The following is a 68,025-nucleotide window of genomic DNA, read 5'->3' as shown; positions in this document are numbered from 1 at the left end:
CAATAATCAATTCAAGTATACACATATATAAGGCAGCCGAGAGAGATGTCACACACAGATGAATTTACTTATACACCTATGTGTACTCGAGAGCCTGTAAACTACAAACATTTACATCAATAATTCAATCATTATGTATCTACATAAACGAATAAATAATTGCGTCTACACATATGTACGTATATGCGCAGCGGAGCGGCAATGCACAAACACATGCATATATCTTATCTGAGTTGTCACAAGAGAGGGCAATAATTTGTGCACGTAGTTGTGGCTGGCGATTTTGTAGCCGAAACTAGCTAGAAAGTTCTGGAATGGAAAAGCCTAGAAGTATGCAATTAGAAATCAAAAAGTATAAAAGGCGCGACAGTAAAGACGAGGAGTTTGAGTTTGATTTGAGTTGTCAAGCAGTTACGACTAAGACGATATCTAGCGAGCAATAGCAGTATTATTTTGAATAGTGGATTTTCATTTGAGCTATCAGTTTGGTTATTAAGCTATTCGTTGCACAGTTTGAGTGTTATTGTGAAGTATTTTAATAAAGGCCATTTTTCCATTATTCAATATTGGAGTTATTTATTCCACATTTTAGCGATACGAACCAAGCAAAAGGGCAAATAAGAGGAATTTGCAGCAAATTCGTAACAATTGGTGTCAGTAGAGGAATTGTTGAATAAATTCCGAAGACTTCGAATACAACTTGGACATGGCAAAGTGGAGTGAATTGAAGATCCAGCAGCTGAAGAAGGAGTTGGAGAACCGTGGATTGAATACAAGCGGCATTAAAATCGAACTTCAAGCACGACTACGAGAGGCAATGGAAGCAGAAGGAACTAACGTGGAAGAGTATGTCTTTCCTCTTGATGGCGAGGAGACAACAAAAATTGAAGAGAAAAATGAAACATCGCCGACAGTTACCAGCACAGACTTGAACGTGATATTGGCTGCAATATCTGCACAAACGTCGACAAATTTCTTCACAACTGGAATCGCAGGAAACCCGTATAACATCCAAGATGGAAACTCAACTGGAAGAACAGGAAACGTATATGTCATCACAGATGGAATCACAGGAGATACGTATAGCATCTCAACTGGAATCACAAGAGAACCGTATAACATCGAAGATTGAAGCACAAGAGGCACGAATGTCCGAAATGTCGGCACAAATATCAGCGCAAATCTCTGCACAACTGGAAGAGAAAGAAGGACGTATTTCTTCGAAGATGGAGGCGCAAGACCCAAAAAGTTTGTAACTTGAGAAAATCGATGCCGAGATTGAAACATTGAGACGTCGTATACAGGAGTTGCAACTAATTCGCCCAGTTGTTTCAGCAAGCAATATGAAGGTAAAAATTCCATCTTTTGACGGTTCTGTTCCTTTCCAGGTCTTCAAGCTACAGTTTGCGAAGACCGCAGCAGTGAACAACTGGAATACGGAAGATAAAGTTGCTGCATTGAAGGGGCCAGCAGCGGAAATCCTACAGACGATTCCCGAAGGAGAGCGGAACAATTATGAAGCATTGATGGCTGCTGTAGAACGACGTTATGGAAGCGAGCATAGAAAACAGATATTCCAAATTGAGTTGCAAAACCGCTACCAAAAAGCAAATGAGACATTGCAGGAGTTTGCTTCAGATATTGAAAGATTGGCTCATCTTACAAATGCGGACGCACCCGTGGAATACACTGAAAGGGTAAAAATCCAGAGTTTCATAAATGGCATACGGGACGTGGAAACGAAGCGAGCTATATACGCAAACCCAAAGCTGACATTTGCTGAAACGGGGAAACGGTCTCACTATTGAGTAAACCAGCATACAAAGCTCATCGTGTGGAAGTGGAAAGACCAGATTGGGTAGACACAATTTTGGAAGCACTGAAGGGATCACAACAGAAAAATGCCGGAGTTATTAAATTTTTCAAGTGCGGCAACCCAGGTCATATTGCACGACATTGCAGCAGCGGTCCCAATAGCTCCAACAATGTGGGTGGTCGTAAACGCAGAGCAGAAGGTGATGAGCAAATCTCCAAGACCACTCAATCGTTAAACTAAATCGAGTCAGCCGCAAGGGGCGACAGCTGGCTCCCGCAATTGAATGCCCCATAATCTCTATATCGCAGATTGGAAGAAGATCGAGCAATCTTACTGTTGGAGGACATGTGGACGGAAAGGAACGTTTACTGACTTTAGATACGGGTGCATCTCATTCCATCATTCGAGCGGATTTAGTCAACAAAAAGATAAGACCATTGCTTGGAGCAAGATTACGTACAGCCACGGGAGAGGACACCCAGGTAATTGGAGAAGTAGGATGTGAAGTCGCAATTGGGAACGTCCCGGTAGTACACAATTTTATAGTGGCAGAAATTGTTGATGAAATCATAATTGGAGTGGACTTCTTAATCAACCAGGGCATCAAGATCGACATGCAAAGCAAGACGATGCGATATAAAAACATGGATGTACCACTTAATTTCGGCTACGAGAGAGGCTACAGCAGTAAACGAGTGCTGGTGGAAGAGAGTCAGCAAATACCACCAAAATCCGAAGCAGTCATCTGGGCAAAGGTTGATGGAGATTGTGGGACAAACAAATTGTGGGTTGTCGAAGCAGCAAACAAATCATCACTAAACATACTTGTAGGAAAAACCCTGGCTATGACAAAACAAGATGGACGTATTCCGGTAAGAGTACTCAATGAGTTCAAGTCACCACTCAAACTGACTAAAGGAGCTATTTTGGGAAGATGCCAAGAGGCTGAAGTAGTTATTAACTGTGAACAGCTCCAGGAACACGTTTCAGCTAGTAATACTGGATTTTCAAATGACATCATGGCATGGACGCAGGGGCAAGTGGAAGCATATCAGAGTAAGGCAAAACAACTGCTCCTAAAGTACGCGAGCATATTTGACCAGTATGATTCTAAACCAGGCCGTACCAATGTTGTGAAACATCAAATTGACACTGGAGACGCGAGGCCGATACGTCAAGCTCCACGTAGTGTCCCACTGGCGAAGCGGGAAGTTGTAAGTCAAATTATACAAGAAATGGGCGACAGCGGCGTCGTCGAACCATCAGCTAGTCCATGGAGCTCACCGGTAGTAATTGTAAAAAAGAAGGATGGAAAAATAAGGTTTTGCGTGGACTACCGGAAGTTGAATGACGTAACGAAAAAGGATAGCTACCCATTGCCAAGAATTGATGACACTCTGGAATCGCTATCTGGTACGAAATGGTTTTCCACACTGGACTTGAAAAGCGGCTACTGGCAAGTTGAAGTGAAGGAGGAAGATAAAGAGAAAACAGCCTTCAGTGTGGGTGATGGTCTTTGGCAATTTACAGTGATGCCTCTTGACTTTGTAATGCACCAGCTACTTTTGAGAGACTCATGGACCAGGTACTGAAAGGACTACATTGGAAAACATGCTTGGTGTACCTGGACGACATCATCGTATTGGGCAAGAATTTTGATGAACATCTTAAGAACTTGGAGGAAGTGTTCCAGAGAATAGCTGGCGCTGGTCTGAAGTTAAGTCCCAAAAAGTGTGCCCTGTTTAAAAAGGAAGTAAATTATTTGGGTCACAAGGTAACGACAGAGGGCATCTGCACTGCGAACGAAAAGATAGAGGCTGTAAAGGATTGGCCAATACCACAGAATCTACATGAATTGAGAAGTATTCTTGGGCTGTGCACATATTACCGCCGATTTGTACCAAATTTTTCCAGCGTAGCCCATAGCCTCCATGAGCTTACAAGAAAAAATAAAGCTTTTGAATGGAAGAAGGAGCAAGAAGTGGCTTTCCAAACATTGAAGGAGCGTTTGTGCACTGCCCCAATGTTAGCATGTCCGATTCCAGGAGCAACATTTATTCTAGATACAGATGCGAGTGGATATGCTATAGGAGGCGTTTTATCACAACTGGTCGATGGACAGGAAAAGGTAGTTGCATATTACAGCCGTTCGATTGGAAAACCAGAGAGGAACTACTGCGTTACGCGGAGAGAGCTGTTGGCATTGGTAGAGTGCATTAAACATTTTCACAAATACCTCTACGGCCAGCGATTCCATGTCAGGACAGATCACGCAGCGTTGAAATGGCTTCTGCAGTTCCGTAATCCGGAAGGACAATTGGCACGGTGGATCGAGCGACTACAAAGCTATGACTTTTCCATTGAGCATCGAAAAGGTAGTACCCATGGAAATGCTGATGCAATGTCACGAAGACCATGTAGTTTGGAATGCAAGCACTGTTCAAAGGCCGAGGCTAAAGAAGACATTATAGACGTCCGGCTAATGGCTATAACGTGTACGGATGAATGGGACAAGGAACAACTAAGGAAGTGTCAGCTAGAAGATACAGATCTGTCACATGTTATGCAAGGGCTAGAACTAAACGAAAGACCAAGCAGAGAGGAGATGTCAGCAGAGAGTCCCATTGCGAAGTCATATTGGGCACAGTGGAACAGTTTAGAATTGATATCCGGTTGCTTGCATCGAGTATGGGAGAGTGAGGATGATCATTGCAAGAAGAAACTGATAGTTGTTCCCAGAAAGAGGATTTCTGACGTGCTCAGCGAGCTGCACAATGGTCCAAGTGGAGGCCATCTTGGAATCACGAAGACACTCGAGAAAATTAAGCAGAGATTCTATTTGGTTGGTTGCCGTCTGTCGGTCACCGAGTGGATTTCCAATTGCGAGGTATGCAACAGAGCGAAAGGGCACAAAACCCGAAGTCATGGCCAGATGAAGCAGTATATTTCAGGTGCACCCTTTAAAAGGATCGCCATGGATGTCGCAGGTCCATTTCCTACTAGCAACCGCGGAAACAAATACGTACTGGTGGTTATGGATTATTTCAGTAAATGGCCAGAGGTATACCCAATCCCAAACCAAGAAAAAGAAACAGTAGCAGAGGTGGTTAAAAACGAATGGGTTGCAAGGTATGGTGTACCAATGGAGTTACATTCTGACCAAGGCAGGAATTTTGAATCAGCTGTGTACCAAGAAATGTGTAAGAAAATGGGCATTCGAAAAACACGGTCAACTGCATTGCATCCTCAGTCCGATGGTATGCTGGAACGTTTCAATAGAACCTTGGAGGAGCATTTAAGGAAAGTAGTAGACAAGTACCATAAGGAGTGGGATACACACATATCATTATTCTTCATGGCTTACCGATCGGCAGTACATGACACAACAAGCCAAACTCCCGCAAAGGTAATTTTTGACAATGACCTTCGACTGCCAGCTGATTTGAAGTATGGGATAGATGCCGATGCGGGGAGGAATGTCAAGGAAGAAGAGCTGAGAGAGATACACGATCTGGTAAGGTAACGAGCAAAGATGGTACGATAAAGCACTTAATTCGGAAGGGGTTTCAGGAAGGAGATTTGGTGCTGCTATACAACCCACAACGAAAAAAAGGTTTGTCCCCGAAATTGCAGTGTAACTGGGAAGGCCCATACAAAGTTGTAAAACGGATCAATGATGTAGTGTACCGCATACAAACCACTACCAAACCACGAACCAAAATGAAAGTGGTTCATTTGGAGAGGCTAGCAGCGTTTAGATCGAGAGATTTATCTGATCGGGACGATCATACTTAGGTGGAGGGCAGTTTTACGAATTAGAAAAACTAAGGGGTGCTGCTATCTCTAAGCCGATGATAAGCACTGACGCGAATTCACATCAATAATTCAATCATTATGTATCTACATAAACGAATAAATAATTGCGTCTACACATATGTACGTATATGAGCAGCCTAGCGGCAATGCACAAACACATGCATATATCTTATCTGAGTTGTCACAAGAGAGGGCAATAATTTGTGCACGTAGTTGTGGCTGGCGATTTTGTAGCCGAGACTAACTAGAAAGTTCTGGAATGGAAAAGCCTAGAAGTAGGCAATTAGAAATCAAAAAGTATAAAAGGCGCGACAGTAAAGACGAGGAGTTTGAGTTTGATTTGAGTTGTCAAGCAGTTACGACTAAGACGATATCTAGCGAGCAATAGCAGTATTATTTTGAATAGTGGATTTTCATTTGAGCTATCAGTTTGGTTATTAAGCTATTCGTTGCACAGTTTGAGTGTTATTGTGAAGTATTTTAATAAAGGACATTATTCAATAATGGTGTTCGGCCTGAGTGCGTCGTAAACCGGCAGTGGGTAGGCGCACAAGGGTCGATCTTGGAGTGGATGGTGCGCTCAAAAGAAATAAATAAGAACACAAAGAGGAATTTCCTCGTTATAATATAATATTTAATTTAGAGTGAAGGAAAATATACACTGTGGTTACAATATTACCTTGGTGTTTTAAGTGACGATGGTGATCCTGGGCGATGTGAACTGCTTGGCGGTCAATCGAGAAAGAGACCGGTTATCCCGTTGAGGACAACCGCTAAGCCGCGAAAAAGTCCTCTGGTATTAAGGAGGGGAAAAAAAAGCCACACACACAACAACCCCCACATATATGTGCATGGGTGCTAACAACCCGCACACACACGTGCATGCGTATGAAACGCATGCATGTGCATGCATGCACACAAATACGGCGTGAGTGTGGGTGGCTGGAAATATTATTAAAACGTTAGGGAGGGGCGCCGTCAATCAGATAAAAGTTAGGCATTGGGCCTAAACATGCCGCCCCCCTTGCGGTACGCAACATCACAGTCCGCCAAGGATCACCGACCGTGAAGAAGAGAAAAAAAAAATAAAAAACTTATAATTAATTATATATAACTTAACATAATGCCGGACAGTCCGCCGGCTTGGCGGCACGCAAAATGGTTTGCGCAGTGTGGGAGCTTGGTTGCTGCTGCCTCGGTCATTCACCAATTTTCCCGTTATGGTGTAAGGCGTGAGCCAGGTTTGCCTAGAGCTAGGGATTGCGAAAAGATGTAAGAAGATATACGTGTTCATATTTCTTGCCGTTTATTACAAATTCATTGGAAATTCTATGCTTGTGAGTTTTGCATGAAGAAAATTCAATAAAAAATAACTCATTGTAATGATACAAGCTTTTAAAACGCACACCTCCATTGTGAATTCATACAAGTGGCGAATTTTCGATAAAACGTTCACAATAGTGAACAGCGATTGAGTATTAATATGTTTTCTGTATACAAATTTAAAGCTGATTTGAAACAAATGTGCAATTCATGGCACTTCAATTTAATAACGGCGAACACAAGAAAAATAAACCTTTCTTCCATTCTCTGGCCCTTCGCGACAGCCGTTCTCCCTGTCAGCTATGATTTGACACGTAGGCATGGCAATGGAGGGATAGAAAGATTTTTCACTTGTACGAACTCACAATGCACACCTCTTGCGACTGTGTACAACAGAAATTCAATAAAATAAAAAAGGATAAAAAGTTTAAAAATTCATGTATTTCGGTCGTTACCGAACATTTTGCTGTTAGGCCTTCGCTGTGCCCGAGAGTACCCAACCGAAGATGGTACTCTGAGCTAACAAAGGGCCAAACGTGGTGGGCAGAATCCCTGGGAGTATTATCTCGGCATATACATCTGTGCCTAGGACGAGGCGGATCGGGGCGGATGAGTAGAACTGCGGATCCGCCAGACGAAGATGTGCGTACGGGGCTGCGATGGCACTGTCGATGCTGGTTGTGGGTGTCGTGCGCCGAAAATTGGCTACGACCGCAGCATGGGTCGCAATCCTTCTGTTCTGTCCGTGTCTTCCTCGGATACGCAGCAGACATCCTGCTTGCCCGCCAATGTTGCTGGTAGGAAGTTGGAGCTCCTGGGCGAGCACATCCGCAATCACTGTGGTGGGGGAGCATCCGTCGATTAAGGCGCGAACGAGGTGTAGCCGCCCCCCTGCTTCTATTTTCACGACCGCGGTGGGGGTGATCGCTACCGTCGGTATCATGCTGGCGGTGGCAGCTGAATGCGGGGCTATGAGCCCTGCCCGGAAGGCGGACACGGTGGTGAGCTGCAGCGAGTTGGATCCGTGACTGCGATCTCGTGGTTGATGATGGGTGTGATGTCGTTGTTGCAGGCGAAGAGGCCTTGGCTCCGCTCTGCGCTCGCGCGGTGGTTGTCTTCGTTGAGGGGCCTTAGTTTGCCGGCGAAGAGACCGAGTCTCCGCTCGGCCGTCACGAACATGGCGCTGGACGGTAGATGGGTTGTGCTGGAGCCGCTTCCTTTCGTGCTGCAAAAGCGGTCGATACGATTTGGCTGCTGGTGTTGTGTTCGGGCGAAGAGACCGAGTCTCCACTCCGGTTCGGTGGATTCGAGCTGGACGAAGAGGCCCAGTCTCCGTTCCAGCATCTGACGCATATAACGATATGGAGTCGTCAATCCGCTCACGGGGTGATTCCAGCTCCTCCTCAACTTGTACACTCCATGGCTTGGAGCGGGCTTCGTGGAGTAGCTGTTCCTCTTCATCAATCGAGGAGATGTGAAGCATCGTGTGATGTTTTTCGCCGCATTTTTTACATCGGCCTTGGCTTGGGCATGCGTTAGAGCGGTGGTCTAGAGCCAAGCAATTTCCACAGCAGCTCCCGCGGATCGCTAAGTAAAGACGCTCCTCGGGTTTTTTGGCCCGAAAGATGGGGCACAGGCGTATGGGATGTTGCTTAAAACAAGCGCGGCATTCCGACGTATAACGCATGACGTTCTTGGCAGCGTTTCGTTTTAAAGCGGCAAAACGACCCATTTTCCTGAAAGGAGTGAAATAGGTTTCAATGGGTCGGGTCATTGTCAAAGTGCAGGGGCGTGTGGTCCCTAGTTGTATTATTGGGGATTTGGGAAATTTTATTAACGCGCGCATAAGGTGAAACATCTGTCGCTGCATAAAAAAAATATTCATATGTGGAGTGCATTATGTGCATGGCCTCTTTCACCGCACGTTATGTGCCTGGGTCTTTAGTGCCTTATTTTGTTTATTTTGTGTCACCCGGCAGCGTTTTAGTTGGCCACGGGCACACTAGTGCTGCAGAAAATGAGCATTTACGATTTTCGGTTCACACATTCTGGTGCCGAACCGGGTAGAAAGTGTATAGCGTGGGTTCTTTTGAGTCGCTGTTATTTGTGTTGTTGGTGCTAAAACCCAACAACTTCCCTGCCCGCCACAAAAAAATGTTTGGACAGCAAAATTGTATGCGATGTAAATAAAAAATAAAAAAATGTTCGTTTTGGATGAGGAGAATCATTTGTAGAATGTATCATTTTCCTCTTTTTGTATTACCTTTCGGTAATTTATGAGAGTTGTTTATTCAACCTTTCCCCAAGTACGCTTCTAGTCCGGTTTAATTGATGGCCTTTAGCAAATGGCACGGTTCCCGAAGGGTATTTGGCTCCGGTACCGATTTTTCGGAAACGGGTTCTTCGGTACCCGTTTGCATCATTCTATGCATCCCTAATATAATGTAGATTTAAAACTCGGCATGTATGTACATACGTTGGTATAAGTATATGGGCAGTCAGTGCCCGGACTTTAGCACTTTATTGATAGGTGGATAAATTTTTGACCCGTTTTAATTTCCTACTCCTACTGAATACTGCTATCATTAGGTAAATGGATTGATTTTTCGAGTACACCCAAATAACGTTCCAAGGTGACACCAACCCAACTACCCAATTTTGCGAGCATTTCTGCGTTGTTTGAAGAAAAAACTCAATTTTAACAAAGGAATCGTAAGTTCTTTGTTTTCAACAGGATGTTTCTTCTGGTTATGATAAGCTGATTGGTATATCTGCAATTATTTTTCAGTGCAAAATTTTATTTGCAACTCCTCGTCCCGGAAAGGCAAGAAATAACTAATAAGATGAAGGAAAATAATTAAGAATAAAGTAGTTTGCTTCAAAGGGACTTACAGACCATAGTACATATAATATATGCATATTCACAAAATAAATGTAGGATTGCGCTACTTTCATCGGTTTGTGTGCACAATTCTGAATGAGAATAAAGTTTAAAAGTAACATAACATGTCGGTGGTTGTATGGCAGTATTTTGGCACATTGGAAGAATCTACCACTACCGACATTTTCATTAGTTGAAGTCCGCGCACTGGTATAAGCATACCAGCGGCAAAAGCAAAGACGAAAAAAAAATACTCGCGAACATTGATACATACCTATGTATATAATGTAAATTCCACAGAATTGAAACGAACGGTGAATTCGATTCATTGCGCCGTTGTTTCATTCTTTGCATTTTTACGCGTGGTTGGAGAATGGTGACAGCGGTAAGTATAGTAAATTATTGAATATTATAATATAAAATATTAATGATAAATATTTCTTTATTTTTATGTTATTAATTAATTTTCTTTTATTTCTAGGTGGCTGGTTTTATAGGTCCCGGAGACGGTTTTGTATCAGATTTCGTTCTGATTTTAGATATACCGGCATCGCAAAAAGGGGTGCTCCAACTGCGGCGTCGGCCGCGCCGTCAGTTGTCACCTCCTTTTACGATGCCCATTTATGCATTTGTATTAATGGATTTTCTTTTTTTCTTTGCAGGTTTTGTCAGGAGAAAATTTGTGTATTCCATTTGGTAGTCGGAATTGAAATTATTTTTTTTTTTTTTTCCAAGGAGAGAAATCATCCGTATGTGCACTCCTCAAGCACAATTCCTTTGGATGACCATACTCTGCTTTTCGCTAACGCTGGAATGAATCAATTTAAGCCAATATTTTTGGGCACAGTAGATCCTAATGGTGAAATGGGTTCATGCCACGAATACCCAGAAATGTGTTCGTGCTGGTGGTAAACACAATGATTTGGATGATGTCGGTAAAGGTGTTTACCATCACACATTTTTTTGAAATGCTCGGCAATTGGTCATTTGGGGGTTACTAAAAAAGGAAATATGCTCTTGGGTCTGGGCATTTTTAACGGCTAATATGAAATTGCCGAAATATCGCTTATGTGTTACTTATTTTGGCGCTTATATGAATGAATATATGAATATATATGAATATGAATCTTCTGGTCTAAAGCCCGATCTTGAATGCACACGAATGTAGTTGGATCTTGGACTTCGTCCAGAGCATATTTTGCCAGGCAGCATGAAAGATAGTTTTTGGGAAATTTAAGAGACCGTGCGGTCCCTGCTCTGAATTACATTTTGATCGTATTGGTGGACGTAGTTTGCCCGAATTAGTTACTAATGATTCCGACGTATTGGAAATCGGGAACTTAGTGTTTATACAATCTAATCGTGAATGCAATGGTAATTTGAGGCCATTGCCGAAAAAACATATTGACTGTGGCACGGGTTTCGGGCGACTTGGGTATGTTATGTTTGTTAGTGAATTGGCTATTGAGTGTCGAAATTATGAGTTAATTTTTGGTAAAATGCAACCAAATGGTGTTATGTCGGGAGGACTGTTTGAGCAATTCGATTGCGTTGAGTTCGATACGCTCACTGCTGCTGGTATGGCTGCTGAGTAGTTGGTGACCAAAGGCATGTTCGAGGATGCTACTAAAGTGTTTGATATTGCTGCGATGCAAAGTTAAGTGTTACGCTATCTTGCCAGACTCCTTTCTCAAGTCGTACATCAAAGTTCTCAAAAAGATTCGCTACGTGAACTTTTAACAGTAACTGCGGCTGACTTTAGAGAGCGAATGCGGGTCAATCGCATCGAACGTGAGCCAAAAGTTATTTCCACATTCAATTTACTATGCGAACTTGGTTCTTTCTTTGATCATTAGCACGAACAAGTATCAATTGGCGTTGGAAGTGCTTGCTAACACTAAACTTGTGCCCTTGTAAATGGGAGAGTTGGAAGAGTGCATAAATAATTTCAAACGCTTGGGCGGTGAGATTTGTAAAGTGTATCCAGATGTATGATTGGCAGCAATGGATATTTTATATGCCCAGTACAGAAATGTTGTGGGTAGTGATACTGGTATTGTAGATACGGGGCGTGAATGTCAATTGCAACTTTCGCGTGAAGAGGCTAAAGCTATTACGAATATGGCAGCCACGGTCCCAGATCGCATGCCCAGCGATACAATTGAAGGACTTGTTCAAATAGATGTATTAATGCACTAAATTGAATAAAGCAATTTATAAAGATGTTTTTGCAAAAAAAATAATAAATGTCAAAGACAAAAGGTCAAATTACGATACTGGGGAAGGCCAGGTATAAATATATACGGTTGTGAGAAAAAATCGACGAATAATGGCTTATTAGGAATCAGTACATTATGTACAACGTTTGGGATTGATGAGCCGTTTGCATGTGCATTCGGGCTGCTTAAATACTGTTCGTTGGAATAACGCGGGCGAATATTTGTTATCCCGAAGTGATGATTAGTGTATTGCCACACAAATCCGCATAATCAAGAAGTATTACTAAAATATAAAACAGCACATCGAGCTAGTATTTTTAGTGAACGATTCATGTCCAGATCGAACGAGCATTCCCTTGGATCATGTTCTGGGGATGACATTGTATTACACAGACTTGATGGCACCATATATATGACGGCAACGCATGGGAACAACGCTTTTGGATAATGGTACCTCAAATGTCAACAATGGTGGTTCCACTCTATAAACATAGAATGAGAATAATGCAAAATTGAGTTTCTTCAGATGCCATAAAAATGGTACACCTTATGAAGTACTGACCATACCCACTGAACCACGTTCGTTATGAGTAGCGGTGAAGATGGAACAGTGCGTTTATTTGAGTTACGTCAAATATCAATTTGTCACAAGACCTGCTGTAAGGATAACATACTTATTTTCAGTCCTTCAGCTGTGCATGCCATGGATCTTTCACCTAAAGTAATTATTATGTAGCTGTGGGTAGTTCGGATGCTATTGTACATGTCTACGATCGGCGTTATTTATCGGTAATTGGTGTATGGTTCTATACCGACAACAGATAGGCATACATGTCCAATCAAAGCCGTACGTTATAGTCCAGAAGAGACTGAATTGTTAGTTATTCATCAGAGTATATTTGGGCAGGTGCGTCCGCAATTGCATGCAAATATAATGAGTCGCATGACAGAGGACATTTCACGCATGTGGAATGATTCACGTACACGTATGTCGAGGTCCAGCACAATCGCTTGCTGTTAGTATAATTTGTAGTCTAAATTATATATCGTCGGTGAAAGTTCCAACCAACTGTTCGTGTTGTTGTATTCTTTGAGTTTTTGAAGTGATTATGTCAAATCGCCTCCAAGACTGTCGGCTTACTACCGGGCTATTGCATTATTTCCACCTTTTGGTATTAAGACCCATCTATAGTGGAAAACGTTTTATATGTGGTTTGAGCTTTCATAGACGATATAAACGTATTTATATAAATGAATATGTGCGATGGAAAACCTCATATTTCCTTTTCAATAAAATTAGGTGTCATTTGCTTCATTATAAAATACGTGACGCTTATGTGCATCCACAATTCATTGCGGACGTTATGAAACCAATGAAAACTGATGAAATCATGGATCAGGAAGTACCGAACTTATCTGGTGGTGGAACGAGTTACACATCCAGTCACAACGAAACTATTCATCAATGAACAAAAAGAGGGTGAGTCTAGATTTGAATTACTACTAATGTAGATACCTATATGTTCGCATTTGTATACATACACGCTCTTCATCTTCGACCTACCCTCAGCACGTAGGTGATTAAATTCTGAATTTCCCCTTGTACCAATACCCATTGGGTTACTCTTTCTGACCAAATAGTGAGTTATCATATAATTTAACAAAGGAAATAATCAGATATGAGTACTTTTGATGATCAAAAACTGAAAACCATTTTTAGATCGCTTTTTAGAATTACTTTGAAGCCTCATGATGATAAAAGTTCAAGGCTTTACTCTGTATTGCGAACGATAGCTATGTCGAGCGATTCGCCTTCAAACCCTTTCGTTTAGCACTGATATTCTCCATAATTTCCTTTCGACATTTACGTTTCTTACTTTATGTAAAACAGGAAGCCAAATCAGATTGTCATATAACATGTTGCCGTCGTTTAACATAGTGCAAATATACTAGCGATCCGTCTATATGGTGAAACGAACGATCGTTTCGCAATACGGAATGAGGTCATTAATTTATTCGTAAACGTCAACAAACAGAATAATAAAATATGGGGTACATTTTCTCCCGACGCGACAATAATTCTCGAATAGAAAATGCCGTTAAATTTGAACGTTTTCAGTCATCTTGGGTTATGATGTTTTGTATTTAATTTTTGATCAGAATTTAAAAAACGGGGAAAAAAATCCTGGGGATACATAAAGGGAAGAAACAGAACGCACCAAGTTTTGCTTTCTGCGCTTTGGGAGTGGTTGGTCTCTCAAAGAGCCTCTCATATCTGTCTGGAATGGACATGACTATCGTGCACTTGCGTATTTTGACTGCATGGACGTTAACTTGTTAGTCACAGGAGTCAACAGTAATGAGTGTTCGTTCGGGTAATTGTAATGCTAAATGCGAAATTTGCGAATCTTGATGGTTTCTCAGGGGGTGTAATTGTATTCTGTGGCAGATAATGGATCTGCGGTAAGGTTCTGGTGTCCTCGCTCGCGGTGGGCGAGTGAATTGGGGTTTGGTTTTGGAAATTAAAAATAAGTGTATTGTGGCAGATGGGGATCTGCATTAGGGTGCTGGTGTCCTCGCTCGGGGTGAGCGAGTGAATTTTTGGGTTGGATTGGTATAAAATAAAAATATAATGGGCCGAGTCCCTTAGTTTTCTGTGGCAGATGCGGATCTGCTTTAGGATTGTTGGTTGGCCTGAAGATTTGGGTTGGATTGGTATAAAATAAAAATATAATGGGCCGAGTCCCTTGGTTTTCTGTGGCAGATGCGGATCTGCTTTAGGACTGTTGGTTGGCCTGAAGATTTAAAGGAGGGGGAGGAGGGATGTATAGCAAACGGAGGGATTGTTAGACGGAGCTCTTGGTCCTCTCACAATCGATCTCCTCCATGGGGAGAAGGATCAGTTTGACCAGAGGTCGTCTGACTTGACCCTTCTCGGTTATGAGGTCGACTACGCGTACTCGGTTATCTTCGCCGGGGTGTACGTAGACGACTCTACCTAGCCTCCACTCGTTGGGAGATAAGTTGTCCTCTTTGAGGACAGCGAGATCTCCCACTTTTATATTTTCTTTGGGATGCTTCCACTTCACTCGCTTTTGAAGTTCGGATAGATATTCCACCTTCCATCGTTTGCAGAAAGTGTGATGGAGGGCTTTGAGCTTCTGCCATCTGTTTATTATGGAGGCCGTGCTTTCGTTCACATCCGGTTCTGGCGGCGCCAGAAGATGGCTGCCTGTTAGGAAATGTCCTGGAGTCAGGGGTTCCAGGTCCGTTGGGTCATTCGACCCCGGACTGAGAGGGCGCGAGTTGAGGCACGCCTCAATCCGGCACAAAAGTGTTTGGAACTCCTCCATAGTATATTTGTGGGGAGAAGCGATCTTTTTGAAGTGGCTTTTGAAGCTCTTCACTCCCGCTTCCCACAAGCCGCCCATATGTGGAGCGCCAGCGGGAATAAAATGCCAAGTTAATGCTTGATGGCTATACTTGGAAACTGTTTTGTCTCGGATTTCTGCCAGGAAGGCTTTGAATTCCGATCGTAGAGATCTGGAAGCTCCGACAAAGTTCGTACCATTGTCGGAGTAGATGTTTTTTGGACATCCTCTTCTCGCGATAAAACGCGAAAAGGCTGCAAGGAAGCATGTGGTGCTGAGGTCACTAGTGGCTTCTAAATGGATGGCCTTAGTGGAAAAACATACGAAAAGGCATACGTAGCCTTTTGACAGTCGACATCCTCTACCGCGGTAGCTTTTGATGTCTAAAGGCCCTGCAAAGTCTACCCCGGAATTGGTGAACGCGCGGGTAAAAGTAGTCCGCTCGCAGGGAAGGGTCCCCATAAGTTGGGACTGTGCCTGCTTTCGGTGAATAATGCAGGTTTTGCAATTGTGGATGATGGCTCTGATCATGGTCTTGACATTCGGTATACAGTATTGGGTTCGGATGAGACGGAGCATGAGCTGGTTCTCGCCATGAAGGGAGTCATGATGAGCCATCATAACTGTAAGGCGAGACAGCCTACTATTGTACGGCAAGATGATCGGATGACGCTCGTTGTATGACATGTCTTTTGACGCCCCTAGACGCCCCCCTGTTCTAATAATGTCATCTTTGTCGATATATGGGTTGAGTGACAGTATTTCACTCTTTCGGTCGATCGGTTCCCTATTTTGCAATTTTAAATATTCTGTCCCGTAAAACTGTTTCTGGCAGACTCGTATTAATGCTTGAGTCGTTGCCTTAATCTCATCGGCTGAGATTATACACGCTTTTTCGTGGAACGAGGATTTTGTTCTTGGGTGAGTTCTTTTATAAAACCTCCTAACATAGGATAGAATCTTTAAAGCCCTGGGCAAATTTGAGAATCGGTCGAGAATATCTACATGATCTACCCTTGTGGCATATGTTTGTGCCCTCTTCTCCTCAACGGACGTTTTGTATTCGATCTCTTGTGCTGGCCAGTGAGAATTGTCTTCTTGCAGCCATGAAGGTCCCTGCCACCACAACGAATTGTTGACCAACTCTGATGCAAGTAATCCTCTGCTTCCTAGATTCGCTGGATTAGATTCCGAGTCCACGTGAAGCCAGTCCTTGCTACCGACCATATCGATGATCTTAGTGATTCGGTGTGCGACGAAGGTTGACCAGGAACAGGGCGGCTTTCTTATCCATGCGAGTACGATGGTTGAATCCGTCCAGAGGTGAACTTTTACGGGTCCCAAATGAATATTTCGGAATATTGATTCCATCATTTCTGCGAGAAGCACGGCGCCGCAGAGTTCTAAACGTGGTAGCGAGATGGTTTTCACTGGAGCTACTCTGGTTTTTGCTAAGAGTAAGTGAATGAAAACCTGATCGTCTCTTTTTACGCGCATATATATCGCTGCAGCATATGCTTTCTCGGAAGCGTCACAGAAGCCGTGTATTTCTATTTCGCCTTCCGGGGAAAAATTTACCCACCGCGGTATCCGTACGTTATCTATTTCGCCATAGTGTTGGGTGAAGGTTTTCCACCGTTCTAATGTATTTGGTGAGACAGGCTCATCCCATCCGGTGCCTTCTAACCAAATATTCTGCATTAATATTTTTGCTACTATGACCATTGGTGCAAGCCAGCCTAAAGGGTCGAAAAGTTTGGCTATAGCGGATAGGATTGCGCGTTTGGTGATGTTCTCGCCCTTCTCTAAAACTCCTGCGGTGAAGTAAAACATGTCTGAATGCGCGTTCCATCGTATTCCGAGTGCCTTCACCGAGCTAGCCTCTTCAAACGCTAGGAAATCCTCGCTGAGCAAATCCGTTTTGGGGATGTCCTGAAGGACTTCCTTACAATTGGATGTCCACTTGCGCAATGGAAAGCCAGCTGAGTGTAATGCTTAGCGAATCTCGTTCCTTGCTTTGATAGTTGACGCTATTGTATGCCCTCCAGATAAAACGTCGTCGACATACATACTTTCGCGTAATATACCCGATGCTATTGGGTGGGTATTTTCTACATCATTGGCCAATTGTAGAAGTGACCGTATCGCGAGGTAGGGGGCGCAGTTTACACCAAATGTGACAGTCTTTAGTTCGTAAAGACTGATGGGTTCGTTGGGGGATGTTCGATGGACAATTCTTTGAAATTTGGCGTGATTATCGGTCACCCAAATTTGCCTATACATCTTTTCTATGTCACTATTAAAGACAAAGCGATACAGTCGCCAACGTAAAATTAAAATAGGCAAGTCTGCTTGGAGTACTGGACCTGGGTGGAGTATGTCGTTTAGACTAATGCCATTTGCTGTCGGACTTGACGCGTTGAAGACGACGCGCACCTTGGTAGTGGTACTTTCCGCCTTTACAACGGCGTGGTGGGGCAGGAAATAATTATCCGAATCGTCGGATGGTACATTATTTTTAATTTTTCTCATATGTCCAAGCGTTTCGTATTCGGATAACACCCGAACATACTCTTTCCCTAACTCTTGGTTTTTCAGTAATCGCCCCTCATTTCTGAAGAATTGTGAACATGCGCGCTTTAGAGAAGGTCCTAATGCAATCTTCTCAGGGTAATCCTGCCTGAATGGTAGCGAGACTGTATATCTTCCACTTTCATCACGTTTTGTTGTGTCCTTAAATAATTGTTCACAATACCTTTCTTCTTCATTAAGCATTTTGTTTTTGGGAACATTTTCTACCTCCCAGAAAGCTTTTAATTGATTGTCTAACGCAACCTCGTTGTAGAATGACATGATGCTCTTCGTTGGACTCGGTGCTTCGATGCGACCGGTTAGTATCCAACCGAACACTGTCTCTTGGGCCAAAAGTGTATTTAGTACATTCTTTTTCAGACCGCTCAGTATAATTTGGGGATATATGTCTCCTCCAAGTATGAGGTCTACGTCTTCGTTGATGTAGAACCTCTTGTCTGCCAAAACCAAGTCTGGGAATGCCTGCATAGTCATGACGTTGATATGGCAGGATGGAAGATTCCCAGTGAGTTTGGCTAGGACTAGAACGGGTGTAGTCAGGCTGAAGCAGGCATCCACTGGTGAACGTAATTCAATTTTGGATGCTTCTTTCACCTGGGCTGACACCGAATTTGTGATGCCTGAAACTTGTGCATGCATTTTTCTCGCTGGCAAATTGATTCTACGTTTCAGTCTTTCAGTTATAAAGGAACATTCAGACCCTGAATCAATTAATGCCCGTGCGGAGAAGTCGGTACCATTATGGCGAATGTGTACGCGAGCAGTTCCTAATAGCACGCCTGTGCTGGAATTGGCATGACAGGATTTTACATTCTGGTTCGCAGATTGTCGCGCCTGTGCCGAAGTTGTTGGGCTATTATCCGCATCTTTGAAAGGATTGCGTACAGCCGTGTGCTGAGATGTATCCGCATGCAGGAGCGTGTGGTGACGAGAGTGGCATTTGGAACAGTTGTAGGAACTGGTGCACTTCGTCACGGTGTGTCCTGGGGATAAGCAATTCAGGCAACCACTTGTGGATTTTATAAATTTAATCCTTTCTCCTGGTGTTAAGTCGCAGAAGCGTGAACAGTTGCGTAATCTGTGTTCAGGGGATTTACACATTTTACAAATTGATTTTATTGTTTGCTTGGATACTTTCGTTTGAAAAGCACCAAGTCTTTTCGTAGGGGTTTCCGTTGATTGTCGCGACGCGTTTGGTTTTTGCACTTTCGAAGTGGCATGCCCTGTAAAACCAGACACTGTTTCAAGTGTCTGAAACCGATTAGACAGGAATTTATCCATATCCTCCCACTTGGATATGTCCATTTTATGGTCTATACTTTGCTCCCAAAGAGCCAGCGTGCTCTCTGGTAACTTGGTTGAGCATAGATAGGTCAGGATTGCATCCCAATTGGAAGTGTCAATTTTGTGGCATTTGAGGGACGAAATACAATTATTTATATCATTTTGCAGCTTTTTTATTGAACTGCCACACTCACTTTCTACCTTTTTTAAGTTAAATAAAATTTGTAGTTGTGTGTTAACTAAGATACGTTTGTTTTCGTATCTTTCACACAAGTTTTTCCAGGCCATCTCGAAACCTTCATTTGTGAGGGGGCATTTTTTAACGATATCTTTTGCTTCGCCCTGCGTTTTGTTGTTGAGATGGAATAACTTTTCCACCCCTTTCAAGCTGGAATTGTTTACATAAATTGCCGTGAAAAGGTCGCGAAAAGTTGGCCAAGACAGATAATCCCCTTTAAAAACTTCCGTGTCGCAAACAGGGAGGCGAATTTTATGCGCATGAGGTTCTTGCTCAGGGTTGACGTTCTTGTCCGCTTTCTTGTATTTTTCTGCCTCAGCAGATATAGACGCTAGGAATCGCATGTAGATTGCGTATGCTGCTTTTTGCTTTTTTCTTACCGCCATAACGTCATCCCCTGACACCTCCTCAGATCCTAGTAGCGAATCAAACGCAGACTTTACCTTCTTCCACAAGGACCGCAACTCTTCCTGCTGTATCGCAAGGGTGTGTTTGCTATGGTCGCTTTCCGGAATAAGGCTGTAATCTGTATCAAACTCTGCGATTAATTCTACCAGTCTGATGTAGGTTTCCATGGTCTTGGTTACGTTTATTAAAGAGAAAATTGCCGATTAGAAATAATGAGAGTCTCCTGAATTAAGATACCTGGCCTAGCAGTGAATTAAAAAAACTTTGAATTTCGACGTTTTATATTTATTACTTTTATTTCAGACTTTGTCAGTGTAGCGACAACGGAAAAGGGTTTATTTTTTGGACTTTTTGTCAAAGCAGTGAAAAATAGCAAACGATATTTTGTACAAACTTTTTGTCTCAGCGGCAACAACAAAAGGGGGGACCACTCGCCACGTCCACAGATAAATGAGTGTATTGTGAACAAATGACAAAGTGCGTGCGATATTGCTAATGAAAATCGAAAAATAACCGGAAAAAAGTGAAGAAAGAAATAAATGTTTTACAAGAAGTGAGCGCCTGAATTAATTTAATTGGAATTAATGTGTTTTTGATGTGCAAAAAAAACAACAATAACAAACTTATTCGGTATCGTGCGGAAAGTGAAGTTAGGTTAACCTCTTCCTTGTGTTGTGTCTGGAAAACCTTACCACTGGTGGGGGGATAGACCAGATAATCACAAGGATCGAAATAAAATTAATAAACCAAGTGATTTAATTTTTGAAATTGGAAAGAAAAAAAAAAATGGTGCTCACTAAATAACTTCACTTTTTCACTTCTTTTTCGATTTTAATTTTTTCGCGCACTATACGGGTAACACTCAAAAAAAAAAAATGGCAAGAAATATAACACTTACTTCTTATTATTTGTTTTGATGTGGATCTGGTGGTTCTGCTCAGATGTGCTGTAGCAATCCTTTGACAAAAAAATTTGTAGGCAGATGTGCTGTGGCTCTGGTCACTTGTATATAATATAATCCCACTTTTCTCGTTGTTTGGCTGCTGAGGCAAATGCTTTTATAATCTTTGGCAACAATTTTTCTGATGATCAAAATATGCTGTGCAGGTTGATATGTGGACTGTATATATATTAAAAAAGGTGCTTTCAGTTCCTGGTGAGAAGGACCAATGTTCGGCCTGAGTGCGTCGTAAACCGGCAGTGGGTAGGCGCACAAGGGTCGATCTTGGAGTGGATGGTGCGCTCAAAAGAAATAAATAAGAACACAAAGAGGAATTTCCTCGTTATAATATAATATTTAATTTAGAGTGAAGGAAAATATACACTGTGGTTACAATATTACCATGGTGTTTTAAGTGACGATGGTGATCCTGGGCGATGTGAACTGCTTGGCGGTCAATCGAGAAAGAGACCGGTTATCCCGTTGAGGACAACCGCTAAGCCGCGAAAAAGTCCTCTGGTATTAAGGAGGGGAAAAAAAAGCCACACACACAACAACCCCCACATATACGTGCATGGGTGCTAACAACCCGCACACACACGTGCATGCGTATGAAACGCATGCATGTGCATGCATGCACACAAATACGGCGTGAGTGTGGGTGGCTGGAAATATTATTAAAACGTTAGGGAGGGGCGCCGTCAATCAGATAAAAGTTAGGCATTGGGCCTAAACAAATGGAGTTATTTATTCCACAGTTTAGCGATACGAACCTAGCAAAAGGGCAAATAAGAGGAATTTGCAGCAAATTCTTAACAATACATATATATATAAACATGTTTATTTAAGGTGAATTTAATACCACCGCAATACGATAATTGGTGATGAGCCTGAATTAAGGCAAACCAGTACAAACGTAAACTAGAAATTTAAATTGAAATTTTGTTTTTGAAAGAATTTATGATAAGCCTAAAAAAAGGCAACCTAAAATAAGAGCAGTTCATGACAGCAGTAGATCGTTAAGTGAAAGGAGTAAAATAATGTACTAAATAATAAGCGATGTGATATTAAAGGAAATGAATTGCTAGCTTTAAACAAAGGTGATGTGTGATGATCGGGGTGAAGTGGGTGATCACTTCGGCTAGACAGCGGACGCATGGACGGAGGTTTGGTAATAGGATCGACCAAAATTGGCCATGGTCGACAATGGTAGGGAGGGATGATGAAAGCAGAATGGCCAATCTCGATTTTGTGGAGATGAACAGCATCGACGATGAAAGCGCATCATGACAGTGGAGTTGAAGAGTAGGTACCTTCCATCGATATAGCACAAGAGTACAAAATTTTTCTTTTTGTTATCAGCCTGCGGTTTAATTGTCATCGGCATCGATCTATACAGCCCCACCCCAATCCGGCGAGCTCAGTCGATAAAGCTTCTCCTTTTTGGAGACGACCTTAGCCATAACCCAGGTAACCTTACTAGTAATACGTAACAACAATAGTAGGTGTACAATGCAACAACAAACGTAACAAAAGAAATTGCGCCCAACGTGGGGCCCGAGAAGGGCAATCACGAAAACAAAATTTTTAATTGAGGATTCGCGAATTGTTCACGGTTATGATGCGTTATTCATTTTGACAGGAAGACTTTGTTCGTTAAATAGGGGGATTACTGTTGGCAGCTTATGAGGCTGTGCGTTATGTCTCATAAATGTGTCAATGGTGTGCTAAACATATTCGATTATTTTTTTTTTTATGGCAGGATCGGCTACTAATTATTGGGTAATTACTCGGATTTTTATGAGGTATATTTTGCGGACAGGCAGGTATTTCTTCGGCGAGGCTATAAGTCAACGTTTGCACGAGGTAGCTTCCCAGAGACACACACGCTGGATGGATCGGAATGGGCGTCCTATCGGCGAGTCGGCTACAACCTAGGGGGTATATGCCCACATTCGTACGAGGTAGCCTGCGGTTTAATTGTCATCGGCATCGATCTATACAGCCCCACCCCAATCCGGCGAGCTCAGTCGATAAAGCAAGCGTACCCAGCGGATCGTCGGGCCATAGCTTCTCCTTTTTGGAGACGACCTTAGCGATAACCCAGGTAACCTTACTAGTAATACGTAACAACAATAGCAGGTGTACAATGCAACAACAAACGTAACAAAAGAAATTGCGCCCAACGTGGGGCCCGAGAAGGGCAATCACGAAAACAAAATTTTTAATTGAGGATTCGCGAATTGTTCACGGTTATGATGCGTTATTCATTTTGACAGGAAGACTTTGTTCGTTAAATAGGGGGATTACTGTTGGCAGCTTATGAGGCTGTGCGTTATGTCTCATAAATGTGTCAATGGTGTGCTAAACATATTCGATCATTTTTTTTTTATGGCAGGATGGGCTACTAATTATTGGGTAATTACTCGGATTTTTATGAGGTAGATTATGCGGACAGTGGACACAACAGGGAGACAGGGGGGAACGAAACAGGACAGGACTAAGTAGTTGAGGCAGGTCACCCAAAGTTTAAATCATCACAAACACGATGACGAATATAGTTTTTTTTTGTTTTTATCAAATTGTTCATCCATTAGGAAGAAAGGATACCAGGTTAGAAAAGTTTTTTTTCACAATTCAGCACACAAAGGTGTATGCGAAAACACGTACTATACTTTACATATACAAATTTTTACAAACATTCAATACCAAAGCAGCCCCAGCCATGACTAGAAAGGGGAAAAGGAAGACAAGGTTGAGTGAAAGAGAGAGTGTGTTGACGGGAAGTAAGCATAGTGGTCCGAAGTCAACGGAAAAACGCGAGAGTGAAGAGGGAGAGGAGCGATTGTCCTCGGTGAAGCCTGCGCCTCAGGCATCGGTTTCTCACACTAGACATAGGGTAATCCCGGTAAGGGAAATCGCTACCTAAGAAAGAAACATAATGGATAAGGTGTGGGGTGAACTTTCAAACTGCAAAAGTTCGAAGCAATGTTTTTTTGAATATCAGCGGGATGTTATTCGCACGACGGCGGACGCGATACGCGAAGCCATGAACGGGGTGCGAAAAGACGTCAGATCCTTGGGGGAACAAATATCAAAAGTAGAGAAGATTCGCGAATACACACAGGCAACCGCGGAAGTGCCCTTGGAGAATGCTGACGCTTCTTCATCCCTAGGCCAGAGCGAGGAAAATGGGAAGACCATGCTGCTGCGGATCGACCAGGATTCACTGGCGGAAGGTTGTTCACACCATCTCCACAGAAGGAACGTAATTACTCGGACATTAACTAAAACAAATTTGAGACAATTAGGGACTGGGAGTTCAAATATGATGTCGGCATCAAGTCAATTCCCATTGAGCGATTTTTGTTCAGGGTACAGACGCTGCAAAGACGTTATGGCATATCCTCAAGCGACTATACGCGGGTTTCCATCTACTACCTACCGGAGCCGCGCAGGAGTGGTTCTGGCTATAGCCAGACTGTGACGAGGAAATCTCGCAAGCGATGAATGAAAGGAAACAAGAACACCGAGAGTCGTTCGGTGACTTCTGTGCGAGCGTAAGAGGTATTGCACTTACCATGAAATATCCGATGGCGGAGGGGTGTTTGGTTAACCTTATGCGAAGGAACCTGAAATCAAGAATTAAAAACCTCAAGTTTGGCTGCCAAATAACGGCACTAGCTGAGCTAAAAACACTGTGCAGGTGTGCGGAGAAGCATTTGGACGAGTACGAGCGGAAGTTTACAAAGAGGACAAACGTGGCGGAGATCGATTTGCCACATGGTGAGGAACCTGAGAACGGAGACCACGGACCATTGCTGGAAGCCTTCGAGAGGAAAGGGCGTGGGAGCAAAAGGAACAAGGACTTTGGGAAGAAGATGGACCTAACGGTGACGCAAAAGTCAGTCAAACAGAGGTCTGACTCACATTTTCACAATTTGAAATGCTTCAAATGCAAGCAGGAGGGTGCCAGGTTTGTGATGTGTGGAAAATGTGGGCAGGAAATCCACTTCCCTGGCGGGAGTACCGGGAAATCGGGCCAGGAGAAGAAGCTTCCGGAGAACAATTAGCAGACGAGAAACATTGGAACCGAAATCAACACCAATGCCAGCTGGAACTTCATTCAACGCATTACAGGACAGGGAGAGACGGTATCAAGAAGTGAAGAGACGGATATTCGGGACATCGAAAAACGTCGCCAGCATCTGTGCCTTGGGAAAAAGACGAAGGCGCGCTAAGAGGATTGAAAAACTGCGACGAAAGACTCGGGAACACAAAATAATGAAGCGAGCAATAGCAGCGACAATAATCAGAAGTGATGTGGATCGCCGACCGTATGCGGAAGTCATCATCGAAGGAGAGCCAACGACGGTGTTATTGGATGGCGGGGCTTCCGTATGTTGTTTGGGAGGAACGGAAATAAGACAATTCGTTGTAAAGAGAACATATGTGCTGGACGAGGAGCTAAAAACGGCTGACGGAAAGGGACAAGCAGTAGTGGGAAGGTAGATGCAAACGTGACATGGCGAGGGAAGTCGGCGGTACTAAGCCTATATCTGGTGCCAAGCCTAAGCAAACACTCTATCTAGCCATGGACTTTTGGGAAGCGTTCGATCTACTTCCAACTTTGGTCTCGGAGAAAGGTGTAGAGCACTCGGGGATGTTCGAGCTAACGCCGAGGGAGTTAGAGAATATCAAACGCCTTTTTCCGTCATCCGCGAGGTTTGGACTGGGGAGGACGCATCTAACAGAACACCAGATCGAAATTTACGATGAGACGGTGCCTGTAAAACAGCGGTATTACCCCATGTCACCCGTTAAGCAAAGGTGTGCATACGAGGAAATAGACCGAATGTTTAGCCTCGGCGTCATAGAAGAGAGCAATAACGCGTGGGGCTCTCCAATTGTATTATTACAAAAACCTGGAAATAAACGGCTTTGCGTGGACATGCGGAAGCTCGACGAGCGTACGGAAAAAGATGCGTATCCAACTCAGCATCTGGAGGAAATCCTCAGCCGGCTACGCAATACTTTTTCATAACTGGCATTGACTTGAAGGATGCCTTCTTGCAGATCCCTTTGGAGGAGCAGTCGCGGGAGAAGACAGCGTTCACCGTTCCAGGTCGGCCCCTCTATCACTTTAAGATGATGCCCTTCGGGGTTTTGCAATGTCAGTCAAAGGCTGTGCCGACTACTGGATCGCGTCATTCCGCCACGATTGAGGGACAATGTCATCGTGTCTATTGACGACCTACTCGTTTGCTCACCAGACTTTGCGACTCACATGCAGCAGCTCTCGGAAGTGGCCGAATGTCTATCAAAAGCAGGGCTAGCCATAAATATGCAGAAATCCAAATTTTTATCAGAAATAAATCCGGTATCTGGGGTTCTCATAGGGCAGAGCTAATTGAAAACCGATCCTTGTAAGGTACAGGCCATGCCAGACTTCCCGATACCAAAAACCCTAAAGCAACTTCGGCGATTCCTTGGGCTAATAGGGTGGTACAGAAGGTACAACTTTGTCACCGTGTCGGCACCCCTTATGGACGTCTTAAGGAAAAGAAGGAGTTTATCATGACATCGGAAGCCATTGCCGCATTCGAACAGCTCAAAAGCGACTTGGTTTCGCAAAAGGGTCCTAGTAAATCTAAACTTTTCAAAACACCTTTTCATTCAGTGCGACGCGTCCACTACGTGCATCGGAGCCGTACTTTTCCAGCTGGATGATGAGGGGAATGAGCAAACAATTTCATACATATCACAGAAACTGAATTCAGCACATATAAATTATACGATAACTGAACTCGAGTGCTTAGCCGCGGTGATGAGTGTGAAGAAGTTTCGTCCCTACGTCGACGGTATCCCATTCACAATCGTCACGGATCACATGAGCCTCAAATAGCTTATGAGCCAACAAGACCTTTCCAGACGACTAGCACGGTGGATCCTAAAGCTCCAGGGATTTGACTTTACGATAGTACATCGCAAAGGGGTGCAGAACATCTTACCAGACGCGCTGAGTAGAGTACACATGGACGAGATAGATGGAGTAGGACTCGAGACGGATATATCGCTGGACGATATGGAATTTCAATCGGAGAGCTATCAGCAGCTAGTGAGGCCGGTGGAGGAGAACACTGTGCGACTACCGGATGTGAAAGTCGTGGACAAGGTGATCTTTAAGCGGACAGGATTTAGGAGAGGCGAAGAGGTGGAAGACAGCCTCTGGAAAATCTGGGTGCCAGAAGGATTACGAGATACATTAATTCGGCGTTTGCAGCAGAGTAGCAGCGGGCCACGGGGGCATATCTAAACCCGTGCATCGTCTGCAAAGCTGGTACTATTGGGCGGGAACGGTCGCGGCACTGTGAAGTTTCATAAGACAGTGCGAGATATGAAAGTGCAGCAAGGCGTCGAACCAAGTGAGCCGTCCACTAATGGGAAAGAAGAAAGAGTATTTCATCGGCTTTATATTGATTTTTGTGGGCCCTATCCGCTCTCTTGCGAGGGTAATTGTTATATATTTGTAGTTCTCGATCACTATTCAAAATTTCCACCGTTGAAGCCCACGAAGAGTGCTACGGCCAAAGGGGTGATCCGATAACTAGAGAGCGAGGTATTCCATATTTTTGGGGATCCCCGAGGTCGTACATTTGGACAACGGCCGACAGTTTATTTCTGAGACTTTTCAAGACTTCCTTACGGGGTACGGCATTCAGCATGTAAGAAAGGCGGTATACTCACCTCAGGCAAATGCCTCAGAAAGGGTCAACCGGTCTCTCCTAGCCATGATCTTTTTCTCCGTCACTATCGGCTGTGCCGTCCCTTGACTTGGAACGTCTTCTTTCCCCTGGGTACTGGCGGTCATGTACTTTACCCAGGTGTCTCTTGGCCGCTGATTCCCTACTAATGTCGCGATGTCTCTCCCTTGAGGGTGAGCGTTTGCGACTGCGACTTTCCCGCTGTTCTTCCATCTCCTCTCGGGGTCTCCTTTGCCGGGTTTCGCAAGGGCTGTTGCTGGCTGCGCTTTTTGTCTCTGCCCGGCTTGGCCCACTGGTGGTGATTAACCCACCATGCTGTTGTTTGGCGCTGTTCTCAGCTTTTCGTGGTGCCCACTGTACTACTGATTTTTTCTGGCCATGTTACTATTCACGGTGGTGATTGACCCACTGTGATTTTTGCCTTCGATGTCCACCTTGGTGGTGCTCTGCCCATTCTGGTGCTGGTTTTTAACCGCCGTGTCCTTTTTAATCTTCTTTACCGTCTTGCTTCCGGACGTTTGGTCATCGTAGTCCCTGACATGCTCCTCGAAAAGGGCAAGTGCTTCCGCCCTCAAATTTAGGTGGCTCAGGGAGTTGGTTCTGTCGCCCTACTTGTTGATTTTTGTTATTGTTTTTATTTGTGTTTGTATTCATCATCTTGTTCTTATGACCACATGCCTTTCGTGGCAAGCGTAGTGATCTATTTAGTTATGTAGGGGAACTCGGTTCGTCCACCGTGGCAGAGCCCCTTGACGCGGTAAGGCCATAGTTATTCCCCAAGGCGGCCCGGTGTCAGGGTGGCGCCGCTATAATACAGACGGTATTGTAAACCTCCTGGCTGCAAACCAGTCCAATGGGCACGGTGTCGCATAACACCCTGGATTAGGAGGTGACAGTTCCTAGTTACCGCTCGCATGCGCGACGAATCAGCCGGATGTGAGTAGCGAGGCTGCTCCCATCCGGCCGGCTCGGATCATCTTGCGATCGGCATAAGTCACTGCACCACTACAAGGTGCCTGTCCTCGCAGGGTTTATGGTTATGAGAGCTATACATGATTTTAGACACTTTGCAGCGCTTGAGTCCATGCCTTTCCCGCTTGGTCGATCATGTGCAGCTTTCGCCTTCTCTCTTAATACCGCCCGTCTAATTAGGACGCCTAATTGTTAGAAGAAACTTTATAATTGTGACAATATCAACGTCATCTGCGTAAGCTCTAAATTTGTCGTGTCCCTCATCGAACCGCCTGAGCAGATGGTTGATGACCACCTTCCATAGCAAAGGGAATAACACACCGCCCTTCGGCGTACCCTGTCTACTGATTTCGTAGCTTTATACAACCTCTTAAGGGGTTTACTTTACTTGCTTATGGAACATGTTACATGAGATGGATATCAACCTTCAGTTGAACTTAAAAAGTAAATGCTTCAAGTTTAATGCAACCATGCGTGACAAATAAATGATCCAAAATTTGCGAACACACCATGGCTGCAAATGGCTGTCGCAGCTAACCTTGCATTATGCGGTTTCCGGCCTTTTCAAATCGGACAGCCAAACGAACAACACATAAAAGGAAGAAGAAAAAAATAGGCAAGCCTCATGTGAGAATATGCTTAATAAAAACGAGTAAATTCTCTCCAGAGAAAAAAATATGTATTTAAGCATAATGAATTGTCTAATAGCAAACGAAAGAACGAAGATAAACGGAGGATTTACCAGCGAAGGAGAAAAAAGAAGGCGATTGCGCAGCATGACCAAAATTGTGGCGACACATATGCGCACATAAGGGCAAAACAAACAATTACCCTAGCAAATCTAGCGGCATAAGTACATTACAATAAACAAATACACGGTGAGCATCAGTTCAGCAACAGTCTGTTATTAGATTGTGACATCGAAGAAGACGGCATACACCAAACTACCAAAATATACAGCTGGCGCTAGCAACTCAGTAGCGGACTCATCAAAATTGGTCGGCGAAATCGACAAAATACAGCATGTCACTAAGGTCAACGGCAGCCTCATTTCTGCGGTTCTGAAGAATCCAAATTCAAAAGCTTGTTATGAAGCGGCCACAAATGCTAAGCAACACCAGGCACGCGAAAATGCTAAATCCACAGAAAGAGGGTCCTATAAGCGGGTAAGTGAGACACTTACACTTACATAGAGCCAGGCTGTAGACACATCTGCGGAAAACCACCACCTTTCACACGGCACGACAACACAAGCGAAACAGAAATAGTAGTGATAAGCATAAAAATAAATATTGTTCAAACCAGTGAGCTGCATGGGCTATGGTCATGCGTAGGTAGGATGATTATTGCTCCGTATCTGTGCATATACCTGTATACAAGCATCGCATGATAACATAAATAGCTCCTGCAATTATCTGTGCATCACTAATTTAGATGTAGTTATCTTTAAAGAAATTTAGAAGCTGTTGTAAAAGCCGGTAGTGCGCAGTAGCGACAAGTATCTTAGGTAAAAGAAAATTTGCTATAAGCAATTGAAGTGCAGGACCCATTAGCTCAACACCCAGGCGCCTTAGTAGAGTAGCTGATATGGGCAAATTGTATTGGTTTTCATTATGATGAAAGGGAATAAAGTTTTACATGCTGAGTGCAAAATAATACAACTGTTTAGAAATAGTAGACAGCTCAATACACACAAGAGTATCTAAGGCAGGGATCGCAACGAGCTTCTTACGGAAGCGTGACCATACCTACTTTGAAATCCAAAAAGAAAAATGGAGCTAGTAAAAAGTACACTGTAAAAACTTCGAAAATTCATAAAAAAAGATTAATATATCGATATGCCGCTTTATATTTATGTATGTAATATGTGTTCCAAATATTAGCATAATCGGAGCACAAATACAATTTTTTTTAAATACTTCGATCCTGTAGGATGGGAAAATGAATAGATTTGGTTTTTTGGCGAGTGTCAATTAATCGGCACTGCTAATGTATTTAATCGATGCCGATATTTAGAATCAAGAAAATGAATTGCCTTTATTTCAAATATTTTCGGTCTATTTATACAAAAATATTACAAACAAATTATTATGTATAATTTATTAACTATGTTACATATTTACTTCTGATTCTAAGACTAACAACAGAATGTAGCCAAACGTACTCATGCACATTCACATACGCATGCATATAGTTACAAAGCGTGAGAACTTGCTGGTGCATATGAATACGCAAACTCAGCATAATTTTAGTTGGTTGCGTTTTTTTACGCAGTGATCAACTCAAAAGCGACGCGTGCTAAGTGTTTTGTAAGTATACATGTATGTATGGATGTGTTTATTTTGGCTCCACTACATCACCGTTTTCAACAAAAATCACGTTAGGGATTCTATTATATTTAATTGCTTTTGAATTTATGACTTACATTTTTTTTCTTTTGTTTGGATAATTACTTATGTTACAAATTTTTGTTGATTTGTTTATTATATTTTCAATTGGGCTTTTATATGATTAATGTCATTCAGAATTTTTGTTTGCTTTTATTGTATTTTTCTTTTGCATACAATAAGAATTTTCTTTGTGTTTACAAAAAAAAAAAAAAGTTTTCTTATTCTACGAGTTTAAGCCTATTTTTATGTATTATGATTTTCTTATTTTTATTGCTTAATGGATAATTAATATTCTGATTTATGTTTTCTACGTTGCTATTTTCTACATTATACGAACTTAATGTAAAATTATTGTTTTTATCGATATTTACTACTCTAAAGGGCCTCTTATATTTACTATCTAACTTGTGACCTGTTTCATCTCTGACTAATACTAAATCTCCTAAGTTTATTTCTTTATATTGCATTTTCCTATCATAACTAATTTTTTGTTTTTCCTTAGCCTCTTCTACTAATTTATAAGCTCTATTTTGCGCTATTTGTAACCTATATTTAATTTCTTTTTCGTAAGCCTCATAATTTTATAATGGGCTTACCGTGTTTTCTTGTAAAAATTCGTAAATCTCTGTGGTTCAACTGTGCTTAAAGTTTGATGGTGGTAAGGTGTTGAAATTTTATGGTGTATTTTTAGAAGTTTGCATAATTCCTCAAATAAGCTATTTTTATATTCGCTTCGCATATCTGTTATAATTGTTTTATGCTACCATAAACTAGGATAAAATTTTCAAATATCGCTTTGGCTATTGTTTTTGCGTGTTTACTGGGTAGTGGTATTGCAACTAAAAATTTAGTCAGGTCACATACTATAGTAGGTAACTGCATATTCATTTCCATTTTCCGATCTGGGAAAAGGGCCAATCGCATCTATTTGTACTATGTCAAACGCTTTTGCGGGCGTTTGGGTTATAATCATAGGCTCAATCTTCACCTCAACAATTAGATTTTTTATATTAATATCGCTACAAATTTTCTTTCCTTTTTTGAAACGTAATTTCGCAGGATCGAAAACGAGCTGGACTAGTCTCTTTACTTCACATTTATTTAGCGCTTCAAATATTATTGGGTTCTCTTTGTGACTTTTTATTTCTTCATTTTTACTACTGGAATCTCTATTGTTATAATTTTTATTAGTTTCCGATCTAGTCGTAACTTTTAGTATTTTACACGCTTCTACCTATATTTGTTTTAGGTCTTTAATATCTATGCGTGATAATGCGTCTGCTACATAGTTTTCTTTACCTGCGATTCTGATTCGAGTTAACTTTGATGATGGATTTTTCATAGAAAATAGGAATGTTAAGGGTCTGTGGTCTGTTTTGACCAAAAATTCTCTACCGTAAACGTATGGTCTAAAATATGTTATAGCCCAATGAATGGCCGCTAATTCCTTCCCAATTTTTGCTTTATTAATTTCTCCTTTAGTAAATGATTGTGATGCATAGGCAATTGACAATTTTTTCCCTTAATATTCTTGGCTTAATACTGCTCCGCAAGCATATCCACTTGCATCAGTTGTTATTCAAAATTGTTTATTCAAATCGGGATATTGTAGGATGTTAGGGCTTATTAACGCAGCTTTCAAATAGTCAAAGATTTTTTTACAATCCTCTGTCCAGTCTAAAACTACATTTTTCTTGCAAAGTCTTGTTATTATTCTAGAATATTCAGCAAAATTTGGAATAAATCTTCTGTAATAATTGCAAAATGCGACGAATCTTTTCGCCTCATCCGCGTTTTTAGGTGTTGGGTAATTTTTAACTGTTTCGAATTTACTGGGATCTGGCAAAACTCCTTTGCTTGTGCATTTATGACCAAGGTAAGTTACTTTTTGGTTGAAAAATAAACATTTATCCTGATACAATTTTAAATTATATTTCCTGCAAGTTGCGAAAACATTTCGCAAATTTTTTATCATATGATTTTCGGAGCATCCTAATACGACTAGATCGCCCATGTATAAAAATGCTTGTGATGGTTTTAAGCCTGTGAATGATTATGTCTTGATCCTCTGGAATGAGTTTGGAGCTACTTTGAGGCCATAAGGTAGTATTTTAAAGCGGTTGTGCCATCATTGGCTGTAAATGATCCTCGCTGATTTCAATCTGGTGAAATCCAGACATTAAATCTAAGCATGGAAAGTATTTAGCTCTTCCTAACTGATCTAATATGTCATCAATTCTTGGTAAAGGGAATTTATCTGCAGTTAGTTTTTTATTTACCTGTCTGTAATCTACAACCATTCTCCATCTTTTGTCTTGGTTATTCGGGAGTGATTTCTTTCGGTACTAATTAAATTGGACTATTGAATTTCGAAATTGAAGGTTCTATTATGTTATCTTTAACTAATTTGTTTACTTGTTTATTAATTTCACTCTTATGAGCTTCTGGTATTCTATAATTTTTTACGTAGACTGTGTTATTGTCTTTCATATGAATTTTTTGTTTGTAAAAATTATTATTGGTAATTGGTTCTGTTTCCAATGAAAAAATGTCAATGAATTCTGTACATAATGAATTAAGTGATATATTTGAAGAGTTTGGAAAATTTTTATTTAATCTTTCTAATTTTTCTTTATTGTTGGCTTCATTTTCGAATTTATTATTTCTAACTATTGTATAATCATTCAAACTTTCTGTACGAATATTACAATCTTGAAGTGTTGCATTTTTTTCTGTTGTATTTATAATTCTAACAAATGTTTGTTGTGAATTTGCTAGTGTGTTTGCAATAAAATTCCTTCAGACAATTCTTCTTGTGGAATTAGTAAATCTGAATTGTTATTTTTAATTTGAATTTGTATAACTACTTCTGATCTTGCGGGAATTGAAATACTATTGATTGTTGGTTGGTTAGTCATCTGAATTATTATGTTTTCTGAATAATCATATGGTCTTAGTATTAGAGTGTCACCCTCTGTTTGATAATCCCAAATGCAATTATATTTTTTAATTAAATCGAATCCTAATATTCCATCGCATGGAATTGGGAAATTGTCTTATACTACATGAAATTTGTGTCTAATTAATAGGTAATCATCCCTTAAATCAGATTTAACAGTGCCAATAATGCTTGTTATACCTTGACCAATTCCTCTTACATCTGTTTTTTGAGAATTATTTATCGTGACATTACTGTCAATTTGACCCTTTTTAAGCTATGTCAAAAAAGATCCGAAAAGGTTCGAAAAGGTTCGGTGTTAGCAACAGGCCAAATACATAAAATTGGATCTCTATCATAAACAACGGTGGGCACCACTATATTTACACGGTTACCAAACTGAGAATGTGTTAGTAAACACGAACGTGTAGCGAGCACGAAAGCAAAATCAATTATTTATTTAGTTAGATTTCAATGCTTGCACAGTGAACACGTGTCACGCGCACTTTTTGGTACTCTGTTTTAAGCTCGCGTGCGACACTTCCTCACCGTACGACCATCGAAATCAAACTAAAATTGCTGTCGTTGATTTTCGCTTATCGTATACATATATGGTCGCTTACAAGTCAACCTAATAAAACCGCACTGCATTTTTTTAGCGCACGCAAACAACCGGCGTTTTTTGCCCTAACCCGAATAAGCATGTGTTGCGACACTGTAAAGCATGTGTGCAAACGTCAAATCTAAATGTCACGCAGAACAAAAATTGGAAATCGAGTTAGGTTTCACCGCAGCAAATTCAATTTGAGTTGCTCTCATACAAGTTGTATGTGCATGAGACATTTTTGACAGAAAATGACTTGCGTGCGTTTATATTAGGTTGGCTTGTTAGCAGGTGCTAAGAAACTCACGCCCACCCGGATCATAAAGTTAAAGTTAAAGTGAATGTTAAAGTTAAAGCGAAAGTTAAAGTTAAAAATAAAGTTAAAGTTAAAGTGAAAGTTAAAGTTATAGTTAAAGTTAAAGTTAAAGTTAAAGTTATAGTTAAAGTTAAAGTTAAGGTTAAAATTAAAGTTAAAGATAAAGTTAAAGTTAAGGTTAAAGTTAAAGTTAAAGTTAAAATTAAAGTTAAAGTTAAAGTTAAAATTAAAGTTAAAGTTAAAGTCAAAGTCAAAGTTAAAGTTAAGGTTAAAGTTAAAGTTAAAGTGAAAGTTAAAGTTACAGTTACAGTTAAAGTTAAAGTCAAAGTTAAAGTTAAAGTTAAAGTTAAAGTTAAACTTAAAGTTGAAGTTAAAGTTAAAGTTAAGTTAAAGTTAAAGTTAAAGTTAAAGTTAAAATTAAAGTTAAAGTTAAACTTAAAGTTAAAGTTGAAGTTAAAGTTAAAGTTAAAGTTAAAGTTAAAGTTAAAGTTAAATTTAAAGTTAAAGTTAAAATTAAAGTTAAAGTTAAAGGTAAAGGTAAAGTTAATGTTAAAGTTAAAGTTAAAGTTAAAGCTAAAATTAAAGATAAAGTTAAAGTTAAAGTTAAAGTTAAAGTTAAAGTTAAAGTTAAAGCTAAAGTTAAAGTTAAAGTGAATGTTAAAGTTAAAGTTAAAAATAAAGTTAAAGGTAAAGTTAAAGTTAAAGTGAATGTTAAAGTTAAAGTGAAAGTTTAAGTTAAAAATAAAGTTAAAGTGAAAGTTAAAGTTAAAGTTATAGTTAAAGTTAAAGTTAAAGTTAAGGTTAAAGTTAAAGTTAAAGTTAAAGTTAAAGTCAAAGTCAAAGTCAAAGTTAAAGTTAAGGTTAAAGTTAAAGTTAAATTTAAAGTTAAAGTTAAAGTTAAAGTCAAAATTAAAGTTAAAGTTAAGGTTAAAGTTAAAGTTTAAGTTAAAATTAAAGTTAAAGTTAAAGTAAAAGTTAAAGCGAAAGTTAAATTTAAAAATAAAGTTAAAGTGAAAGTGAAAGTTAAAGTTAAAATTAAAGTTAAAGTGAAAGTTAAAGTTAAGGTTAAAGCTAAAGTTAAAGTTAAAGTTAAAGTTAAAGTTAAAGTTAAAGTCAAAGTCAAAGTTAAAGTTAAGGTTAAATTTAAAGTTAAAGTTAAAGTTAAAGATAAAGTTAAAGTTAAAATTAAAGTTAAAATTAAAGTTAAAGTTGAGGTTAAAGTTAAAGTTGAAGTTAAAGTTAAAGTTAAAGTTAAAGTTAAAGTTAAACTTAAAGTTGAAGTTAAAGTTAAAGTTATAGTTAAAGTTAAAGTTAAAGTTAAAGGTAAAGTCGAAGTTAAAGTTAAAGTTAAAGTTTTTTTTTTTTTTTTTTTTTGTGTTTCGTGGAAGGAGGAAATGCTTTATGCACAGACCGGGATATTTAAGCCTCACTGCGAGACTCTCCGAGTGTAGGACTCCCTACTTCCATGAAGGCCTACCCACTAAAACCTAACCTCCCACGGCCCGCGCTAGTCCCCGTACCTGGGACCGCGTTTAGCATTACTTCGGGTACGGGTGCGCGCTACGTGAGCTCTATGGCTACTCTCACGCTAATGGGCTAGGCATCCGTCTTCTCGTTTACTGGTAAGTATATGCCTCACATATGTGCTGACCGTATCCCATCTGTCTCTTCGACAGGTCATGTTATTAATGACACTGCCCGGGGATAGGTCGCCAAGTACATCTTCTACCCTCCTTCGCTGATGGGAGAAGTGCCTGCATTCGAAGAAGGTGTGGCGTACATCGTCTATTTCCCCACAGTACAGGCAGCTCGGGCTATCAACCTTACCCATTCTGTGTAGGTATTTGCGTAAGTAACCATGTCCCGTTAGAAACTGGGTCAGGTAAAAGTCTACCTATTCGTGCGGTCGCTTCAACCATGGATTCAGTTCAGGGATTAGTTCCCTAGTCCACTTTCCTACGATGCTGTTGCTCCACTGATCTTGCCAACGTCGGATCGATTCTTCTCGCGCCTGCATGGCAACAGCAGCTCTACTTGCTTGCGATCCGTTGCCATATATTGTTTTTCTTTCCTCAACGAGAAGATAGTTCGGTATGGTTCCCGCAACGACCAGGACAGCTTCAGCTGATACCGTGCGGTAAGCCGAAGATATTCGCAGCGCCCCTCTGCGTTGGACCGAGGTGAGGGCGACTCGGTTCTTCCGGTATTTCATTGCGTTCGCCCAGATTTCTGCACCATATAAGAGTATAGAATCCGAGGCTGATGCAAGCAACTTCCTTGTGCATGGCTTTGGGCCACCTGTGTTTGCCATTAATCTACTCAACTGCGCTATTATGCACGCAGCTCTTTCGCAGGCCCCTCGTATGTGATCCGAGAAGTTGAGTTTGCTGTCTAACCTCACTCCCAGATATTTCGTTGAAGCCAGTGTTTCTATTGGCTGGTCCCCAACCATCATGTTCCTGGTAGTGGGAATACGTCTCTTTGTGAGGATGACGATCTCCGTTTTGGCTGTTGCTAACCGGAGACCGTGCGTGGCCAGCAACACTATAGGTCTTGCTCTGTGGCACGCTGTCTCGGCTTTCTTGACTGCGTCTATAACTTCTGCTATGGCATCGATTGTGGAGTGCCCCCTCCGAAAACCATGCTGTCTGGGCGACAGTCCTCCGGCGTCCTGTAACGCTCTGGTGAGGCGTTGCTTCAGGAGACTCTCCATCAATTTCCCTGCTGTGTCCAACATACATAGGGGACGGTAGGATGATGGAGAGTTGGGATCTCCTTTCCCTTTTGGAATGAGAACCACTCGTGCTGTCTTCCATATGGTGGGGAAAGTTCTTTCTTCGAGACATTTGTTGTACATGTGCAACATAAGTTCTGGCAGTCGTTTACAGCTAGTCTAATTGGCTCCGCGGGTATTCCGTCGCGCCCAGATGCTTTCTTAGGTTTCATAGTTCGCATGACAGTTTTAAGCTCTTCTTCTTGGAATGGTTCCACGTTGCGATCTTCATGGGTAACGTACCCGCCCTCCCTAGGCAGTTGGGTGGGAAACAGGCCATCCACAATGTTCCTTATTTAGTTCTTGTCCATCAGCTGGTTTGGCGGACGGAACTTCTTCATTACTATCTTATATCCCTGCCCCCATGGGTCTTGATCCACTTCCTCGCAAAGCGCTTTCCAGCACTTAAGCTTGCTTTGTTTAATGGCAGCACTAAGAGCTTTCTTCGCTCCTTTGTACGCTTCCGGCTTTTCTAGAGCCTCAGGCCTGCCGCGCGCGCGAATTGCTAGCCTTCGCATCCTGTGGCATATTTTCCGCAGCTCCGCGATTTCGCTATTCCACCAGTATACCTGCTTTTTACCCCTCCACACTCCCCTCCGTGGCATAGAGAGGTTGCAAGCGTGGCGAAGACAGCTCATTGTCTTTTCAACCGTCTCTTCCGTCGGACTGGATTTGTTGATTATCCGTCGGGTATCCCCCAGTACTGATGCGGAGAACGTGGCAGAGTCGACCTTGGATGCGTCCCATGCTTTTGTTCTGCGTGGCCCGTTCGGAATCTGCCTCTGACCGGGGTCGTTTAGGTGGAAAGTGATGTAGTTGTGATCGCTGCCAGTCAGATCCTCTATGACTCTCCATCCAGCAGCGGTCAGCAGCAGGCTTTCTGACACTAGTGTTACATCGGGGATCGAGTATCCAAAGCCTGGCCGTCGGTATGTAGGGGTCGTACCAGTGTTAAGCACGTTCAAACCGAGCCTGGCTGCTATCTCAAGGACTAACCTTCCACGGGTGTTTGTCTGCGGCATTCCCCATTCGACGGCTCTTGCGTTAAAGTCTCCCGCCACAACCAGGTTACTAGTTAAGTCCCTCAGGTCGTCTTCAATAAGTTCAAGCTTGTCCCTGAACGTTTGAATGGGATCATTCGGGGACAAGTAGCAGCTTACTATTGTGGTATTATTCGTAGTTAGGCGGACGTAGCCTTGTCCGGCAACACGGTTCACAATATTGGCGATTGCATCTGTCATCCAGATTGCGGCGGTGCCGGTGTTGTCTATATGCCAATCATTTCGGGCTCTATAGGGTTCGCTGATGATAACGCTGTTAGCTTTATGATCTAAGATCAACTGTTGTAGTAGCTCATCATTAAGTCTGCATCGGTTTAGGTTGCCTTGGATAAAACTAATCACTATTGAAAGAAGTTAAAGTTAAAGTTAAAGTTAAAATTAAAGTTAAAATTAAAGTTAAAGTTAAGGTTAAAGTTAAAGTTGAAGTTAAAGTTAAAGTTAAAGTTAAACTTAAAGTTGAAGTTAAAGTTAAAGTTTAGTTAAAGTTAAAGTTAAAGTTATAGTTAAAGTTAAAGTTAAAGTTAAAGTTAAAGTTAAAGTTAAAGTTAAAGTTAAAGTTAAAGTTAAAGTTAAAGTTAAAGTTAAAGTTAAAGTTAAAGTTAAGGTTAAAGTTAAAGTTAAAGTCAAAGTCAAAGTTAAAGTTAAGGTTAAATTTAAAGTTAAAGTTAAAGTTAAAGTTAAAGATAAAGTTAAAGTTAAAGTTAAGGTTAAAGTTAAAGTTAAAGTTAAAGTTAAAGTTAAAGTTAAAGTTAAAGTTAAAGTTAAAGTTAAAGTTAAAGTTAAAGTTAAAGTTAAACTTAAAGTTAAAGTTAAAGTTAAAATTAAAGTTAAAGTTTAAGTTACAGTTAAAGTTAAAGTTAAAGTTAAAGTTAAAGTTAAAGTTAAAGTTAAAGTTAAAGTTAAAGTTAAAATTAAAGTTAAAGTTAAAGTCAAAGTCAAAGTTAAAGTTAAGGTTAAAGTTAAGGTTAAAGTTAAAGTTAAATTTAAAGTTAGAGTTACAGTTAAAGTTAAAGTCAAAGTTAAAGTTAAAGTTAAAGTTAAACTTAAAGTTGAAGTTAAAGCTAAAGTTAAGTTAAAGTTAAAGTTAAAATTAAAGTTACAGTTAAAGCTAAAGTTAAAGTTAAAGTTAAATTGAATGTTAAAGTTAAAGTTAAAAATAAAGTTAAAGGTAAAGTTAAACTTAAAGTGAATGTTAAAGTTAAAGTGAAAGTTAAAGTTAAAAATAAAGTTAAAGTTAAAGTGAAAGTTAAATATTAACTTCTCATTTATTCAATAAAAGTAAAAAATTTGTTTTCTTATCGGTCGCCACGCTTAAAAAGGATAACTTGAATAAATATCAAAGACAAAACTTGAATTAATATCAAAGAAAACAAAATGTTACATAAATATTATAATTGCATAAGTTGATAATATGCAATAGCTTTACCGCGGCAGTCCCCGAGTGCCACACGTCCTTTTTTATTATTGAAATATCCGCTCCCGTATCGATTAGGAGGGTTGATATGGAATCATTCAGAGTTGTTCTGGAAGATATGTAGCTGTTAAGGTGTAGATTGAAAATATATAATTTGTTATTTCTTGAGGTGGAGTTTGCTGGTTTTCCTGCTGTGTAACATTTCGGACATTTCTGGTGTTATTGCGGGTATTTCCTCGCGATCCGAAATTTCGACCAGACCTTTGTTTGCTTTGTCTGTTATTATTATTATTGTTATAGGTATTGAAAGAACGTCTATAATTTCCTCTATAATTATTGTTTTGGTAACTCCTGCCGAAGTTCCCTCGGAAATTGGAATTTTGTTGGCTAATATGTAGCAGTGAATTTGTATTTCCAGTTACTTCTGTGCAACTCTTAGTAAATTTTGGTATGGCTTCGTTGATTGTTGTGAACGTTCCAGCTTGCACAATTGTTTATACTTTATCGTTGGAGCAGTTTTTACACATAACTTTCACAGCTGATTATGTAGCATACTTGGTTGGTAACTCTGGTGTTAGTCCGTCAGATATGTATGCCCCTTCCAACGATTTTGTGAGCTTTTCAATTTCAGCAGTGTATTGATTTGCAGTTTTAGTGCGCTGTTGGATATTCAGGAGTTTTGCTGCCAAAACTTCAACTAATTCACCTTTAATTTCTGTTTTTAACTTTTGTTTTATTGCCTCAATTGAGTTCTCAGTGCTTATTAGGTTTCTGGCTGTTCCTTTCAGCTTGGTTTTTATCACCGAAACCGCTACAGCTTCATTGGTACCCTTAATTTTTTCTAAGATTTCCAAAGCATCAAAAAAGCTATTCAAGTTTTCAGCTTTACCATCGAATTCTGGCAAAACTGATGAAGCAGTCTTTAAAAATTCGACAATTGTTTGTGCCATTTTGTTGCTTTCCGTTTGTGAGTTTTTATCAAAAATTTCAATTTTTGTGGTCTCCCCTAAATTTGGTTGAGTTTCAGGTAATAAGCTAGCAAAATTTATTTCTATCTCCCCTTCAAAGGACGCTGGGACTAATGCCTCAATGTTATATCTACCTAATGAGGACACTAATTTATCTCTAACCCCGGAAAAAATTTGTAGTGCTTCTAGTTGATGGCTGGCAGTTAATTTGCTTGTACTCCTTGTATAGCTTTGCCTATATTATTCAATGGCTGTAGTATTGTCGTGAGGTGTTTTAAAATAGTTATTCTTTGTATTCTTATATTTTTATTAACACATTTATAAGCTTTTTCTGCTAAAAGTTTTTCTTCCACAAGTGTGTTGAGAATAGTTTCCCATTTGCCCATCGAGGTTTTTTACCTCAAATTTGTTTTTGGGTTTAGAATTTGTCTAGACCATCTGCTCGGCTCATGTATTTTTTCTTTAAACATTTATTATGAGTTGAGTATAATTTTAGAAATAAGTTGACGCAAGTGCAGACTGTCAAAATTATCAATAAGATCTTGAAAATATCTAGTGCCTCACTATGGTCAATTACTTGAATGGAATTGATTACATTCGCATTAGGCTCTTCTAGTTTTGATTCTTTGCTTCCAATTGTTAAAAAAATTATATATTAAAAAATTTTGTAATATATATATTTTTTTCGTTTATTTAAGTTAAAGTTAAAGTTAAAATTAAAGTTAAAGTTAAAGTAAAAGTAAAAGTTAAAGTTAAAGTTAAAGTGAATGTTAAAGTTAAAGCGAAAGTTAAAGTTAAAAATAAAGTTGAAGTTAAAGTGAAAGTTAAAGTTAAAGTTAAAATTAAGGTTAAAGTTAAAGTTGAAGTTGAAGTTAAGGTTAAAGTTAAAGTTAAAGTAAAATTTAAAGTTATAGTTAAAGTTAAAGTTAAAGTTAAATTTAAATTTAAAGTTAAAGTTAAAGTTAAAGTTAAAGTTAAAGTTAAAGTTAAAGTTAAAGTTAAAGTTAAAGTTAAATTTAAAGTTAAAGTTAAAGTTGAAGTTGAAGTTAAAGTTGAAGTTGAAGTTAAAGTTAAAGTTAAAGTTAAAGTTAAAGTTAAAGTTAAAGTTAAAGTTAAAGTTAAAGTTAAAGTTAAAGTTAAAGTTAAAGTTAAAGTTAAAGTTAAAGTTAAAGTTAAAGTTAAAGTTAAAGTTAAAGTTAAAGTTAAAGTTAAAGTTAAAGTTAAAGTTAAAGTTAAAGTTAAGGTTAAAGTTAAAGTTAAAGTGAAAGCGAAAGTTAAAGTTAAAATTAAAAATAAAGTTCAAGTTAAAGTTAAAGTTAAAATGAAAGTTAAAGTTAAAGTTGAAGTTAAAGTTAAAGTTAAAGTTAAAGTTAAAGTTAAAGTTAAAGTTAAATCTAAAGTTAAAATTAAAGTTAAAGTTAAAGTTAAAGTTAAAGTTAAAGTTAAAGTTAAAGTTAAAGTTAAAGTTAAATTTAAAGTTAAAGTTAAAGCTAAAGTTAAGTTAAAGTTAAAGTTAAAGTGAATGTTAAAGTTAAAGCGAAAATTAAAGTTAAAGTTAAAAATATTGTTCAAGTTAAAGTTAAAGTTAAAATGAAAGTTAAAGTTAAAGTCAAAATTAAAGTTAAAGTCAAGTTAAGTTAAAGTTAAAGTTAAAGTTAAAGTCAAAGTCAAAGTAAAAGTTAAAATTAAAGTTAAAGTTAAAGTTAAATTTAAAGTTAAAGTTAAAGTTAAAGTGTAACGTAGCAAAATGCTACGTCACAATAACCTACTCACAGCCCTAACATTAAATATATACATACCCTAACACTAAATATACACATACCCTACGTTCGCCTTGCACAGCGAACAATCATCCGCACATAATATGCCATTTAAATATACATACCCTACGATCGCCTTGCACAGCGAACAACCACCCGCATATAGTATGCCAAGTACCAACAGTGAACAACCAAACATATTCAGCACACGTGGTACTGACTATCTGGCGTGAATTTTTCATTCGCTATTAACGAGGAGTTATTGATGAGCTGAATTCTTAACCATTTTATTCGCTACCATGTATGAAATGGCAGACGCCATCACTCACTGCATACTTCACCTAGGAAAGTAAGGCTGAGGCCAACGTACAATGGTAGGTATCAAAGGGGTCCCAAGGTGAACGGGGAAGACTCTCAGCGAACCCATCGGGGTCATGGATATCCCCCCCCCCCACCTATGGAAAACCAACCTTTGAACAACGTCCCACGGGGTAGGAGGGGATACGCTCCCCTTCTATCTTGAAGGACGGATGGGCATGGGTAGTTCCCCCAAGCTGCGTCCAGGACCAGTCCTGGGCTCCACTTAAGGGACATGCCAGGCCAAATACATATCAATACGGGTGGCATTTGTCGCTGACAGTTCACCCAGGGTTGCCGAGGATCATCTCGCTCCCCCGCTCCCTGGGTGAAGTGCCGAGCCATATGCAACGGTGGACCTTACTACACCACTCATGGTCGCTAGGACTCTTGTCCGAGGCTCTCTGAGAGGAGTACTGGGTCTACCCAGCAATAAATAGGGATGGCGTGAGGCGCGGACAGTTCACTCAGGGTGGCCGAGGAGCATCTACCTCCCTCGCCTCCTGATTGGGGTGCCGAGCCGAATGCAACGGTGGACTTCACTACACCGCTCATGGTCGCTAGGACTCTTGTCCGAAGCTCCCTGAGAGGAGTACCGAATCTACCCAGCACCCATGTATACAAATACATCTATACGTTGGGTATTGCTAATAGATACTATATACTTCACCTAGGTTAAACCGCGCCCTTCCTGCCCACCAATCGTAGCCATAGGAGTACCACCGCAACCCGCCTGAACCAATCAGTAAGCTCTCTCTGGGGTAAGATACTTGAGGATTATCACCCCCGTTCCCTGAGAACCGCGACCCGTACTGTAAACTTTCCGCCGCTCCTGCGCTATTATCCGTGGCATCTCCCTCTCTATCTCTCTCTCTCTCTCTCTGGGATCAAAGGCTGCCGGCATCGAAAGGCAAAACGAATCGTGTGTGTGGGTGTGTTCGGAACAAAACAACAACTAATTGTGTTATTAATTGGAAAAGGTTAGTGGGACCTTCGCCTGACCCTGGAGCGGCTGAGCTTACCTCAGCCTTCGACAATCCCACCTCACAAATGGCGCCCGAGCAGGGACCCATCTCCGGAGAGGAAAGTGTAAAAGCAACAACAAGCACCAGCCCGCCGGGAGATGGGCCACCGAACACGCAACCACATCAGAGGACAACACCAACCTATTGAATACCGACAGCTTGAACTGGATATATTGGCTGAAGAAATAGAGACTCATCGAGGAGTGCAAGAGATACCGGATATTCATTAACGGCAGCACTGTCGCTGAGCTACGCATATCGCTCAGTGCCTACGTCAAGGCAAAAAGAAATCGCAAGTCAACCGAAAATCTACTGAGAGAGGTTGAAGATGAAATCAAGGCAGAAGAGAATAGCCAAATTAAAACCCCCCTCGACCAAACTCCCTCCATCCATGTGACTACACCGTCTGCCGTTACAAAGGCCATTCAACGACCGTCACCACCCCGTACCGAGTTAACCGACGCTGAAGTAATGAATATGGTCCGTCGATGGGATGTCCATTTCACGGGTGGAGAAACGCTTTATGACTTTTTGGAGAGAATTGAGGAGCTAGCCGAGTGCCATAGCATTCCATTGGACAGACTGCTCCCAACGCTGCCAGAGGCGTTGCGCGGCAAGGCATTGCAATGGTTCCGTATACGCAAAGCCGAGATACTCTCGTGGGCACAGTTCCGCACAGCGGCCGAGCAATTCTTTCTACCCAGACGGCATCTACATCAACTAGAGGACGCCATACGCCAGAGGAGACAGCAGGGCGGGAAAAGGCTAAGGATTACATTCTCGCCATGCAAACCATGATCCGACAACATCCAATTATGTCACAAGAGAAACACTTAGAACGCATTTTCGACGGGCTGCGCGTCGAATACCGGTTATTCGCAAAGCGTAGCGAGTTTCGAACCATTGAAGAGCTGATGGAGCTCACCGACGAATTCGAGTTGCTACAATTAGAGGCCACCAGACAAAGCAGACAAACAGCGCATTATTTATCACCGTTGACCGAAGAATATAGCCGAGAGGGGTCCTGTTGGAGATGCAAGGAGCGAGGACATATGCGCCACCAATGCCGAAAAGCCCGAAGCTTATTTTGCTCCAGATGTGGTGGGACAACGTTCTGTCCAGAGATTTCTGGTGCGATAAGACGAGAACCTTAACTCCTGTCAGGCTACGGCACGGGAAAATACCACAATCAGCAGCTATCGGCGAACAACCGCCGAATGAAATGATGGATGGCCGGCACTACGTCAAGGTCGCCATCGAAGGTTTAAACGGCCGAGCCTGGGTGGACACCGGCGCAACGCTCACCTACGTAGGTGACACTATACGTAAGCATCTGGAAGGCAAGAAAATAGCATGCGCACCCAGCGTCCGCAACGTACAGCTCGCCGATAGGACATGCGTTATTAGTTCGTGCACCTACCAAGTAACCATACTCTGTAACAATAAACCGACCCACATGCGAGTGTCCACCCTGCCTAATTTGGCCGAATACATGATTATGGGCATGGATTTTCTCAGGGAAAGGGGGCTCACCCTCACCTTAGATGGAAATATATTACCGCCAGCCACGCCAACCCAGAACACCATATTTGCAAATCTAAGTACCGTGACAGAAAGAAAGCATTTAAGAGCAACTCAAAATGCCGAACTCGCAGTTTTTTTAAACCACCACCAACGGATATTGGGTGGAATAAATGGTCCCAGCAGGGCAGCAGAACATGTAATCTCGCTGAAATATGATCGCCCGCTAAAACAGCGATATTACCCACGGAACCGAGCGATGCAACAGGTAATAAATGCTGAAGTCGACGAACATCGAATAACCCACAAATTCACAGCCGCATACGCCCCCAGGAAAACCCTACCGAAAGAGCTAACAGAGTAATCAAGATCATGATAGCGCAGCGCTCAAAACCGATCACCGCACCTGGGACAAGGAAATCCCGCAAATCGATTTCGCTATGAACACAGCACATCACGAAGCAACCCAAGCATCGGCTGCTGAAATCAATTTTGGCAGAAACATCGCGACAGCCCAGCAAATACGCACCGAAGGCGCCGTCCCCGAAGAATCACCGACCGTATCCCCAACAATAACCGACCTATGGGAAGAGATCAAGAAGAATCTGGCTAAAGCAGCCAAGACGCAGAAAAAATACTACGATCTGCGCCGTAGACCCTGGAAACCACGGGTTGGGGAAAAGGTGATGAACCGAGAGCATCCGCTCTCCTCTGCGGTCAATCAATTTACACAAAAATTAGCACCAAAGTTCTCCGGACCCTATGTGGTAGAAAAATACATATCATCCAATACCGTCCAGCTGAAACACACCGAAGAGCATCACAAACGGACAGCGCATACACATCTACAGGACTTAAAACCCTACGCCGACAAACGCCCTCTCACGGCCGAACCAGTAATATCACCACCTAACACAACACGTACATAAATCTACTCTTATCATTACAGATTACGATGCGCCAGCCAGTCCCGCCGGATTCGCCACAAAAGGTAAATGAATGGCCATGGCCACCCAACAAGACGATAATACAGCGGGTACAAATATTTCACGGCTTTATCCCAACTTGATGTAAACAGTACACCCGCTGCTAAGCATAAGCGAGTGCGCAGACAACACAACCGACCGTAAAAAGGTAGAAGACGAAACAGCTCGACCCACCGAAACAGAGGCACCGGAAAAGATAAGCGAAAATCAAAAAGAGAAAACATTCAAAAAATTAGACTGCGTGAAGCGACCAAAGAAGAATACGCCCCAATGGCACTTTCGATAAGACAAACAGCATGTGTACTGCACGCAGATGGACGCGGACCACGCTTTAGTGAAGATCGCGGGGCACAAGAGAATAATGAAATATAAGGATTAATCTGGGCACCACCGTCATCTTAGGCTCCGATGCATTCAATATTTTTATATTCTTTTTTAATTATTTTTTTTTTATTTATTTTATTGCATGGTAAAAATTGTAAAAAAAAAACAACAAAAAACAAAAATCCATGCAACTTTAGAAAACAAAGGAGTTAAATTTCTTTTTTTATTTATATAAAGTCATACACACAGATAAAAAATGTTTTTATACACGCTACCAGTAAGAAGAAAAGAATATACTTTTATATGAATTGTTCCTACCAAAACAAACGTAGAAAAAGAGATATATTTTCTTAGTAATACACACCATTCCTCAAACCGCATAATATGCCGTTGCGACTTTATTGTTAGCTTGAGCAAATCATTGTCACAAATCTTTTTGTTAACAATTGTAAATATAAGTTAAAAACAATTTTTTTTTTTTGATGAATGATTGTACGCTAAATATATATCATAAAAATTTACCTCTAAAACTAAGAAAAAAAATATATTGTTCAAATATATACCCATTTTTTTTTACCGCAAAATACCTTTCAAACAAAATGTTCAACTTTATACAAACACTCCTACAAAAGAAAAAAAGGAGACTTACACATGAATTTCAATTAATTAGTATTAAGCTAAAAGAAGAATTTTTTTTCATAAACAAAAAATAATACAATGTACAATGTTTTTTTTTGCTGATTTATATACAAGTTTAGGAAAAAAAAACACATATATATATATATATATATATATATATATATAAGTAAATATATGAATAAAGAGAAATACCGGACAACAAACACACACACGTACGTCGGCCGCGCCACCTCATAGGCGATAAAATATACCGGGACCACTTGGTCCACGGCAGTGCAGGCCTTAAGGCCACAAATTCCCGAATGCCAAAGTTTTTTTTTCCCCGAAGTGGGGGGGGGGGGGGACTGTAACGTAGCAAAATGCTACGTCACAATAACCTACTCACAGCCCTAGCATTAAATATATACATATCCTAACACTAAATATATACATACCCTACGTTCGCCTTGCACAGCGAACAACCATCCGCACATAATATGCCATTTAAATATACATACCCTACGATCGCCTTGCACAGCGAACAACCACCCGCACATAGTATGCCAAGTACCAACAGTGAACAACCAAACATATTCAGCACGCGTGGTACTGACTATCTGCCGTGCATTTTTCATCCGCTATCATAACGAGGAGTTATTGATGAGCTGAATTCTTAACCATTTTATTCAATACCAAGTAGGAAATGGCAAACGCCATCACTCACTGCATACTTCACCTAGGTAAGTAAGGTTGAGGCCAACTTACAATGGTGGGTATCAAAGGGGTCCCATGGTGAACGGGGAAGACTCTCAGCGAACCCATCGGGCTCATGGATCACCCCCCCCTACCTATGGGAAACCAACCTTTGAACAACGTCCCACGGGGTAGGAGGGGATACGCTCCCCTTCTACCTTGAAGGACGGATGGGCACGGGTAGTTCCCCAAAGCCCCGTCCAGGACCAGTCCTGGGCTCCACTTGAGGGACATGCCAGGCCCAATACATATCAACACGGGTGGCATTTGTCGCGGACAGTTCACCCAGGGTTGCTGAGGATCATCTCGCTCCCCCGCTCCCTGGGTGAAGTGCCGAGCCATATGCAATGGTGGACCTTACTACACCACTCATGGTCGCTAGGACTCTTGTCCGAGGCTCTCTGAGATGAATACTGGGTCTACCCAGCAACAAATGTGGATGGCATGAGGCGCGGACAGTTCACTCAGGGTGGCCGAGCAGCATCTCCCTCCCCCGCCTCCTGATTGGGGTGCCGAGCTGAATGCAACGGTGGACTTCATTACACCGCTCATGGTCGCTAGGACTCTTTTCCGAGGCTCCCTGAGAGGAGTACTGAATCTACCCAGCACCCATGTATACAAATACATCTATACGTTGGGTATTACTAATAGATACTATATACTTCACCTAGGTCAAACCGCGCCCTTCCTGCCCACCAATCGTTAGCCATAGGCCATAGGAGTACCACCGCAACCCGCCTGAAACAATCCGTAAGCTCTCTCTGGGGTAAGATACTTGAGGATTATCACCACCGTTCCATGAGAACCGTGACCCGTACTGTAAACTTTCCGCCGCTCCTGCGCTATCATCCGTGGCATCTCCCTCTCTATCTCTCTCTCTCTCTCTCTCTCTCTCTCTGGGATCAAAGGCTGCCGGCATCGAAGGGCAAAAGCCGAATCGTGTGTGTGGGCGTGTTCGGAACAAAACAACAACTACTTGTGTTATTGATTGGAAAAGGTTAGTGGGACCTTCGCCTGACCCTGGAGCGGCTGAGCTTACCTCAGCCTTCGACAAAACCCACCTCACAAAAGTTAAAGTTAAAGTTAAAGTTAAATTTTTTTGTTACTTTTTTGGCCTTTAGTTTGTAAAAATGTTTGTAAATTGTCGAGCTCGAGGCCATACAATATTAAATAACAAACAAAGAAAACTGTTTATTTGTATATGTTATATATTGTCGTTTTTAATTTATCGATATTTCGACTTGGATCGACATCCAACGATTCCTGAAGATGACTTCTAATTGAAGTCGAAATATCGATAAATAAAAAACGACAATATATAACATATACAAATAAACAGTTTTCTTTGTTTGTTATTTAATATTGTATGGCCTCGAGCTCGACAATTTACAAACAGTTAAAGTTAAAGTTAAAGTTAAAGTTAAAGCTAAAGTTAAAGTTAAAGTTAAAGCTAAAGTTAAAGTTAAAGTTAAAATTAAAGTTAAAGTGAATGTTAAAATTAAAGTTAAAAATAAAGTTAAAGGTAAAGTTAAAGTTAAAGTGAATGTTAAAGTTAAAGTGAAAGTTAAAGTTAAAGTAAAAGTTAAAGTTAAAGTTAAAAATAAAGTTAAAATTAAAGTGAAAGTTAAATGTTAACTTCTCATTTATTCAATAAAAGTAAAAAATTTGTTTTCTTATCGGTCACCACGCTTAAAAAGGATAACTTGAATTAATATCAAAGACAAAACTTGAATTAATATCAAAGAAAACAAAATGTTGCATAAATATTATAATTGCATAAGTTGATAATATGCAATAACTTTACCGCGGCAGTCCCCGAGTGCCACACGTCCTTTTTTATTATTGAAATATCCGCTCCCGTATCGATTAGGAGGGTTGATATGGAATCATTCAGAGTTGTTCTGGATGATATGTAGCTGTTAAGGTGTAGATTGAAAATATATAATTTGTTATTTCTTGAGGTGGAGTTTGCTGGTTTTCCTGCTGTGTAACATTTCGGGCATTTCTGGTGTTATTGCGGGTATTTCCTCGCGATCCGAAATTTCGACCAGACCTTTGGTTGTTTTGTCTGTTATTATTATTATTGTTATTATTGTTATAGGTATTGAAATAACGTCTATAATTTCCTCTATAATTATTGTTTTGGTAACTCCTGCGGAAGTTCCCTCGGAAATTGGAATTTTGTTGGCGAATATGTAGCAGTGAATTTGTATTTCCAGTTACTTCTGTGCAACTGTTAGTAAAGTTTGGTATGGCTTCGTTGATTGTTGTGAACGTTCCAGCTTGCAATATTCATTTTACTTTATCGTTGGAGCAGTTTTTACACATAACTTTCACAGCTGATTATGTAGCATACTTGGTTGGTAACTCTGGTGTTAGTCCGTCAGATATGTATGCTCCTTCCAACGATTTTGTGAGCTTTTCAATTTCAGCAGTGTATTGATTTGCAGTTTTACTGCGCTGTTGCATATTCAGGAGTTTTGCTGCCAAAGCTTCAACTGATTCACCTTTAATTTCTGTTTTTAATTTTTGTTTTATTGCTTCAATTGAGTTTTCAGTGCTTATTAGGTTTCTGGCTGTTCCTTTCAGCATGGTTTTTATCATCGAATCCGCTACAGCTTCATTGGTACCCTTAATTTTTTCTAAGATATCCAAAGCATCAAAAAAGCTATTCAAGTTTTCAGCTTTACCATCGAATTCTGGCAAAACTGATGAAGCAGTCTTTAAAAATTCGACAATTGTTTGTGCCATTTTGTTGCTTTCCGTTTGTGAGTTTTTATCAAAAATTTCAATTTTTGTGATTTCCCCTAAATTTGGTTGAGTTTCAGGTAATAAGCTAGCAAAATTTATTTCTATCTCCCCTTCAAATGACGCTGGGACTAATGCCTCAATGTTATATCTACCTAATGAGGACACTAATTTATCTCTAACACCGGAAAAAATTTGTTGTGCATCTAGTTGATGGCTGGCAGTTAATTTGCTTGTACTCCTTGTATAGCTTTGCCTATATTATTCAATGACTGTAGTATTGTCGTGAGGTGTTTTAAAAGTTATTCTTTGTATTCTTATATTTTTATTAACACATTTATAAGCTTTTTCTGCTAAAAGTTTTTCTTCCACAAGTGTGTTGAGAATAGTTTCCCATTTGCCCATCGAGGTAAAAAACAAATTTTTTTTTGGGTTTAGAATTTGTCTAGACCATCTGCTCGGCTCATGTATTTTTTCTTTAAAAATTTGTTATGAGTTGAGTATAATTTTAGAAATAAGTTGACGCAAGTGCAGACTGTCAAAATTATCAATAAAATATTGATAATGTCTAGTGCCTCACTATGGTCAATTACTTGAATGGAATTGATTACATTCGCATTAGGCTCTTCTAGTTTTAATTCTTTGCTTCCAATTGTTAAAAAAATTATATATTAAAAAATTGTGTTATATATATTTTTTTTCGTTTATTTATTTTTATTTATAATTTGTACATTGACATCATGCGTTTGGTCTCTTCGACTCTCGTGGTAGGATTAGTAGCATCCTCCATATTAGGTTCCCTAGTCATACCAATATGTTTCCAAAATGTTTCAACCATTTTAATTCCTTTTGTTTAGGCCCGAAGCCTAAATTCTTCTTAATTTGCGCCACCCTAATAGCACCACTTTATCGACCCCTAGTTCGCCCACCTGCATGTATATGTGTACATAGATAGGGTTATGTTGTCCGTACACATATACATGTATGCCGGTACAACTATGTGGGGAAGCTTCCCCTTAAAACCGGAGACTTTTTCCGCGGTTCAACGGTTGTCCTCGACAAGGCAACCGTCTACTTTTCCAGCGATCGTTGAGCGAACCAGAGCTAACACTGTCCGAGGAGCCCCGCCACATTTTATTACAAAGGTAAATTATTGTACTAATTTTAATTTTCACTTCAAATAAAATCATTATTATAACGAGAAATCTCTCTCGCCTCCTTTTCTTTTCTTTTTAAATTTAACCCAAACGCAATTGTGGTGCCTCCACTCCGTTGCCGAGTTTGCGACACACCATAATTGTTCATGGTCCTTCTCCCCGAAAAAAGGAACCAACGCCAATACACTGATACAGTCCACGTCCAATAAATTTAACTCTTCATACGCATTTCTTGGTGATATTTTTGGATCATCTTGGTAATACGCGCCAAATTAAGCGAACATTCATACACTGCAGAGGTGATACCAGTTTTTTCTTTCGTCGTAATACTCAACATTTTTATTGGTGATATACACGCTTGGTGGTACACTCCTGGTGCAAGTTATCGTGGTGGTATTTTTTAATTTCTGGTGGCATTACACATCTAGGCAATTTACCGCAGCAACACCACAACAGACACTACTTCACGCAGCAGCAACGTAAGTTTGTATATTTCTTGCCACATTTTTTTGGTTAAAAACCATCAAAAAATATATATTCCAAGTGCCAAACGCGTAGTGACTGTGATTAACCGCGAAAAGTGTGAACAATTTATTAGTGTCGAAAAATAAAATTAAGTGCAAAAGCGGCTCATTAACGTTGTCTTAAATTCCTTGTGACTATCTGGTCTGTCCCCCCACCAGCGGTAAGGCTCTCCAGACACAGCACAGGGAAGAGGTACACATAACCTCACCTCCATATAAAAAATTCTCACGCCATTTCGATTGTGGCAATTTTACATTCTTCCTTTGTTTCACTTTAATTTGCACTAATTCGATAAATTTTTGTCACACAGTCGCTTTTCGCACAAGAATTTTATAAAATTTTTTACACTTTTCGTCGAGTTTTTATATCAACGCGCGCACGTATTTTTATAATAAAATTGAACGCTCAAGTGGCGAGTGGCCCCCTTTGCTTCGCACAATACGCATTGGAGTTGCTCCCCCCTGCTCCCTGTCTTACGGCACAAAATAATCTGCAAATAAATTAATACCCACACCGATACATACATACATATAATTTTACGTGCGGGTGGCGAGGAAGCCACATTGTTGTGTTTTACTTTTACCGTGGGAAAACCAGACGAATCGGCCAAGTCTGACCCTTATAATTTAATAGCCAGATCAATATATACATATATATAATTTGCGTGCGGTTGGCGAGTAGGTTACACCATTGCCTATTCTTCCCTTGAAAAAAAAAAAAAATATCAGACGAGTCGGCCAAGTCTGAAATAACTAAATAAAAGCGATCTTTTAAAACATTGTCTCCATTTTTTGTTAAAAGGATTAATTTGTTTTTAGTTTGGTAGGGATAATTTGTTGAGAAAATGGAAAATTATATCCGATCAGCTGAGTTAATCTCAGAGTTTGAACAGCAGTACAGCCTTATTCCAGAGGAAAGTCATAATAAGCACACTCTTGCGATACAGCAAGAAGAGTTGCGCGCCTTATGGAAGAAGGTTAAGTCTGTGTTTGACTCAATGATGGGATCAGAAGATGTCGACGCAAATGATGTGTTGGCCATCCGGAAAAAACATATGTCTACCTACGCAATATATATGCGATGCTTATCCACAATATCTGCCGAGGCAGAGAAATTTAAAAAAGTAGAGAATAGTGCTATCTCTGAGCAAGCACCCCCAGCTGCACCTCGCGGGCATAAGATCCGCCTCCCTCCTTGCGACACGGAGATTTTCAAAGGTGACTATTTATCATGGCCAACCTTTCGTGACCTGTTTACTGCTATATACATAAATAATTCCGACTTACAGGGGGTGGAGAAATTGTTCCATCTGAACAACAAGACACAGGGCGAGGCCAAAGATATTGTAAAAAAATGCCCTCTAACAAATGATGGGTTCGATATGGCCTGGAAAAACCTCTGCGAAAGATATGAAAACAAGCGTATATTAGTCAACACGCAATTACAAATTCTTTTTAATTTAAAGAAGGTAGAGAGTGAGTGTGGGAGCGCGTTAAAGAAATTACATAGCGATATAAACAATTGTCTATCGTCCCTCAAGTGTCACAAAATCGACACATCCAATTGGGATGCAATACTAACATATTTGTGTTCGACAAAGTTACCGGAAAGTACCCTGGCTCTATGGGAACAAAGCATAGACCATAAAATGGACATATCTAAATGGGAAGATATGGACAAGTTTCTATCAAATAGGTTTCAGACACTGGAAACAGTGTCTAGCTTCACCGGAACTAACGCCCAAAAGGGACAAAAGCCAGCGAATACTCGGCATACAACCGAAACCCCCATAAAAAGACTTGGTGCCTTCCAAACGAAGGTATCAAAAGCTACTTCAAAATCAACATCAAGGGTTTTTTGCAAAATGTGCAAAGCTGAACACAGGTTACGGAATTGTCCCCGATTCTGTGATCTGACCCCAGTGGAGAGAATCAACTTCATCAAATCCACGGGGGGATGCCTGAACTGTTTATCCCCAGGACACACAGTGACGAGGTGCACCAGTTCGTACAACTGTGCCAAATGCCACTCTCGTCACCACACGCTCCTGCATGCGGATACAGTTCAGCAAACTACGAGGCGCAATCCATTTAAAGACGCGGATAATATCCCGTCAACTTCAGCACAAGCACAAAGGAGACAGGAATCGGGGCAACCAAATACTTCTGCGAACCAGAATGTAAATTCCTGTCATGCTCATTCCAGCACAGGCGTGCTATTAGGAACTGCTCGCGTACACATTCATTATAATGGTACCGACTTCTCCGCGCGGGCACTAATTGATTCAGGGTCTGAATGCTCTTTCATGACAGAACGACTAAAACGCAGAATCAATTTGCCGGCAAGGAAAATGCATGCCCAAGTTTCAGGCATCACCAACGCAGTATCTGCTCAAGTGAAAGTGGCATCCACCATCGAGCTACGTTCACCAGTGGACCCATGCTTTAGCTTGACTACTTCTGTTCTAATTTTAGCCAAACTAACTGGGAATCTGCCATCCTGCCATATCGAAACAATGACTATGCAGGCATTCCCAGACTTAGTTTTGGCAGACAAGAGGTTCTACGTCAATGAAGATGTAGACCTCATACTTGGTGGAGACATATATCCCCAAATTATACTAAGCGGTCTAAAAAAGAATGTACTAAATACACTTCTGGCCCAAGAGACAGTGTTCGGTTGGATACTAACCGGTCGTATTGAAGCGCCGAATCCAACAAAGAACATAGTGTCGTTTTACAACGAAGTCGATCTGGACAACCAACTAAAAGCATTCTGGGAGTTAGAAAATTTGCCAAAAGGCAAAAGCATTAATGCAGATGACGCATATTGCGAACAGCTGTATAAAGAAACAACAAAAAAAAAGGAAAAAACATTGTCCATTCACCGTCCAACAATTACCATTTATTTATTCAAAATTACATTCACACACCACCAAAGCCCGAAACCGACTTGATCCCGCTTACTGCGAGCTATGCTTTCGCTGGCGATGCAACCCCAGCGAGGAAGCCGAGGGGTATCGCCTCCCGCAGCTGCACTTATAGGGTGCGAAACCCATGTGGAGTTTGAGGTGGGCCTTCAATGTCGTAAAGCAACTGAGCGTGTGGCCACACACCCGGCACACAAATTCCTGGCCGCCCGCGGAGTCTGCGCGCGCCCAAAGGACCCCCTCATAACCCCGATAAAAGCGGGTGTACCACGAGGGTCCCTCGTCATAATACCGCACCTTCAAGATTATACGGTTGTAGTTTCGTGGCACATTCAAGAATGTGACGCGAAGATTGGGACGAATTTCGAACGATGCCCTGAAACGAAAAGGAAAGAGAGTGGTATAATTATATTATGGAAGATGATCCCATAACCAAAAAAAGGGACTACAACCCACATACTCACATGCTTTTTCTCTTTGGGTGAAACTTGCCACTTCGCTTGTCACGCTATAAATGCCGGTTATGTGCACAGACTCAGCGAGTATAACAAAACAAATATACGATGCTGCCAGACAAACAGCAGCAAATGAGTAACATCAAAAGCGCTGATCACATGAACAGCGGTCGACGACAAGCCGAATTTCACAAAACAAAATACCAAAAAAAAAAAAAAATGATTCCTTCTACAAATTTTTCTCTTCGTCCACAACGAAGATTTATTTCTTTATTTTTTCTTTACATATCACACAATTTGCTGTTCAAACATTTTTTTTGTGGCGGGCAGAAAAGTTGTCGGTTTTTTAGCACCAACAATACAAATAACAATGACTCGCAAGATCCCACATGATACACTCTCTACCCGGTTCGGTACCAAAATGTGAGTACCAAGCAACTTAAATGTCAATTTTTCTGTAGCACTAGTATGCCTGACGAGCTGAAGCGCTACCGGATGACACAAAATTTAACAGAATAAGGCACTAATGACCCAGGCACATAACGTGTGGGGAAAGAAGCAACGCACATAACGTACGCGAGATGAATATTCTCGTAGGCATTTAGACATGTTTTCACCCTACTCACGCGCGAAATTTTAAAAGCGCCGATAATAGAATTGGGGCTTACTCGCCGCCGAACGCGTAACCTAGTCATAATAAATCAACAAGTTCCCTTTATTTTTTTATTCCATCTTCTCTAAATAGAATGACTCGTTACGCTTCGCTACGAAAGAGGACCGAGCGCCAGGCCGCTCGTTATCCAAAGCCGTGCCACTTATGCGACGCGAAACACCCAATCAGGTCATGCCCGATATACCGCGCGAAGTCCCCGCTGCAACGACTGCGCGAAATTATAAAGGCCAAGTACTGCCAAAATTGCCTTTCAATGGTACATCGTGCACGAGACTGCACGAGTCAGGGCAGGTGCCGAAGATGTGGTAGCAACCATCATACCACGCTGCACCTGTCGATGGAGGACTTGTCGTCCGAGCCAGAGCCGCCGAAGAGCTGGAACCAGCTGGTCATGGAAGAAGAGGAAGAAGGGTATGAGCGGATGCCCACTATGCAAGAGGTGGACGACGGGACGATGGATGAGGCGCTGTCTCTCCACGCGTCCGAGTCGGCCTTTACCGACGAGCAACTGTTACCATCCGGGAGTGGAGCAGGCACCCATATAGCACAACCAAACAGTAGGGGATCGGACCCACGGCCGTTCCGACCCCTACTAGCCCACGAGCGACGAGAAAAGAGTGGAGCGGAATCACGGCCTTTCCGCCCACCTACGAGACGACGCCCACGAATAAACCGAGAGAAGCGCGAGCGTAGACTGGCCCCTCGGCCGCGCCAGCTACGCACTGTACGACACCTCCACGAAGAAAACCGAGACGGTAGACTGGCCACTCGGCCGCGCCAGCTACCACACAACAGTTCCTTCCGGAACGGAGTCATGCCGGCCCGCACTATAGCCGGCCCAATCCTTCGCCCAATGGCTACTCTGGCGCCGACTGCGGTTGTGAAGGTGGAAGCCGGGGGGCGTTTACATCTCATCCGGGCACTCATTGATGCATGTTCCCCCCGCACAACGATCGACCGCAGGCTGGCGCGAGAGTTAGCACTGCCGACGACCAACGCCGCCGGCGAAACCGGCTGTTTTATCAGATTTAGGGGCAAATATGGACAGAGCAAGACGGTGACGACTCACGCAGTCTGCGTCCATGAGTTTAGGCGCGTCAGCCCAACTTATAGCGTCGACCCCAGCGTCGCAGCTCCTTACGAACACATTCGTCTGGCAGATCCACAATTCTACGCATCAACACCAATCCGCCTCGTTCTGGGCGGCGACGTTTACGCGGAAATAATTACACCGGGCACGTTACCGCCGTCGTTTGGCTCGCTCCTAGCCCAAAGCACTATCTTTGGATGGGTGCTCTCGGGGACCCACCCAATCTAACACGTCTTTACGTTAAGTAGTTTTAAGCTTTATATATATGTGAATAACATCTTTCCTTTTCACACAATAAATGGATTTCTGTAGTAACTGGCAAGAAATATATGATGCGTGTTCTTTACTTTACCATTCCTTTATCTCGTCCTAGCTACAGGTACCGGCGAAGGCAAGGAGGATGCCGTCGCGCCATCCGGCGTTCATCGTTCTTTTACTTTACCATTCCTTTATCTCGTCCTAGCTACAGATACCGGCGCAGGCAAGGAGGATGCCGTCGCGCCATCCGGCACGCATCGTTTAATTTTAGTATCTAGGTTTAAGACAAATCGTGGTCGGGGACGCTCGGGCGGAATCGGGGCTGTTGCAACCGCAAGGGGGCCGGCATGTTTAGGCCCGAAGCCTAAATTCTTCTTAATTTGCGCCACCCTAATAGCACCACTTTATCGACCCCTAGTTCGCCCACCTGAATGTATATGTGTACATAGATAGGGTTATGTTGTCCGTACACATATACATGTATGCCGGTACAACTATGTGGGGAAGCTTCCCCTTAAAACCGGAGACTTTTTCCGCGGTTCAACGGTTGTCCTCGACAAGGCAACCGTCTACTTTTCCAGCGATCGTTGAGCGAACCAGAGCTAACACTGTCCGAGGAGCCCCGCCACATTTTATTACAAAGGTAAATTATTGTACTAATTTTAATTTTCACTTCAAATAAAATCATTATTATAACGAGAAATCTCTCTCGCCTCCTTTTCTTTTCTTTTTAAATTTAACCCAAACGCAATTGTGGTGCCTCCACTCCGTTGCCGAGTTTGCGACACACCATAATTGTTCACCTTTTCTAAATCTATTTTTTCTATTTTATTCTCAAGCCTAGTCATTAGGTTTTTGATCGGCATTATAAGTTGAAACTTAAAAAAAAAAAATTCTTTTATACTTCGTTTAATTCCCTAATTTTATTTTTTAGACGAATCCTTTTCTCTGTGTTTGTTGTTAAAATAATTTCTTTATACAATATGGCTACAGCCTTTCTTATGTTAAATCTTTTTCATTCTTTAAACCTTGTCATTCATTTGAAAAAGGTTAGAGGGAGGAAAAAAATTAATTTTATTAGCAAAAATCTACTTTTTGCACGTAAACTGACAGCCGTTAGGTTGCCAAATACTTTTAAAATAAACTACTTAAATAATTAGATACATAATCTGCTATCTCCTTTTGTCTTCTTGATGTGTGTCTGCTGCCCAAGGTCTATTCCACTTCTCTATGCCTTACGCTTCAATTCCATGTGCTCATATATTTGCTTATCACGAATAATAGTCTGTTGCACGTGTGAAAGTTTATCTTAAATTATGTTCGTTGGGATCATCACCTCGCAGCTTAACATGCATCCAATACAGAGAATTAATTGCATACACGGTTGCCACTTTGGGACCAAATGGACCAAATTTGGTCCGCTCCAACCCCGTTTGGTCCGCTGGTCCTTTTTTCGATTTTGGTCCTTTTAGGGCGAGCCGTCACGATTTTGGTACTTTGATTTGAATTTTAAAATTTTTTTACTTTCATAACAATACGCAACGCTGATAAAAAATTTGCTTGTTTGAACACCCTGTGAATGGCAATCGGTTTTTACATAGAACGCTTTGTCGTGTAAAAGCGAAGTAAATGGAAAGAGGTTATATTGTTGTCCTACAACGCAGCTAAGTTCCAAAGCGCATAAACGCAACAAAAGTGTTTATGTATGTACATCAGGCTATACGCACATACTTACATATCTCGGCTCCGATTTTTACTTTTTACTCATCGCAATTAGCTGCCAAAGTACCGGTGTGAAACATTTTAATAAATCTAAAAATTCAAGCATTTTTATCGCAACAAGTTGCCAAAGTACCGGTGTGAAACATTTTAATAAATCTAAAAATTCAAGCATTTTAATCGCAATAAGCTGCCAAAGTACCGGTGTGAAACATTGTCATTGTTCTTAATAAATCTAAAAATTCAAGCATTTTTAAGTCCTTGCAGCATAATGGATAGATAAGTGTGCATAATTTATGGAAATAAAATAAAATTATGGTAATTCTATACGACAGCATGACACTGTTAATATGTTGTAATATTGTCGTACCCACAAAAAAAACTTGTAAGCATAAGTGTTTTGTGCGGATATAGTTTTGGTCTCCAAATCGGTGTTGGACTCACCCAGGGTAATTTTTTATAAGCGCGGCCGAAGGCCGCCCACGCAAAAAGGTGTTCTGCGCATCGTTTGACACCCGCGCGTCGTTTGACACCTCTATCGATATTTTTGGACGCTTATTAGCAGTGTCATGCATTATCAAAATTATTGCTTGATATCTACATATATAAACCCATCCTTTGTATTCCATACTTTGCTAATATCTTTTAGATAACAAGCTACAGGTCGATGTGCTTTTCTTGTAAATATCTATATATATAAAATTGAATTTGTGTGCGTTAGGTCGTTCAAAACTGAAAAAGGGCTACACCGATTTTTTTCTATTATTTTCGATCTGATTCAGGGATCATTTACGACAAAAAAAAAATTATTTAAAAAACTGCAATTAAAAAACATTTTAGCTATTACTCAAAAACGGTTTGACCGATTTCAAAACTTTCTTCTTTTTCCTAAATAAATCTCTTTTATATAACCCTTTCGTATATGCAACATAAATTTAAATTTTTCCAATGCCAACTTTTGACAATTCCACAAGCCTTTTGTAATCTATATATATAAAAATGAATTTGTGTGCGTTAGGTCGTTCAAAACTGAAAAACGGCTATACCAATTTCAATAATTTTTTCTTTCCTTTATTTCGATCGGACTGGCTGTTAATTTACAGCAAAAAAATTTGGAAAATCTTCATTTTATCAATATTTTAGATAATAGTACGAGTTTGGTTGTTATTATTCATGCGGCTTTGGTTGTTTTACTCAGCATATGAATCACAGTGGATGGAAAAAATTTTGCCAGATGTCGCCCTAAATAAATTTCTTTTATATAATCTATCTATAAATCTTATAAAATAAAGTCGCTAAATGACATGTATGCACATAACTTCACACAGAATGCTACGATTTTAAAACGGTTTTTTGCATTTGAAAGCTTAGCTACGTGAGATGGTACAGTTAATATAATTTGAAGATATATATTATAGGGGCGTAGAAAATTGCCAAAATGTAGTAAAAATTCATAAAATTTTTATTTACACAGCTATAACTCATAAACGGATGGATGGATTTAAAAAGTTCTATTTTTCAGTAAAACTTTGAGATATTTACCTAGGATCTGCATCAAAAACAAAAATACTTGAATCCTTTCTTATATCAGCCAAATTGTTTCAACAAAAGTAACGTTTTTACCAAAAAATGTGTTTGTATGGTTGTTCGCTGTGAACTGTGCGCGCTAATTGCTTTTGAGTGAGGCATGATGCGACGCACACATACGTACATATATAGCATTCGCTGCGTTATTTAACTTCGGGAGTAGGTTTATAGGTATGTATGTATGGTTGTACATCACTACATAGTATAAAACAAAGTCGCTTTTTCTGCCCTATGTCCCTTTGAATGCTTAAACCTTCAAAAATGCGCAACGGATTTTGATGCGCTTTTTTTAATAGATAAACAGTTATTGAAGAGGAAGGAACGGGTGAACATATTTCGCTGAAAATTGGTGGAGGGGCAGCTTAGAAACAGGAGACAGACATAGGATAATTTTTATCCCGTTCTGGCTAGGGTCTTGAGATCAAAACGTGGGCCTGGGTAATCCTGGGATTTGTTTGTACAATATGGGTATCAAATGGAAGCTGTTTACGAGTACTTTGATACGGGGTATTTTTCGTACCGCGGGTAACTAGGGTCTCGAGATATAAGCGAAAAGGTAGACGCGGGTACCCCTAGAATGTGTTTATAGAATATGGATAACAAATGAAAGCTGTTGATGTGTGATGTGAGGACTTATTGGCCGGTCAGGTCAAACTAACCTAACCTTGGTAACCATATCATAACAGATGGGAATATCAGTACAATTAAGTCATATACCGCAAAAGAGTTTTTCGTTGACATAAGAATTTGAAAAAAATAAATTTGATTGGCGTGGTAGGGAACTAATTATGCAAATTTTCATAAAATATATGTATACTGTGAAATACAATCTCTATGACAAATTTCAATACGATAGCTTTAATCGTTTTTTCTTCTAAAAGTGGGTGGTGCAACAACTATTTTCAAGTTTTACCACTTTATCTGTTTTCCATATTGAATTATAGTATATCTTTTCTTTTATAGCTTATGAATTACGGTTTGCAGAACTTTTGAATTTCCTTTTTCTTAATGGGTGCGGTGCCACGCCTGTTTTTCAAACTTATACAAAAATTTAATTGCTCGTCGTGAAGCATCCCATCATATCATTATTTCATCTGTCTGTTTAGTATGCGTTATCGCATTTTTTCCATTTTTCGAAATTTCGATACAGATTTTTTTAAGTGATCTCTAACCTATTTTGTTAATTTTCGGGAAGTCCTTTATGCCAAATTTTAATACGATTTCTTCAACGGATTTTAATTTACAGGCAACATTCAAATTTTCTTCTTCCAAATGTGTAAAATTTTGTTAATTTCGGTTTCTTGTCCAAAAGTCAACTCACGTATCATTTTTTTACTGATTGAATTGAAGTTTTAAAATTTTTTTCTCCTTAATCTGGGCAGTGCCATGCCCAATTTCCAAAACTTTATTAAATTTCTTTAATAATTTGGAAAAAATTTAAACAACGTGATATCAGGACGGACAAGGCGACAGCTGTTTCGATTATACCTTGTAAATCTCTTCAAAGCCTTTTCTCCCGGTAGTGGGATTTGAACCCGCACTCCTACGATAGTTGAAGTGTTACAAACGTATTCAGCCACGTCATGCCTTAGTTGTTGTAAACCTTATCCCAATTGCCTTCTTTTCATATTTTCTTTACGCACTGGACTTACTTCGTATGTCATCATGTGGTAAAGTTATGCGTTGGTAAGACGGTTCCAAAGAAACTTGGTGTTGTTGCTTTTGTTCTATCTATATAGAACTACAATGAGTTTCAAAGGACACGTTGAATATATAAATGGCAAAATAGCAAAGAAAGTCAACTTGCTGCGTAGACTGAAAAAAAATATTTCAAATGCAGGAAAAACTACATTATTTAAAATGATTTTGGTGTCTCATATAAAGTATTGTACTAAATACTATTGATGGCAAGTAACCAAGCAATATCCAAGTTCCAAAAAATTTTAATAAAGGTATGAGGGCAGTATTAAACAAAAGTCATACTGAACGTGTTCAAACTATGTTAAGAGATTTAGGATATTTATATATAGAAAATGAAGTGAAAAGAGATGTACTAACTTTGATCCATAGAGTTGAAAATGGCCAATTACCTGAATATTTACAATCTTTAATTAGATGAAACTCTGATGTACATCAGTACCTAACTAGGGAAGCGTAACGTTTGCCTGTTTTAGAAAATTCTACCTCGCAAACGCTAAAAAATCCTGCATAGGTAAAATCCTGGTTTTCCAAAATTCTGCTTTTGCTTAATCCGGCTTGACAAATTCTGCTTTTAGTGTACTTACCCTTTCGACAAACTTTCTGAACCACGAAATGAACCGACATACGCAGCGAAAGTATTCAAACTCATACACAGCGATTTTAGAAATCAAATAAACTTTATTCGTAATATGTTTTTATATATGTATGTGTGTACGTATTAGAGATATACGCCGCCGATTTTCGTCGTTTTTCGCACGCCGCCGCCGAATGTCAAAAATATCGGCGTGGCAGCGCGGCGTCCGGCGCGTTACTATATTTTCTACTGTTGTTGTTGTTGTAGCGATAAGGTTGCTCCCCGAAGGCTTTGGGGAGTGTTATCGATGTGATGGTCCTTTGCCGGATACAAATCCGGTACGCTCCGGTGCCATAGCACCATTAAGGTGCTAGCCCGACCATCTCGGGAACGATTTATGTGGCCACATTAAACCTTCAGGCCATTCCCTCCCTCCCTACCTCCAAGTTCCATGAGGAGCTTGGGGTCGCCAGAGCCTCGTCTGTTAGTGAAACAGGATTCGCCGCGGATAGGTGAGGTTGACAATTGGGTTTGGAGAAGCTATATATTGCGCTGGCAACCTGAAAGGTTGCGCTACACAGCCCCTTGAATCTGGTATTTTAGTCGCCTCTTACGACAGGCATACCTACCGCGGGTATATTCTGATCCCCTAACCCACTGGGGTTATATTTTCTACTCGTTTAAGACTGTTTAGGCCATTTATTGTTCATGTCGAAAATTGGTCGGATATGGTCGAAAGTGGTATCAACGGATGCGCATCACTGCCAGTTAAAATAAACTAATAGCGAAATTTAACTCTTTGTAACTATTCCAAAGTTATTTAAAATAACAGGCGCTTTCGATGTCAACTCAACACTCACTTTGCATAATTCAAATAAAATGACCCAAGGCGAAAATGTTTTTAAATTGTCCTCAAGAATAAGCGAAATCAGTGATGCAAAATCCTTTAGTAGGTTCTAGGGGCATAAACACTCCTTTGAAATTATTCTTACCTCATACTTAAGTTGAGGATATATGTACGTATGAGAAGGGTTTGAAAAATCACTAAGTCTTGCATTCAAACATCTGCTGTTTATTTGCGAAGCTATACAATAGCGTATGAAATGTTAATTTTAATTTTCACCCTCCATCCTTCAACATCCAAGCCTCCCGGTTGGACATTTCCTAAAGTTGGCGGCCCTATCCAAAACTAATCCCTTGGAGTGAATCACATTGATTATAGCCTATCAACCAAGTTTAAATATCACCTACACGTTACGGCTCCTTTTACAATTGTGAATACGTAGGCACATATATCTACCAGGTGAGGCTTTGTCCTTCGCAAGAACACTCAAAGTGGTGAAGCAAAAGCTTTCCCAAGCCAGTGGAACTAATGACCGTGTGTGATACTACCCTAACGTAGTGGATACTCGAACTTTTCTGAAAACTGAAGCTACGTGGTCATCCATAATGAGCTCCTATATCGTAAGGCCGGAAAACAGTAGTTAACAACTTTCAACTTTCATTCTAAATTTGATTTAACGAAGACTATTGAAATCAATGTTGTGAACACAAACGTCTGCAATCTTTGGTCTACATTTTAAAAATTTTATCTAGGGTCCTTGTAAAATTTTAATTATGTAGATGCGCCGAGGATTATACGGATTTTCACCCACGACGCAATGACATCCACTTAGACTGATTATGATTTCGAGGGCGGCATCTTTGGCCGAATAGTCACTTCCTAACGTTTCAAAGTGTAGCTCGGCAGCATAGCGCGACAAAAGCATCCGTTGGAAAGTCTTCGGAGCAACACCTAGAGCTTCGAGGAAAGTGACGTCGACGAAGGTATGAGTTCTAAGTCGCAGTCCTATAGCGTCTGTACTGGCATATGGTGTGAGGAGGCGTGGTAGCGACTGGTGGTAGGGATTCCTACTGTTCGCACATCGGAAATGTTAGCTCTTAAAAACAGCCGAAAAAACTGGAGGCGACCTGTGCCACGATAGTCATGAGTATTAATAGACCATTCATAGTAACCCTAAGTCGCCTTTATGCGTGACCGCCAAGGAGCCACAAATGATTTAAAGAAATTGTGTTCGCGATGATTATTAGGAGTTAACCCTAGGTGAAACTACGCTTTGCACGAGATATACAGGCAAAAGTGTGACTATTTTATGTATCTCTATTTCTTTTCAGCAGACGCAGCAGTACCAATTCCAAAGACCGGGGTTAGGTTCGAAGCCTCTCTGGAGCATGCGAACGAGGGACAATCCCTTCGCAAGGAGCTACTCCTGAAAATTTTTGAACGGTCTGCAAGATTTTGATGCAAAAACCCCGGATCTCTCCGAAATGGCCAACACGTTGATTTCCTTAAATACATATAAACAAAACCTTTCCTAAATATTATTTTTTTAAATAGAAAAATCCAGCTTTTAAAGTAAGAAAACCGGCGTACGCCGGCGCGCCGCCTACGCCGCCACCGCCGGTATATAATAGAGCCTACGCCGCCGCCGCCGATAAAGTGATCGGCGTAAACTTCTAGTACGTATGTAAATAGTTTAGTCTAGTAAATTGAAATATTTTTTGCAACTCTCTTCAAATAACTTGGTTGATTTAATTCATTCCTTTTTTGAATAACTCTTCTTAGTTGCCTGTTTTTCCTTTCTTTCTTATTATTTCTCCATTTTCCCTTCTTTGTATTTGAGTTTTCGCACAAATAAGTTCCTTTTGTAAATTTTATACGAGTTTATAAAATTGTGAGGTACTTTCACCTACAATGACTTTAAGTCTACGTTGTATAACGGTATTTCTAGTTCCAGCAATTCGTCAATGAACATGATATGGGTGGAATAATAAAATAAAAAATAATGTGTACACAGTGTTGTATTTAAATTTAATATAAAAAATGTTAAAGTGGACATGTCATTACTTTGAAAAGTGCGCACTTTTCAAAGTAATGACATGTCCACTTTAACATTGTTTATATTACATTTAAATACAGAATTTTCTAATTCTGTATTCTGAGAAGCAGAATTTCAAAAAATCAGGATTTTAAAAAAAGCAGGATTTTAAAAAAACAGGATTTTAAAAAGCAGGATTTTGCTTTCGGGATTTTACAAAAACAGGATTTCGTTACCAACACCCCTAACTAGACAGGCAAATCAGTTTCACTTGGAGCCTGTACGTACAACTATGGACTTCAAGTCAGTATTTAATAATGGATCAGCAATGTATAGCGCCGTCCAATATGAAATAAAAAATGTAAGAACAGTTGGATTGTTTAGGGAAAAGATAGGTCTCTGGTTAGATGCTAGTGCAATGGCTGATGATTGATGTGATATAAAATAATATTTAATAAATCTATTTATTTTAGTTATAATTAACCTTAAATTGTATATACAGCTGGCTGTTAAACTTAATAAGAAATAATAATTGTATAGAAATTAATTGAATTAGCCGTAGGCTACTTTTTAATAAATAAATAAATGAAATAAATAAATGTTGTCTATTTGTATGAGTTTTAAGCGGGGATTACCCTTATTGCTTTAAATGTATGGAAACATTTATTCGAAGCAATTTTTAATTTATATTTTATTTAATAATTTGGGAAAAATTTAAACATCATGACATCAGGACGGACAAGGCGACAGCTGTTTCGATTATACCCTGTACATCTCTTCCAAGCCTCGTCTACCGGGAGTGGGATTTGAACCCGCACTCCTACGATGGTTGTCGTAAACCTTATCCCATTGCCTCCTTTGGATATTTTCTTTATGCACTGTACATACTTCGTATGTCATCATGTGGTAAAGTTATGCGTTGTTAAGGCGGTTTCAAAGAAACTTGGTGTTGTTGCTTTTGTTCTATTTATAGAACTACAACGAATTAACCAATGTTGTCTATTTGTATGAGTTTTAAGCGGGGATTACCCTTATTGCTTTAAATGTATGAAAACATTTTTTCGAAGCAATTTTTAATCCTACGATGGTTGAAGTGTTACAAACGCATTCAGCCACGTCATGTCATAGTTGTTGTAAACCTTATCCCAATTGCCTTCTTTGCATGTTTTCTTTATGCACTGGACATACTTCGTATGCCATCATGTGGTACACTTATGTGTTGTTGTTGTTGCTTTTGTTCTCTTTCTATTCTTATTAAATTTCTATTGTTCTTTTTGCTTAAAAACAATCCTTGGACC

The 68,025-nt window shown here is 40.6% G+C and overlaps 1 pseudogene; it reads left to right on the top strand.

Annotated features, from left to right (window-relative positions):
- The first annotated feature begins 10,649 nt into the window (after window positions 1-10,649).
- Window positions 10,650-11,431, top strand: LOC137234828 (alanine--tRNA ligase, cytoplasmic-like; annotated as a pseudogene).
- The last annotated feature ends 56,594 nt before the right edge of the window (window positions 11,432-68,025 follow it).

Source organism: Eurosta solidaginis, chromosome X (genome assembly GCF_040869045.1).
Source record: "Eurosta solidaginis isolate ZX-2024a chromosome X, ASM4086904v1, whole genome shotgun sequence".
Lineage (NCBI taxonomy): Eukaryota > Metazoa > Arthropoda > Insecta > Diptera > Tephritidae > Eurosta > Eurosta solidaginis.
The sequence above is the reverse complement of the archived record's forward strand: the minus strand, read 5'-3'. Positions and strand labels throughout refer to the sequence as shown.